Source organism: Triplophysa rosa, linkage group LG2 (assembly GCF_024868665.1).
Source record: "Triplophysa rosa linkage group LG2, Trosa_1v2, whole genome shotgun sequence".
NCBI lineage: Eukaryota > Metazoa > Chordata > Actinopteri > Cypriniformes > Nemacheilidae > Triplophysa > Triplophysa rosa.
The window spans coordinates 13,519,468-13,591,556 of NC_079891.1; the positions used below are offsets into that span (position 1 = coordinate 13,519,468).

At 39.7% G+C, this 72,089-nt stretch overlaps 1 protein-coding gene across 1 annotated transcript; it reads right to left on the bottom strand.

The window, feature by feature from the left end:
• Positions 1-3,742: 3,742 nt before the first annotated feature.
• Positions 3,743-33,370, bottom strand: vcana (versican a). The gene is made up of 15 exons (XM_057328955.1): positions 33,200-33,370; positions 32,160-32,240; positions 31,120-31,491; positions 30,302-30,476; positions 29,938-30,065; positions 28,811-29,104; positions 25,342-26,658; positions 12,674-21,625; positions 12,475-12,588; positions 12,242-12,355; positions 10,457-10,615; positions 10,090-10,172; positions 6,320-6,464; positions 5,518-5,700; positions 3,743-4,953 (listed from the first exon to the last, which is right to left on the bottom strand). The coding sequence occupies exons 2-15, from the start codon at positions 32,221-32,223 to the stop codon at positions 4,856-4,858; spliced, it is 12,198 nt and encodes a 4,065-aa protein (XP_057184938.1). The 5' UTR covers positions 32,224-32,240; positions 33,200-33,370; the 3' UTR covers positions 3,743-4,855.
• Positions 33,371-72,089: the final 38,719 nt, after the last annotated feature.

A 72,089-nucleotide genomic window follows, 5' to 3' on the forward strand; every position in this document is an offset into this window, starting at 1 on the left:
CCAAGAGGGTAGGGGATCTACAAGCACCCTCCGTGTCCACAGATTGCCTAGTACTCAGGGCCGGGATTCTCACGTTATCTTGAGACCCCGCCCCGGCTACGTGCCCAAGGTTCTCACCACCCTCCCGAGAGACCAGGTGGTGAACCTGCAGGCGCTCCCCACCTGGGAGGAAGACCCAACCTATCCGTGTTGTGTCCAGTACGCGCACGGCGCCTCTACTTGGACCGCACGCAGAGCCCAGAAGCTCTGAGCAGCTCTTTGTCTGTTTCGGAGGTCAGCAGGAGGGCTGTCTCCAAACAGAGGCTGGCGCACTGGATCGTGGATGCCCTCGTTAGGGCATACCGATCTCAATTCGCCCCTGCCCATTGGGAGTGAGGCACACCCCTCATGGGCACTGGCTCAGGGCGCCTCTCTGGCAGACATCTGCAGAGCTGCGGTGGTGCAGTGGACAATGAACCCAAGTCCAATGCAGAAAGCCCCAGAACCGGTGTCAGCCCGCATCTTGGCAAGGTGTGGGACCGGCAGCCGGTAGGGCGTACGCCTGCGGAAGCCTTTCCCCCTCCGGGGGGAGCAGTGGCGATCCCGCCTCACTTCTTTCCCCTCGGGTAAAGAACAGGCATTCCATCCATCACTAGAGAAGCCCTGCCCCCTTAGGCCGGGGAACAGTTGAGTTATCTCCCACATAGCTCTAACCGGACCTAGTGCTCCAGACGTGGTAACCCCCCCTCCGTGGGCTGTTCCATCTGATGTATCCTCATGAATGGTTCCCACCTTGGCAACCCATGACCTCCCCAGGTGGACTCCCACCTGGCGGTTAACTCCTGCAGTCCGCACATTCCTCCCATGAGTTCTCCCCTGACGGTGAGACCATGTGGTGTCTCCACTAATTCCTCCCTACGGTAGATAGTGGCCTCTGCAGCGTTTTTTCCCCCAGGGGGGAATAATGCTTACCCAGTGGCCCGTACGGTGCCGGGCGGCTTCTCGCCATTTAGAGAACTAGGCCTCCGCCCGTGACGGCCGGTGACAGCGGCTTCCCAACTTTGTGTAAAGCTCTGGGTCCCCCTTCCTCTCCACTGGAGGGTCATAATTTCACGTTAGCGTCTTCGTCTGACTCGCCCAGGCCAGTCAACGTCGCTCCGCAGAGATTGTGACGCGGCTCAGTGCTGTGGCGTTTTCCATAGGAACCGCATTCTGTCGGTTCGACACAACGTCGAGAGACCGACAGAAAGGGAACGTCTTGGTTATGGATGTAACCTCGGTTCCCTGATGGAGGGAACGAGACGTTGTGTCGAACCGACAGAATGCGGTTCCTATGGAAAACGGCCGCCCTACCCAGCGGTCGGGGGAGGATGCTTTAGGCTCCTCAGACCAACAGGTGAATGAATGAGGTCTTATACCCGGACATCCGGGGAGGAGCCCGGCATGCAAATTTCATTCGCCAATTTTCATTGGCCTTTTCTAAATACTCAGAAGATGATAGGTTCTCAAGACAAACCCCATTCTGTCGGTTCGACACAACGTCTCGTTCCCTCCATCAGGGAACCGAGGTTACATCCGTAACCAAGACGTTATGTGTGGAGAGAAACATATTGTTGTCCTTTTGACAATAATATACGCTCTCTCCAGTGTCTTGTCATTGGCCCCGCCCCTCTCGTTTCCATGTTATCTTTCCCTGAGTGTTTTATTACCCACACCTGCCCTGTGTCATTATCCCTCGTTTGTGTTCCCTTTAAATGCCCTCATGTTTCATTGTCCTGTGCTCGGTGATTGTATCCAGTTCGTTGTATCCAGTTCGTCCCACGTCCTCTGTCTTTGTTTCCCAGTGAGTCTCTTGTCTTGTTTGCTTGTTAGTTTGATTATTACTTAGTTCTCTTTTTTTGCCCCCTTGAGGGTAGTTTTTGTTTGTTGTATTTTTCTCAGTTTAGTTTTTTCCCCATTGTGGGTGTTTTTGTTTCTGTTTTGTTAAAGAATAAAATCTTATTTGTTAACCCCTTACACACCGCTTGCCTGCACTTGGGTTCTTCCTCCACGCAATTCTTGACAGCCATGGACTACAAAATAAAAAAAGACTGCAAAGGACTACAAAATAAAACATGAACAGGAAATAACTAAATACAAACTTAAAGTACATGTGACAAAGAACATGGAACACTTCTCTTGTGTAGTTGTGTTTATTCTTTTAATTGAGCAGATTTTTAAATACGCTTCTCACATAGTTTTATATAAAGTCTTATAAACTTACATGTTTAATATAGTAACTAGTCAACTCTGGGATGGTTAAGGTAAGTACAAAATGGGTGGAACTAAAATTATTTCTAAAATATTAAGCAAATGTTACTTTTTGATAAGTCAAGTTAAGTCAACTTTATTTATATAGCGCTTTTTACAATTTTCATTGTTACAAAGCAGCTGTACATGAGACATATTGACTGTAAGCAAAACATTTAAAGTTATACATGTAAAAAACAAGAAAAAGGTGAAAACACAGAAGACAGACACACCCACATACAAAACACTCCTCCACACACACAATATGCACAAGTACTAACACACATAGACACACACACGGACACGCACGCACACACACACACAGACACGCACGCACGTACACACACAGACCCGCACGCACACACACAGACATGCACGCACACATGCACAGTGAAAAGCACACATTTAAGTTAAAGGAGAGAGAAACACACGTCAAATGTTAAGCAAACTATAAATTATGCAATATTAATTAAGTAAAACTTTAAAATTCTAAATTCTGATGACTTTACAATTACTTTTTTTTTAACAGAACGTTATTAAACTCAGATTAATTTAGCTCGCTTACAAGTGTAAGTATTGTTTATTGTTGTGACTGCTCATACGTAATTATTCAGTTGTGCAGTACTCAGTTCTGTAGGTGGAGTCAATTTGAATACTGGTTTGAAGAGAGAATGGTGAGTTGGTTCTGTCATATTTTTATTGTTTCATTGCTTCATTAATTGCACTTCTACATCTCTTAATTTAGACTTGACCCACAAACACTGCTTTTGTAAATTCTTATTTATTTAAAATTAGGGCCTTCTTTATTTTGTTTTAAGAGGGACATTTTATCTCTATTACTTGTACATGTAACAAAAGATGATGGCATGATTCATGATGACACCAACACTTGTTAGCATTTGTAATCAAAGTATGATTGTTATTATTGCTTTTCTTTATTAACAGGACTCATATTGTGACACAGCACAGAGTCAAATTGGGATTGTAAGAGTGATTCCTGAAGACAGCCAGGTTTCTTCACATGAGCTGCATTTGCACGCCTCGAATAAAGCAATTACTTTAGGAGTTACTGTATATTGATCAATGACCTTAAAAATAATTTATAATAAAATAAAATTATAAAAAGTAATATGTTATGTTTTGCCAATGCAGATGCAAGCAACATCATCTGTTATGTATCTGGCAGAATCTTTCAGACTTTTCAGTGTTAGTGAAACTACTCTATCTGGTGGTCAAAATTAGGCACTGCTGATTGATTGCCTAAATGTACTGATAATGATAGAGCTGCTGCAGGGTAATCCATTGCTGTGAAAGTGTGCATTAATTACATTATAATATTAGATAATGTTAATATTAAATGCTAAACTTGAATTGCAGTCATTGTTCGAGTATTGTTAACTATGTGCAACCTGTTTCCAACAGAAAAAGATAGAAAATGCAAGAATATAATCAACTTTGTTTGGATGTATGGTGACACATAAAGGCATTCTTTACTATTTTGTTCTTTTCATAAACATTACAGACAATCACTTTGACAATAAACATTTTATACTGTAAATATATAAAAAGATATGTGCACATGTAAAAAAAATACAAAAACTGACAGAAGACAACTTGCCAAAAAAATGGAGAACAAACGCTTGGGACTAAACAAACGGATGACCGTTATTAACAAGTTTTTAAGCACAAGTCAATTAAGCCATTACTGAAAATAATATTTTGGTCCATCCCAAATGTCATCACAAAATCCATATTTCACATGAGCAAATATTTATATTAGTGACATCAATGACAGCTGTTGACATAAAATGTATATATACTAATGTTTTTAATTTTGACAATGTGCAGTTTGGCCAAGTTTTCTTTTTGGCACGTTGTGCTTAAGTAAAACAATGAGAAGACACAGAGCAGCACAAGGAATAAATTATCTTGTAAGAAAGGAATTTGTTCAAGTCTTTATAAGCACAAAGTACTGTACATTCTCATTAAAGTAGTATAAAATCAACCAAGAAAAAACATTGCTGAAATTTGAAGTAGTTGTTAAATTCTTTTGGGGTTTTTTTTGATTGAAAAAGGTGGAAATTAAATAATGCATGGAACAGAGAATAAATAATATAAAATCTACATGGCTTTTCATGTCATTGTCATAACAATGTAATAATGGTAGGATATCAAACCAATCCACGGCATTACAGTTTATGAAATTTACACTACTGTAGCTCCGTTACATTTGTGTCTGGATTTTGGATTACAATTTATGAAGACACAGATTGAAGCAGAATGAGATGGAAGGCACATCAAATAGTCCCTTTTTTCAGATGCCAGCTGAATGTCCTTAATACATTTTTGAAAATCCTCTCTTTAAAATAATGTCAAAAATATTTAAAAGGCACTGGTTCCAGTGATATCCCACTCTGTTTAATGTTGTTTTCTTGTCCTTTTTATAATCTTTTCTTTCACCCATCAGGCAGGTCCGTTATACTCTATAAAATATATTTAGAGGACCCTTGCATACGGGCTGTGTTACTAACTGTGTTGGTAACTATCATTGTGTCCGATGGTGTAATGCACCATGGCGATGGTGTCGTTAGGGTATATCAACAGATGTTTCTGCAGATCTCTTTTGATAGCGATAAAGACTGTATGTCTGATATCGTCTTGCATATCTCCTTTGGAAGTTGGAGGCTATAAAGTAAATACAGATGCATTAAAATCTTTGAGAACCCACAGATTTAATTTGAAATTATAAATCCTCTACATGCATACTTATATTTGCACAGGTAAAGTACCAATTTCAAATAAGCTACAACCCAGATAGCACAATCCATCTGGTTTACGTCTATTTGACGTCTGCATTTACATCTCCAAGACATCTTAAATACATAGTTTGCTCATCTGCAATACGTCTCGGAGACGTCTGAACGTCTGTAATACGTCTGCTAAAGATCTGGAGATCTGCTGCTTAAAAACATCTGCTAAACATCTTAGAAAGAGCTGTTGTACATCCATTCTAAATCATAAACATCTTACAGACATCTTCTAGATGACTAAATGAAGTCTGACAGCAGAAATCTCCGAGACGTATTGCAGATGAGCAAACGATGTATTGTAGATGTCTTGCAGATGTAAATGCAGACGTCAAATAGACGTAAACCAGATGCATGTGTGCTATCAGGGAATATAGTATTTTTTATTTGTTTGTGACAATTATTATTAAAACCTCATAAATGGTTTTTACAGAACACTTACGACTCATGCAAGAAATCCTGGGCAGATCCCATGAGCCATCTCCTTTGCAGCGAATGGTGGGAACATGTCTCTGGATGAAGCCGTCCATGCACTTGTACCTGATCAAGGAGTTAATCTCATAGCGTGGACGCGGCAATCCGAATGTGCGAGCATTATGGACCTGAGGTGGCTGACTGCAAGACACTGTTGAGAATGGCAATAATATTAGTCAAGTCAAGTCAACTTCATTTATATAGCGCTTTTTACAATTTTCATTGTTACAAAGCAGCTGTACATTAAACATATTGACTATAAGCAAAACATTTAAAGCACACATTTAAGATAAGGGAGAGAGAAAGACAGTTCAAATATTAAACAGACTATAAATTCCTATATTAATTAAGTAAAACTTTAAAATTCTAAAGCAGCCCCCCCGGCCAGGCAAACAGTGCAAAACAGTATGCAAATGATGGCGAGGAACCCAAAACAAACTCAGGAGAACTCAGGCCCAACCAGAGGATTCCAGTTACCCTCTGGCAAAAGCTGCAGCCTCTGCACAAGCTCGACAGTGCTTGCACAACTAGGCTAAATAAAAATAATAATAAGGTAAATTATAGGTTTAAGATTATCATTAATAATCTAGTAGCAGTTTAAATTTTGTAGTGAAGACGTGTCAAGTCGCCGCGTCCTTCTTTATCCAGCTCTATCATCTCAGCTCTTGTCAGGTGGCTATTAACCCTTAATATTAACCCTTTGTATTTAACTAAAAACCTAACTTTGGATAACTGTAAGTCCTACAACCCAATGCAAATTTCACACTAACCTGTGCCTTTCTTGCAGGTGAAGGTGAGGTGGTAGTTGCAGGGAACATCGTTCCACTGACCGTCCTCATGCCAGATCATTACCACACAGTCTTCCCCCGAAGAGAAGAAACTGTCCGGCTGGTTTGGTCTCCAGTTTTCATATTGCTACAGGGGAAGAATATGGGTATAGCTGAGACTAGTGGTATGACCTAATGAAACAAGCTCTAAGAATTTTGTCACACTGCTTGATGGCAATGTATTTTTGGAGGGTATGCTACAGTATGAGTCTGTTAATGGATTTGTATTATTCACGTGTACATATTTTTTAGACACATAAAACACATTCAAACTATACATTTTATCAGTATATGTGTTCTCTGGGAATTGAACCAACCACCTTTGCACTGCTGACGCAATGCTCTACCAAGTGAGCTACAGGAAAACCCTCTACCCAGGCCATATTTATGGTTTTAAATGAATATATGGTGGTAATATACTAAGTTTCCAAACATTTGGGAAGGACTGTGTGAATAGATAAGCCAGTAAGGGCAGGTCGATGGATTTGAATGTAGCAATTCAACAATGACCTCCAGCAGGGGGTGCTAACTCCTTAAAGCTCTACCAAAACTGTAATTACTGTATGAAGGAATAGCAGAAAGTGTGTTATTCAAATAGATAGTTGTACGTTAGCTAATAGTCCCTGAGCCCTTGAATTTAGATCACAGCAGCTGAGATTCATGTCTATGTGGCAACACTCTTTCAGCAATCCTGTGGATGTCTTCAAAGAATGATTTGCTTGTCCTGTTATTATATACTTACAAAAGGAATGTACATTTCCTGCTTGGAAACACTAGTAATGACATTTTTGAACCTCTGGGCAACTTCAGTGTTAGTTCATCCAAAAATGCAAATATATATTTTGCGATAATTTACCCTTACGTCATTCCAGACCGTATGACCTCTCCCTTGGAACACAAAAGACATACACTACAATAAAGTCAATTTTATTAAGTAATCTATTAAACTATTACATAAAAGGTACACTGATACTATTTGAAATATACTTGAACTTTACTTAAGAAAATGAATGTGATGTATACTCTGTTTTCCACAGATAAAGTTTTACGAATTTGGTACAACAAGAGTGATGAAAAGTTTTCCATTTCAGACAGCTACTGCTTTAGAAGCGTGAATAAAACAATAAACTCCCCTCTTCTTTGTGCAGGATTGAACTATTAACAAACAGGTCCATTTTAGGTCTAAATGATCTGTCATGCAGCCCATTCCAGGTGCTGCTCATCCTTCTCTTCCATTACCTGTCCTCACCTGTCAGCTTGCCCTTTTCCCAGATTTTATTTTGATCCTTCAGCCCTCAGAGAACTTCCAGAGATGAAAACTTCTATCTCCTACCTTCCAGGCCCCCCACCTCTTTGCAAAAGTGCTGTCGTTATCTTTGAAGTAAGCCCAGTTACAAACAAATGCCTTTAAGGTGTACAGTAATTAGCCACTTTCCTGTTCAATGGAGAAACACCTCTAACCACCACCAAGGAACTTTTTGCATGTGTCTCCTATTGTCTGTCGCTGTTCTTTCACAGATGTAAATCATAGCAAAAAAATTGAATCGTCTTTTTAATTGGACAGAAAACAATTCAATCCAATGCAATTCATATAATTTACCCAATGCAATTTACGTTCCATTCAAGCTACTGTTTTCAATCAATCAGTAGGCGTGTTCCCTGTAAATCAAACCTATGACCTAATGACATCGGTAACACTTTATTTTATGGTGCCCTTTTTACGCATTTTACATGTATTTACTATAAATTATGCATAATTATATGTAACAAACCCTAATCCTAACCCTATAGTAAGTAAATGTAGTTAATTTTTATTACTCAGTACCCTTAACTGTCACCGTTCCACTGTTGGAACACCTTGGTTTACTTCAATATTTCACAACTAAACTCTTATCTAATCATGAAAAACTATATACCACTGGAAAGGTCTAAGACTCTAGAATACATATTTGTCCAGTGTTTTACAAAAATAAATTATGTAGGAGTAGTAATTTATTCATTTATGACAAGAGTGAGCATAAAAACTATTAAATGCTTCTAAATGTGGAACACTTAAATTATGCAATATAATTCCATTTTAATCCTCACAAACTATCATTGGAAAGTGTGGAAATATTATTCAGTTAGAAGTATGATTTTATTACCAATATAATAAATAAGTGTTTTCTTTTGTTAAAGCATTAAGCTGTGTGCTTTTATCATGTGCTTGCTATTTTACTCAGTGGAAAATGACTGTGACAAAAGACAGAGTGTGTGTGAAAAGAGGGGGTGAAGCCATAAATCTAACTAAGTCAGCACACGCACGCACGCACGCACGCACGCACGCACACACACACACACACACACACACAAAGAGTCACACAGAAAAGAAATGTTATGAATCAATCCACTGCATATGTTTTAAGTATAATCATGAGTTGTGATGTGTTTTAATGAATCATAGGATTAAGAAACAACGCAACATAATTAAAAGCATTAGATGATTGAGTGTTTTCTTTTTACTAAAAGAATGTTAAGAATGTTGGTATGTTGTCCGGCCATAAAAACTGTCTCTAGGGAACACTCCCCGAACCTAGCGACTGACCACAGGATGTAAAACATGTGTTGTGAGAGATGTTGTTTTGCAGGAACTAACAAAGAAGGACGGAGTCAGATGAACGTGGTTCACGGTGATTGGTTGCTAAGGAGTAATACTCCCCAGAGAAAAGGGAGGAGTCAGAAGATGAGAACGACGTCAAATACTGAATAAATATGTGTGTTTTATGAATAATCTGGGTTGTTGGCTTTTTGGAGAGTGACTGACAACCCAAAGCTTTGTTACCTTTTTACATCTGATAATAAAACTTCTGTTTAATTTTGGAGAACGTCTCTGTGCAAATTTTTGAACATGCAGGACTGACCAAAAAGTCCAGCAAAAGCTCTAAGAATGTAGATTTTATATTTCAGAACTGTTTTGCAATGGAAATCATTTAGTAAAAGCAATTTTCTCAAATGTCACTGGGCCCATTTGGTACCATTATAAATATTACATATTCATAATCATGTTTTATTGTAAATTTAAAAATAAATCTAAAAAATTTCTATTTCATTGGAAAGCTCCAAGAATGTCCTTCTTATATATAATGATGAAATTTATGAATTTGTAATTTGTATGCAGTAAAGTAACCATTGGAGCCTATATGACACCTAGTGGCAGTTGTTGGTGTAACGATTCAAATGATCCCAGAAACCACATTTTTTGTGATATCAGATGGAAATTTGACACAAAACTTGTTTAGAAGTATGTCTATATTTTGGGGGGGGGTTACGAGAAAAGTTTTTTTAGATTTTTTAGTAAAATAAAACAATGTTTATTGATTATTTTATTATTATTAATGTAAAATGAAACTGCTATAACAATTTTTTTAATTTAATTTTTCAACTCCAGATACTTTTACAATAAAGGATAGAATATCTTCTTTAAAACAAGACCAAGATTAGGTCTCTAGACAAAAGCATTCCAGAGTTACACTGATTTAAATGTTGAAATCACTTTTTTAGCCCCACCCTCAAAAGAGGGAACCGACAGCTAAGGGGATTTAAATGTATAATTACACTGTAACACGGGCACTGTAAAATAAAGTGTAACCATGACTTCATATTGACCATGACATCTTCCAAATTTTTGAAGAATGTATTATTTTTGTACAGTAAGTTATGAAGAATGATCTTACCACAACACTACCATCTGTCCAACGGAAATCTTTCTCAAACATCTTATCATTCAGACCAATCCACTGGTAGTCATGACCAAGGCCTAAGAAAGGAGAGAGATACAGAGGTCAATTGTTTAGCCAAATTAGGAACTATTTACTGTATTAGTGTTTTGAAGTGAAGAGCATTTTTGGCCTTATGCATCACACTTCCTGTATCTACGGGAAGGGAAGCATTAGACCACTATTTACATATTGTCAGATTAGCCTCTTTTATTTTATTAAGTAGCCTCTGTTTGGTTCTTTAGGCTTATAAGCATGATATTGCATATTGCATGAAAGTGGCATTAGAGTTGTTGATGGATAACTTGATTTATTGGTTACTTACGGTTGATGAACTGCTGCTCTTCATGTGAAATAATACTAGAGAGGTGTGCCCCCTGAAGACGACACTCGCGTTCCGCTGTGTCCCAGTTACGCCGATAAGGAAAGTGTTTGTAGCAGTGGCCCTGAAACTTGTGCCAGCTGTAGCTGCATGTTTCCGTGTCTGTGTGTGTGGGGGGGGGGGGGGGGGGGTTAACGTGTGCATTACTGTTAAACAACCATTGAAATGACACGTGAAAACAGTAAAGCCAGGTTACTTCATATTATCTACTATCATCTTTTCATTAGTCTTTCACCCTATACGCAGGTTTTACCCTTACCCCTAACCTGCTTTGATCAATGGTTAGAGCCAGCCTAATGGTTAGAGAGTCGGACTCGTGACCAGAAGGTTGACGGTTCGATTCCCAGGGCCGGCGGGTAACGACTGAGGTGCCCTTGAGCAAGGCACCTTACCCCTACTTGCTCCCCGGGCTTACCCCTACTTGATGCCCACTGCTCAGGGTGTACGTGTGGTCACCACTTGCTGTGCGTGTGTTCACTACTCTCTGGATGGGTTAAATGCAGAGGTCACATTTCGGGTATGGGTTACCATACCTGACAAATAAGTCACTTTCACTTCACTTCAAAGTTGTGGAAAAAGTTTAATTATTTTTATTATTATGCGTGTGGCAGGTGCATGTTCGCTAGAAATCACACCCATGACCTTTGCGTCGCTAATGCTCTACCAACTGAGGTAACAGAACACTGTCGAATGAAATGTGGAACTCCCTCTCAGCCCCATTTCAAACTACACACGCCATTTAAACAAGATCATTCAGAGTAAGAGCTGTACCCATGCGTCCATCATATCAGTAAGCTAATTTTATCTGCATGACAATGTGTACAGAAGAGGTCTGGAGAGTTTTGCTCTGGGGCATTGTTTAGGAAAGAGGAGGTATACTGGAGTAAAGAGGTTATAAAAAGGTTGTAAAACATTCTTGGGATTTTCAAAGTATGCATTTTATTAAATCAGAGGTGTTTTGGTCCTGATGACTATGTCTGGCATGGTACACATATCTTCAGAGATGAATACAAAATCAGCATTTAAAACTGTTTCCACATAAAATTTGCAAATTATGGGTGTACTGTCAGTCACACTGAATGCTTGTGGACTGGCCCTGGGCTGCTCAGAGTCAGGCTGATGACTGTAATTGAAGCAGACTTGCCCTGGCACAACAAATCACTAGGGGTAATTTCTAAACCTTTTGCATATTAACAGACATAAGACACTAAATCCTGATGTATTGTTATTTTTTCTTTGGTAGAAGGTTTTAAAAGCAGTTGTGTCTGAGCATTTCGACTCTGAGGCTGAATCACTGCTGAATCACTGAGTGATAACAGCATTTCTCTGCGGTGTAGACACATTGATGCAGGAGACACTTTAATCTGTATTTGTTGATGCAACGTTCAATAAGATTAAGATGAGGAGCACTCAGAGTACTTGAATAAGTAATGCATTTACAACTTGTGATGTCACTTTTGAATTGTTTTAACTTTGACGAAGACAAGATGTGAGTTGACCTAAAGAGATTAAAGGTTATGCCTTTCTGCTATTAGAATCTATATGTTACATGTTTGAGTTTTTTTAAATAGAAATAATCTCAACAGTGTATATCTGTCCATTAATATGAAAAACAGAAGAAAAAAGAATGATGTTCTTAACAGAAGTGAACTAGGGGGAAAGGCGATTTCTTAAACAGTGGAAAGTATCATTACGTCTGTCTGCTTCATTTAATGGTAAAAATATTACCTTTTTCACACAGTGCTCCTGCATAACTTGGTAGACATAGACAGCTGAAGGAGTTTAGGCCATCAATACATGTCCCTCCATTACGACACAGGTTTGAGTGACATTCATCAAAATCTAATAAAGTAAAAGGTAAATAATAAGTTGTTAATGTAAGCCAAAATCTGCTGGAGTGCATATTGGGTAATGATGTAATGTTAGTATTTTATGTGTTACTGAAATTACACAGCATTTACCTTTTTCACAGCGTTCCCCATTGTATCCAGGTGGACATCTGCAGATCTGAGCACCACCCATTTTTGCGCAAGAACCACCATTCAGGCAAACATTTTCAGAACAGGTGTGAACACCTACAGCAAAAGAGGAAATATGTTTTGTAAATACAAAATAACAAACAATGTTATAATGTTCTTCAACACAGTGTTAACATCTTACCAGGAATGTCAATTGTCTGCCCAGTTATTATGTATCCAAGATCTTTTGTGGTGGCCTCAGAATTTTCTTGTTCCTGAACTGGAATCTCGGTTGTTGGGTTTATAGCTTCCTCAATCAGACCAGCTACCTCCTGTTTCCTTGAGGCGTTTTCTTTACTGACAGACTCAGGTGTCCAAAACATGGGTGAAGTTGTTGCATTGGACATAATGACCGTCTGAACCTCTTCAGATGATGGTATGATGATCGAAACCTCACCTAGGCTGCTCTTTGAGCTAGTGGTTATTTCAGAACCCTCATATTCAGGTTTTGCAGTGGATATGAGTCCAGTGTCATCTTTGGGTTGTGATGTATTCTCAAATTCACTTAGAGCAGCAGAAATAAGTCCATATGTGACTACCTGGTGCACAGTACTCATAACTTCTGGATGCGTGTTCTCATCAACATTGGTTGCACTGACCTCAGGTTTTGAGGAGGCAGTCGTTTCAGTGATAATTTCTGTTTCTGAAGTGGCTTCAAAGCTTGTCTCGCTGTTTATTCTTGTCGCATCATCTGTGCTACTCTCTAAACTAGTCTTATTTCCAATGTCTAGTTCTGTTGTGGATTCAGTTTTGTTAATGAAGTCAGGCATGGACTCCACACTGTAAGTTTCTGATATTGTGTCATAATCTACGACGTGTTCTGCCCCTTCCTCAGAGAAATTAAAACTTGGAGTGCTGGTTGGTTGATCACTCAATCTTGGTATGTGTGTAGATGATAAAGTTTCCATTAATGTTTCTATCTCAGTACTGTTATAAAACTCTGATGCTGAAATAAGGGATTCTGGAATTGTTGTGGAGGTCAATGGCTCTTCTTCACCTGTCCCGATATTTGTCTGGGGCTTATGTGTAACTGTCATCTCAGACAAAGCTTGTTGATATGTCTCTCCATCAGTTACTGATATTGCCTTTGGCAAAGGAGTTGTTGCTAAATTAATCACAAAATATGTCGCCACAGATGGAGACAGTGAAAGATTTGATAAAGTGGACATATCTTCATCTTCCGCTGTCAATGGAGTTAAATCAGTCAGACCTTCTGTAAACATTTCAATTGTTTGATCACCAGAGGCATCGTCTGTTGATGAAAATAATGGATTTGTAGTACCAGAGGCGGATGATATAACGTCTAATGGTTCCTCTGTTTCATCCGTGAAGTATGTTATATCAGCTGTCACTGGTGTTTTAGTTGTCTTAACATATTCAGACATGCTTGTGGTTTGTGAATCCACAGATCCTGTCACTGAACCAGTGAGAGACAACTGATCTGGGGTGACATCAATATTGACAAATGCAGTGCTTAATAAATCTGATGCAGGTGAGACTTCTATCTGTTCAGAGTTTGTAATCTCATTTGGATCTTCTGAGAAATCCTCAGTCAGTGTTTCCATTGTAGCTTCAGTAGATTCAATGGAAGTTTGACCAGCTTGGGTGTGTTCAGTTACATCAGCACTGGTAGTCTCGGGAGTTTGTGTTGCTTGTGTTAATAATACTCCTTCTGTTTCATATGTCCCATGTAACTGATTCAACTCAGTGCCACCTATTCTAGAACCATCTGTTTCTTCTATCGTAATGCTTGAAGGTTGTGGTGTTATGACCATTTCTCTTAATCCAACAGCTTCTTCTGTAATAATTGTAGGGGCAAAAGGTGAAGACAGTTCTGAAATAGACACAGCATCTGCATCAATGATCATGTCATCTTTAGTGATAACTTCTAACTTGATGCTATGATCTCTCATACTCTCTGTTACTGTTGGAAACTGTTCATCCTCATCTTTCTCATCTTCAGTTAATATTAAGACTTTGTTTGTTGGAGTAACAGTTGTTACTTGCTGATCAGTATTGTCCTTATACAAGACTGATTGGGTAGGTATGGACACAGGACCATGTGATGTAACTAATGTAGTGAGTCTGCCACCCAAATCAAATGTTAAATTGGCTTTTGAGGCTGTGAAGAGACCAACAGAAGGTTCATGCTCTGTCTGTGCTGCCACTGAAACTAGAGTGCTTGAGGGTGCTCTCTGCATTTCAGTTGTGGTGGTTGGTGTACTGTCATTTTCACTGCTGGCTAAACCAAAGGATGTTGTGCTAACAGCTGTCTCTGTCATTATTTTATTTGAAAGCAAAGGTGATGATGTTACAGGAGTTGTATCAACACCTGAACCTTCATCTTCTGCTTCATCACCCTCTGCTGAGCCTTCTATTATATCACCACTGCCATCCTCTAAAACTGAAGTTGTGAAGGTAACAGTTGGCTGGGTGGAGCTTAGGAAGGAGGATGATGGGGATGAAGTTGGCTGACTCACAAAATATGTAGTAGCAGTTATGGATTCAATGCTGGAGACACCTTTCTCATCAATTTCCACCTCATCAGTTCTTACAGTTGGGTCTTCATATGCTTTGGTTGATGATGTTTCTGATATCTCATTGGTTAATTCTTCTAGTGGGGTAAATTCTTGATCATCATCCGTGGTTGAAAATGCTGACCCTTCCAAGTCTGTTTCTAACGTATTTGGTCTTATGGTGCTTTGGCTCTCAAAAAATGATGGATCAGATGTGCTTGACAGCATTGGAGCACAATGTTTCTGCGGTTGTGTAAATACCATTGTAGTTATGTCTTCTAATGGTGTAGCTTGAGAAGGAATTGCTTCCAGAACCTCTGGGGATATTTCACCACCAGACGCATAATCTTCATTTTCTTCATTTTCATCTGTAAGGTCACTAATATGTTCATTAACAAACGCTGTGACTGCTGTGCTAGACAGCAATGTTGATTTAGTACAACTTTCAAAGTTCTCTGACTCTGATGTGTTGTTAGCCTCACTGATTTCAGCCTCATCCGTGGCCACGGTATAATTATCATATGTTTTAGTTGTTAGAGTCACTCTATCTTCTTTGCTAGGGTCTTCTGAATGAGTGGTCTCATGGTCACCTTCTGTGATACCAGATTCTTCAAAGACGGGTGCGATGGGACTTGACGCAGTGCTAGTCAGAGGAATTGTGGAAGAACTAGTTTGTGTTTTGATGGCTGCTGAAGAGACATGAATGACAGAGGATACTTGTGAAAACTGCTCTCCTGATCCTTCATCATCTGTTGTGTCATCTTTTGCATCTACAAATGAAGCTGTTGTGTGCTTGCTAGGAATTTTGTGAAAAGATGATGTAAACATTTTGCTTGTGCTCAGAGGAGAAGTCACTGTTAGACTGGGAGTGACTGATACTGAACTATCAGTTTGTATGGATGATATATCAGTGGATTCTGATGTCTTTGCTGATATATCTGTTGTCTTTGTCACACTTGCTGCAGTAACTGAGCTGTGGGATATTTCATCATATTGACTAGTGACTGTGCTTCCTGTGCTCAAGGATTCAAGGGTATGCACTGTAGCAGTAGAGGCTAGAGTGGACACATGCTGTTTGGCATGTGAATCAGTTGTCTGATTGTCAGTAGTCTCAGCACCTTTTGAGCTAGATATTGAGACTGTTCCTGTTGCATCAGATGCTGTTTCTGTGAGCTCCTGGTCTGATTTGGTTGTGGTGAACAATGAAGAACTTCTTGTTGTGAACTCTTTGCTAAACATATCAGAGGTTTCATCTCCTGAACCATCGATTTGTGTGGACAATACAGATGTGAAACCTGATGGTAACAACACATCTGTTGTTTTAATCTTCTCTGTGCTTGTGACAGTCCTTTCAGATAATTTCTCATCTAAATGTTCTGTCTGTGCAGAGGAGAACAGAGTCTCTGATACATCAATGATGGTTAACTCTGAGTACTTTGCTGTCAAACTCCCTGAAGTAACTGGGCTGTAAGATATTTTATCATATTTACTTGTAACTGTGCCTCCTGTTTTCAAAGCTTCAAGGAAATGCACTGTAACAGTAGAGTCTAGAGTGGACACAGACTCTTTGGTATCAGTTGCCGGATTCTCGACAGTCTCAGCACCTGTTGAGATAGGTATTGAGACTATTTCAGTTGCATCAGATGCTGTTTTTGTGAGTTCCTGGTCTGATTTTGTTGTGGTTAAATATGAAGAACTTGTTGTTGAGTTGACTTTGCTAAACATGCCAGAGGTCTCATCTCCTGAACCATCAGTTTCTGTGAATGACAAAACAGAGGTAAAACTTGATAGTGACAACACAGCATTAGTCTCTGATACATCAACAATGGTGGACTCTGATGGCTTTGCTGATAGCTCTGTTGCCTCTGTCACACTCGATGTAGTAACTGAGCTGTGAGACATTTCAAAATCTTTAACTGTGACTGTGCTTCCTGTGCTTGAGAGGAATTCAAAGGTATGTGCTTTTACAGTAGAGTCTAGAGTGGACGCAGGCTGTTTGGTAGGTGTTTGAGTAGTGTGATCATCTGGGTTCTCAGCACCTGTTGAGCGAGATATTGAGACTGTTCCTGTCGGATCAGAGGCTGTTTTTGCAAGGTCCTGTTGTGACTTGGTTGTGGTAAACATGTCATAGACCTCATCTCCTGAACCAGCACTTTCTGTAGATGCCATTGGTGTTAAGCTTGATGGTGATAACACATATTTCGTTGTCATACTTTGTAATGTAACTGTCTTTGTGGCAATGATTTCAGATAATTTCTCTTCTAAATTCTCCATCTGTGCAGAAGAGAACAGAGTCTCAGAAACATCTACGATGGTGGACTTTGATGGCTTTGCTGATAGCTCTGTTACCTCCATCACACTCCCAGTTGTATCTGTGCTGTGATATGTTTCATCATCTTGCCTTGTGACTGTGCTCAAAGATCCAAGGGTTTGTACTGTTACAGTAGAGTCTAGAGTAGATACAGGCAGCTTTGTATGTGTTTCAACTGTCTGATCACTGATAGTCACGGCACCTATTGAGCTAGGTTTTGAAGGTGTACTTGTTGATGATGTTTTTGTGAGTTCTTGGTCTGGTATGGTTGTGCTGAAAAAATAAGAACTTGTTGTGAACTCTTTTGGAAACAAATCAGACGTCTCATCTCCTGAACCTTCCGTTTCTGTGAATGACAAAACTGATGTGAAACTTGATGGCGACAATACATCTGTTGCCTCTGTCACACTTTCTGTAGTAACTGAGCCGTGAGATATTTCATCATCTTGATTTGTGACTGTGCTTCCTGTGCTCAAAGATTCAAGGGTATGCACTGTTACAGTAGAGTCTAGAGTGGACACAGGCTGTTTGGTATTTATTTCAGCTGTCTGATTGTTTATAGTCTCCGTCCCTTTTGAGACTGACATTGAGATTGTTCCTGCTGCATCAGATGCTGGTTTAATGAGTTCTTCCTCTGGTTTGGTTGTGCTGAACAATGAAGAACTTGTTGTTGTGAAGACTTTGCTGAACATATCAGAGGTCTCATCTCCTGAACCATCAATTTCAAAAATCTCATCTGATTTAACTGTGCTATTGACCGTGCTTTCAGATAGTTTTCTTATCTCTGTCTGTGCAGAGGAGAACAGAGTCTCTGATACATCAATGATGGTGTACTCAGATAGCTTTGCTGCTAGCTCTGTTGCCTCTGTCACACTTTCTGTAGTAACTGAGCCGTGAGATATTTCATCATCTTGACTTGTGTCTGTGCTTCCTGTGCTCAATGATTCAAGGGTATGCACTGTTGCAGTAGAGTCAAGAGTAGATACAGGCTGTTTTGAATGTGTTTCAGCCGTGTGATCGGTGATGGTCACAGCACCTGTTGAGATAGTAATTGAGGCTATACCTGTTGATGCAGATAAAGTTTTTGTGAGATCTTGGTCTGGTATTGTTGTGCTAAGCACAGAAGAACTTGTTGTTGTAAAGACTTTGCTAAACATATCAGAGGTTTCATCTCCTAAACCATCCATTTCTGTGGATGACAAAACTGATGTGAAACTTGATGGTGACAACACACCTTTTGTTGTCATCTTTTCTGATGTAACTGTGCTTTTGACAGTGCTTTCAGATAGTTTTCTCATCTCTGTCTGTGCAGAGGAGAACATAATCTCTGATACATCAGTGATGGTGGACTCTGGTGGCTTGGCTGATAGCTCTGTTGTGTCCATCATACTCCCAGTTATAGCTGAGCTGTGAGATATTTTATCATCTGGGCTTGTGACTGTGCTTCCTGTGCTTAAGGATTCAGCAGGATACACCGTTACAATAGAATCTAGAGTAGACACAGACTGTTTTGTTTGTGTTTCAACTTTCTGATCGGTCATGATCACACTTGTTGAGATAACTATTGAGACTGTTCCTGTTGCATCAAGTTCTTTCTTTGTGAGTTCTTCCTGGCCTGATTTGATTGTGGTAAGCAATGAAGAACTCGTTGTTGTGAAGACTCTGCTAAACGTTTCAGAGCTCTCACCTCCCGAACCTTCAATTTCTGTGGCTGACAAATTTGATGTAAAACTTGATGGCGGCAACATATATTTTGATGTCATCTCCTCTGATGCAACTGTGCTTGTGACAGTGCTTTGAGATAATCTCTCATCTAAATGTTCTGTATGTACAGATGAGAACAAAGTCTCCGAAACATCAATGATGGAATCTGATGGCTTTGCTAATAACTTTGTTACCTCCGTCACACTCGCTGTAGTAACTGAGCTGTGAGATATTTCATCATCTGGACTTGTGACTATGCTTCCTGTGCTCAATGATTCAAGGGTATGAGCTGTTAGAGGAAAGTCTAGAGTGGACACAGGCTGTTTGGTATGTGTTTCAGTTGTCTTATTGTCGATTGTCTCAGCACCTGTTGAACTAGATATTGAGACTGTTCCAGTTGTATCAGAGGCTGTTTTTGTGAGTTCTTGGTCTGGTATTGTTGTGGATAAATATGATGAACTTGTTGCTGTGATGACTTTGCTAAACATGTCAAATGTCTCATCTCCCGAACCATTAGTTACTGATGATACAAAAGAGGTAAAACTTGATGGTGACAAAACGTCTTTTGTCTCTGAAACATCAGTGATGGTGGACTCGGATGGTTTTGCTGATAGCTCTGTTTCCTCTGTCACACTCTCTGTAGCAACGGAGCTGTGAGAAATTTCACCATGTTGACTTGTGACTGTGCTTCCTGTGCTCAAGGTTTCATGGGAATGCACTGCTGGAGTGGAGTCTAAAATGGACAATGGCTGCTTGGTATGTGTTTCAGTTGTCTGACTGGCAACAGTCTCAGCACCTGTCGAGCTAAGTATTGAGGCTGTAGCTGTTGATACAGATGTTGTTTTTGTGAATTCTTTGTCAGATTTGGTTGTGGTAAACAATGAAGAACTTGTTGTTGTGAACTCTGTGCTAAATATATGAGAGGTCTCATCTCCTGAACCATCAATTTCTGTGGATGACAAAATTGATATAAAACTTGAAGGTGACAACACATCTTTTGTTGTAATCTCATCTGTTGTCACAGTGCTTTTGTCAGTGCTTTCAGATATTTTTTTCATCTCTGTCTGTGCAGAGGAGAACAGAGTATCTGATACATCAGTGATGGTGGACTCTGACAGCTTTGCTGATGCCTCTGTTGCCTTCATTACACTTCCAGTTCTAACTAAGCTGTGAGATATTTCACCATCTTGACTTGTGACTGTGTGTCCTGTGCTCAATGATTCAAGGGTATGAGCTGTAGAATCTGGAGTGGACACAGGCTGTTTTGTATGTGTTTCAGCTGTTTGATTGGTGATGGTCACAGGTATTGTTGAGATGGGTAGTAAGACTTTTCCTGTTCCTTCAAATTCTGTCTCTGTGAATTCCTGGTCTGATTTAGTTGGGGTGAAAATTGAAGAACTTGATGTTGTGATGACTTTGCCAATCATATCAGAGGTCTCATCTCCTGAACCATACATTTCTGTCGCTAACAAAAGTGATGTGACACTTGATGGTGACAACCCATCTGTTGTTGCCATCTTTTCTGGTGTAACTATGCTTGTGACAGTGCTTTCAGAAAATGTATCATCTAAATGTTCTGTCTGTGCAGAGGAGAACAGAGTCTCTGATACATTAGTGGAATCTGATGGCTTTGCTGATAGCTCCGTTACCTCCGTCACACTTACTGTAGTAACTGAGCTGTGAGATATTTCATTATCTGGACTTGTGACTGTGCTTACTGTGCTCAAGGATTCAAGGGTATGAGCTGTTACATTAGAGGACATAGGCTGTTTGGTATATGTTTTAGTTGTCTCATAATCTGAGGTTTTAGCATCTTTTGAGCTAGCTATTGAGACAGTACCTGTTGACTCAGATATGTTTGTGGCGAGTTCTTGGTCTGATTTGGTTGTGGTGAATAATGAACTTGCTGTAGTCAACTTTTTGCTAAACATTTCGCTGTTGTCTGGGTTTGCTGTGCTTTTGTGATCAACTAAATGGGATGATTCAGTAGTGTCATTATAATCCACCGTGTTCTCTAATGGAATAATTGTTGTTTCCAGAGTTAAGTGTGCTGTAGATGAGCTTTTCTCAGTTGTAGCAGAGGATAAAATGTTTGGCATTATAGTTCCTTCAGCTATAAGAATATCCCCTTCACTTAATGCCACAAAAGGTGACAATAGAGTGGAGTCTTCTACTGTTGATCCTTGGCGAAATAAATTTTCTGGTTCAAGGGTTGTGGAGAGCAAGGGGGATACCATTGATGAACCTGATAACAGTGATCCATGTGGTGTTTTACCAGCTTCTATTAATGAACTATCAAATTTAAATGTTGTTGCCTGTTTGTTGGTTTGTGTTAAGTTTTGATTAATGTGGGATTCACTTCCAAATGTATCTCCTCTGACTTCTAACACCACATTTTCAGGACGAAGTGTTCTCTCGTGCTTGCCATTTATCAAGCTTACTGTTCGAGTTGTGATAGGCTCAGCATCCACATGAGATAGAATTTCACCAGGTACCTCAGGGTTGACTGCTGGCTGTGAATGTTGAAAGGGTGTCTCTGTAAAAGTTATCTGACTTTGGTTTACTGTTGAGAGAATGAAAAAAAAAGCTGTTAAGGCCATTTAATTCTAAATTATATATGTATAGATAGATAGAAGATCATCTCTATGCATTTGTATTAGTAGCTCAGCAGAGTGATTGGATTAAAAGTTTAAATATCCAGCTACCCATTGTCAAAGCTGTGGCTCATTATTAGGCTCATAATGTTTAACATAGCATACATATATTCCACCATATTAAAAGTCATAGCTAAAGGAAGACAAACAGAGATGCCAAGTGTTTTGTTAAATACATTTTTAAGGCTTTTTTGGGCCTTAGGTTTATAATTTGTTGAAACACTGCAACTGTCTTTGACTTTTTAAACTGATCCTTTTCTCAATATGTCCTTGTTGTGACTTTGTCATCAGAGCAGACACAGACATCCTGTTCCTTCATAAAGAAGACAGACTGCCACAAACTAAAGCCCTTCATATCTACCACATCTACAGAAATCGTCTTGCACAACATTGGTCATATCAGTTAAACATCCCACACAACTACTGATACTTACCAGCATGTCTGTTTTAAGGTTAAACAGGGACCTATTTTCCCACAAATGCAGAATTTAGAAGATTGGTGGCTAAAATCTGGAACACCCGCAGGGCCAGAGGTTCACATATATAGACACCTGGCTAAGCTAAGAGAAGTAGGCAACATGTAAACCTCCTCTCATTTGTCTATAGCCTAGCTTACAAGCAACGAGGCATGGCCAAGTTTAACGTCCCCAGAGTCATTTTATACACATAAAAACAGCCGTCACATACAAGCTGGGTCATGCTGAAAAACAGGACCAGCACAACGGGCTGCAGGCAGGCATAAATGTGCTTTTGTCTTAAATCACTACTTCACTGGCCTAAATATCCTGTGTAACATCCAGCATGAACACAGTTTTACTTATCACAGTATTGCTTTTGGTAAGGTATGGCCAACAGAGAAAGCAATCATATTCCCTTCACTATGAGTTACTGGTTGCTTGGCTTTCTCAACACTGAAGATATTCTGCTTTAGAAATTACATCAGCCTTGGTGTAGTGTCCAGACTTCAGTGCCCTAGCAGCCTGCTATGTTTATGCTGGTAAGGGTCCAAGGTTTCATTCTGCCAAGTGTGCAGTCACTTACAGAGAACACTAGGAAAACAAATTTGTTAGGGCATCTCCTCGTAAACAGGTCTCAGAAACTAAATGTATCAACATCAACTGTGTTGGAACCATACATGCCTGTCATTAACAGATCAGACCAGCCAGTAATGCTGCACCTGTAGTGTGGTGGTTGTAGCGAGGAAGGCAGGGCGAGAGCCGTGGGGCGGGTAAGGCGGGGCCGGCGGCGTAAGTGGCAACGAGTGTCAGCTGTGCGACCGCCGGTCCCCGCATGCCTCACGGGGGAGCTCGGGAGCATAAGAGGACGAGCGACCGGACCATCGAGAGAGAGGACCCGGGCCCGGAAACAGTTAAGTTTGTTTATGTGTTCATGTGGCCGGCAGTCGACCGTGAGGTGGCTGCCGGCCTGTTATTTGCTGTTTATTTATTTTTGAATTAAAGTTTTGTGAATGATGCCGGTTCCCGCCTCCTTCCTTCCCTTCTATTGAACTGTATTACAGTGGTGTAATGCTTTCTGACCGAAGCTTAAAATTTCTTGTGTGTGTGATTCTGTGGTAATGATTGTATGTGTGGTACAGTACGTGCATATAAAATATATAGTATGTGTTACTTGTTTCAAAGAGTTAAGAGTTTATCTCAAAGTAATGTGAACACAGCTGTTTTGAGTCAGTAACAACAATCTTGGGACAGCTTGAGAACAAAATCTTGGAAAGTGCCAAGCAAAAGCATAATCTAATAGTATCCAAAAAACAGATGGTTGCATTTTGTTGGAGAAAATAAAAAACAGACAAAAATTTAAGCAGAAGCAATTAGCAGTGGAGTTTTTTTTTTTTTCAAAAACTCACATCTACTTTAGACAGCCTATCTTCCAACACTGCAAACCCCGATAAGTTAAGATAACGCAAAACATTTGTGGTAACTTATTACCACAAAACTTTTAAGTTGATAAAGAACACTAAACGCATAAGTACAGTGAACTCAAAATAATTCATTTTGAATAAACTTCATTTTCATTTTACATTTACTTGAGTTTCACTTATCAATGTTGTAATGAAGGAACAACAGCCTGAAGCATTATCAATGTAATGCCTTTAGATAAAATTTGAAATGAGTCAATTTTACTCCTAAGCAAATGCTCTACTCGTCTGCACAATTGTTACCTCATTAAAATCACTAATGTCCCAAAACTCTTTAAATAACAGAATAGAACAGAATACTAAACATGTATAAACCTCCTCCCATTGTAATTTTGATATAAGTACATAAAATAACACTATATTTCAAGATTTACTTCCATTATCCAGTCCACACAAAGCATGCTGGGAATCGCTCTGACGTCATTGGAAGATATAATTTTTTTTTTTAGTTAAGTGACTTTATAAGTGTGTCCCTGGAACTCAAAATATCAAAATAGTTAAACACACTTAAAAGTTGTAAGTTAAATAAACTTTTTCACAGTTTTGAGTATAGTTTGCTTATTTTTGATGAGTAGATTATACTGTTCGGGAATACAGTGAACCCATACCACATTGGTTGTATGTATCAGCTCAAATACAACCTTTAAGGAGCTTTTAAACAATTAGTGCCTGCAGCAGGCCATGCTACAAGAACTTTTGCCTTAATTTCTTATGTGGTTTAATCTGTGTGCTAATTTGAAATGTTACAAAGGCCATGGGTTCAATCCCTGGTAACACTCTGCTCGAATACAGTATATACTGTACCTGAACCTCAAAATGTCTGCCAAATGTAAAAGCTAATTTTGAAAAAATGGTAGTTACCATGTACAAAGTTCACATATTATGCATAAGTGAACGTCATTTTGATTTGTACATGTTTATTTTATAAAGACACATGCAACATGACATTGACTTGTTAAGACAGCTATAAAAGCTTAACTTCAAACATAACTATTTGTCATAATAAACTGCTTGAACAAACAACCTACACACACACACACATATACAGTATATATATATATATATATATATATGTACTGATTTATGCCTTTCAATGTATTTCAATGTGGGGCAGTCGATTCCCAGGGCCGGCGGGTAATGACTGAGGTGCCCTTGAACAAGGCACCTTACCCCTACTTGCTCCCCGGGCGCTGCAGTGATAGCTGCCCACTGCTCTGGGTGTACGTGTGTTCACGACTTGCTGTGCGTGTGTTCACTACTCTCTGGATGGGTTAAATGCAGAGGTCACATTTCGGGTATGGGTCACCATACTAATAGGTCACTTCACTTTCACTTTTTTTTCACTTTCACTTTTAACTTTATAATTCAGGACCCTGGACAGCACTGTAAACAATACTGTGACATATATAGTGTCACAAATTATATTTGGAAAACTAGGGCCATTACTTGTACTGTGCAGCAGAAATACACAAACTATTTGGAACATGGAAGATGTTTTGATAGTTCTGTTAAACTTTTAAATGTCACAGCTGGACATCTGTAAACAAAAGAATCCTTGATAGTTATCCTGAAGTTTAAATAACCTAAAAACAAATTATTAAAATAATATTCTGATTATGATGCAGCTGCCCTTCCATTTACAATCAAATAGTCAACACAACATAAATCTGAATGTAAAGGAAGTAGTACCTGATTCAAAATCTGTGATGGTGTCCTTGGCCTCTATCTGTGTCTCCCTGGGTGCCTCTGAAGTGCCTGAATCAGCTTCCTCATGTGATGTTCCAACACCCATAGGTGAAGATGTTGTCATCGCACTTCCCTCTGCAAGTTTGGTTGACCCAGGCACAGTCATATCTTGTGGCATGCTAGCACGATCTGTCAATTCAATAGTTCCACTTTGTAAAAAGCTGGTAAATGGTTCAATCTCATTTTGTGTAGGTATTGAGATTTCCTCAGTTGATGTTTCTCCGGGTTGTGTGTTACACATAAAAACTGTGGACACAGTAGCAGAATCAGTGACTGTATTGCTGGTAACTCTCCTGGAGGTCTCTGTAGGTTCAGATTCTGGGCTGGTGTATTTGTCGGTGAACAGGTGAGGTGAGGGTTCTGCCATAACATGGTTGTCACTAACAATGTCATCTTCATACTCAGGGAACACAGTAGACAAAGCACTCTCAGGAAAAGTTGTCTCTGTTGCCATTGTGAAAGATGAGTGTGTAGAAGAAGGTGATTCAAGCTTGTTCCCAAATTCATCAACGTTAACTGTTGTTACTGGCCCAATTGCTCCCATAGTCTGTTCTGTACTGGGCTGTGACACTTCCACTGTGTAGAGTCTGGAGTCTGGAACGATACTGGTCACCGATGGCTCTACAGTGGAGAGGTCCACTGGGTCTAAAACTCTTTCTGTTGTAACTCCTACTAAGACAGCTTCCTCTGTTTTCCCAATTGCAAACATAGGCTTTGTGCTCGGAGAGGCTGAGAGAAGAATGTCAGGCAGAATGGTGTCCACTTCAATAATGCTGCTGTCCTCTGGTTTTTCTATTGGGGTTTCTTTGGTAGTGGGGACTGCACTAGTAGGTTCTCCACGGACTACATCTCCATGAAAATCTGCTCCTTCATCCACCATTTCAGTTACAAATTCACTAATATCAAAATCTGGAAATGTTGTTGCAGAGACACTTTCCACAGATTTTACACAGAGTGTGGAAGGATTTTCAAAAGATTCCAGACCGTCAGAAGCACGACTTGTCTTTGGTGGTGCCATGCTTGTAGAAAACATATAAGGGATATCTGTTGGGGCCGGGCCATCAAAAGCATTTGTAAGGGATTGGGCATCATCAGAGGTGACCTGTGATGAAGCAAACACTTCAGGAACATGAGAGAGGTCAGCATCAGGAGAACGAGTCTGGCCTGCGATGGTCTCTGTGGTGGAGTTGGGCTCCATGGTGGTACCATCATGGATTATGACATCCACCCAAGAGGACTGGTTGAATAAGAACTTAAAACCTAAAAGAACAAAAATATTCTGTCACAATATGTTTCCAATAATTTGTATTACAGGCACTCAACCATGCATAACACCTCACATTGTAGTACAGAACAAAATGTAAAAAGTGTTTTTACATGACAAAGATGCCCAAAGTGACCAACTAGTATAAAAGACTAAATATACTATTTGTGACATCCTTTAATAAATCAATAAGTGGAAATATTCTAAAGACTATTTGAACAGAATCCCCAGATTCTGTTTTGCCACAAGAGATTGTTCAACATTCATAGTGTCTTGTCTGTCAGTACATCTCATGGGATATTTCTGATTATTGTAATCAGATTATTATGAAACTTGAATCCTGTATTGCACAAACAAGGGTATGTTTTGAATATGCAACTCTCAGAATCTCCTACAGTACAAACAATTGCTGTAACACCCTCAAGTAATGAAGTGTTTTTTATTGTTGTCCTCTTCAGATTTTTGTTTCATTCTGAGTTTGCTCCATAAAAATAAAAAATAAAATAATGGCTTGGTCATTAATAAAATCTTTTTAGCTACAATACAGACAGCTCTCTAAACATTTAATTGTATGTAATGTCTGGATTTAAATATGAAAAGCCATTTGTTTTGTCTTCACAGCCTTCTATTATTTTGCTAACTGAATTTAATTCATACAAACAGCTTACATGCTTCCAATGACCATTTGTGTTTACTGAGAATAACTAAACTCACACTAAAAGCATCATCTTTAGTTTCTTTAATACAGTTGGCTAACTGCCAAAGCTCCAGCTGTTCTGCATTACGTTCTATTCAGCCATGTCTGATGTCAGCCATGAGGTGCTTTTTCCTTTTCAGAAAAATGATCCTCATCCATGTGATGTATTGTCTGTCTGCTTATGGGGTTTTATATGCTTAGGTGTAAATTATTTTTGTTTTTCTTAAATTGACACATTAGCAAGCTGACGGGCAAAAAACTGCATTTGTTATAAGACTTTCTGGCTCTCTCATGTGGTAAAGGACACTTCACAGTGACTGTGTCTTAAAAAGTTACTTAGATTTGAAGTAGATAGCTCACCAGGTTTTGAAACACATTCTGCATCTAATTCACACTGGTTACAGGCAAACAAATGTGAGAAACAACCCACCATGTGAAGACACTTATACAGCACTCAATGCCAAATGGATCAGAGAGGCTTGACAGTGATGAAACAGACAGAGGGGTCAGAGTGTTCAGTGTAGGATGAACCCCAGGTGCATTACTTATCACAGCAGTCGATAGTTGTCATTCTGGGTGAGTGGCCTGCCTGGCAGGGGGTAGGTCATCTAAATTAGCCTCAGCTGAAAAGATAACCTCCATCAGGTCAGGGGTTAGCAGGACCCACTGAATTTAGAGCTCTCTCCTTTATCCACATGTCTGGTCTGATAAGCGCTGGTGCGAATGACAGGAAGTAAGGAGATTGTGACAGTGGAACCAAGCGGAAAAAGCAGCAGGTAATACCTAAGCACTTTTTAGGTTTGTTCCTATAATGTTCTTATGTATCGAACTTGCAGTAAAACTTTGCTATTCATCTAACACTATGGTATTTACCCAATACTGTATATGCATATACAGTGTGCATGTACTGTATATAGATAGATAGATGTCCACCTGGTGCATAATATTGTTTTAATGAAGTCATCTAAGATATTGGGAATATTGGAACATTACATGAGACTTTCGAAGTGCAAGTACCTGTCAACAGCAAAGGCAAAGTCTGACAAGAATCTGTCATTTTAGCAGTTGGATTAAACACTCCAGTGGCATAACAGACTTCAGAATGTTAAAACCCTCTTGTTAACCAAGCTCCGTTTGGTTTCCTCAGAAACGGGAGGCAACCCAGAATGCGGCAGAGTGAGGTCAGTGAATCACTGGGGAATGAGTTACTCTCATGTAAAATTTTCCATACTTTGCATTTCAACCTAAAACAACCACAGTTAACAAATAATGGTGCATTCTAATTGTATGCTTTGGTTTGCTGCCCTTAAACACCACTCACAGTACTTCAGGTACACTTGAGTTAATGTATATGAATTTGTACGTGTTTTGAAAGTGCAGAGAATCTGGTGGATGACCCTTATTTCTTTCATTTAAATTTCATAAATACATGATGACCCCAGGATATTTACCTTTAAAACAGTAAGCTCCTAATTTCATATTGGGATCCGGGAAGCCTGTTTGGTTACGGAAGCGGTACATGGTACGGATTCCCAGCAGACCACCCCCACACTGTTGTCTGGGTACAGCGACAGGGTGACGGGCACTGCCATCAGAGATCCACCCATAATCACATCTGTCCAGACCTTGTCTCCAAGCAGCATGAAGTTGGCCAGGAGAAGCCAGCACTGCATTCTGGCTTTCACACTCAGCCTTGGCCTCTTCAAAGGTCATCTTATGCATTGTGGGGGCAAAGAAAACATTTCCTGAAGCAAAAAAAAAATATATATATATATCATAATATTTCTGCGAAATTGTACATTTGTCATAATGATTTAAAGGCAATAAGGGCTTGCCAACTGTTATAAGGAGTCTGATTAGAAGCTGTAGACCCAGACCATCAAGCATAAAAAGTACAAAAATACAAAGCTTTTTAACCAACATTAAATGTATTTAAAATTAAGAATGAGTTGTTTTTCCTTAGCCCTGGGTGTTACTGTCAAAAACTGGAACAGAGGTTTTCATGTAATTTACAGCCAATAAAGACATCCCCAAATGTTCTTTCATGAGGGAATGAGGCATGTTAAATACCACAACATACATGGGCGTTAATTTCACAAATCCATCTGCTAGCTACTCTTGCTGTTGGCTGTTTTTATGCCTTTTCCATAACAAAACACCTTTGAGAAACTCCCCTGAAATTACAAATATCTGAGCCGGCAGTGTTGTATTTCTGTATTTCTTCCAAAACATTTTTTCATGATGATTGAAAGTTACTTGTAATGTACGTTATTTTATCAGAAAATCTTATAAAGAAAAATGCATGAGTCAAGAAAGCATTTTAGAAAGGTTTTAAAACTTAAAAGTAAAAGATCTTAAGCATCCGTGGAAGCAAAAATATTGAAATCTTCCTTTTCAATGTTTGATACTGCAGATGTTTATGGCCATATTCATTTTTTGGTCATAACTGTGGTTTGGCCACATTACGTGTGTCAAATACTGTTTATAAACTACTCTCACATTAGGGCAGAATTTGTGTTGTTGTTTTTTTATTTATAAGAGTTAAGTTGTAAGAAATAACTTGAATGATAAAACATACCCTCAAGCTTGTCCACATAGCAGTATACATCAAAAGTGTCAGTGGGCTTGCGTGGGCCGTATGACCTGACACCAGGTTTTTTAAGCAGATTCCCAAAGCAGCCAGGCCTTGGTGTGGTGATTGGATATCTTCAAATAAATAGACACAATCAACACTACAATTCACAAAGGGAAATTTTTCTTGTGGCATAAGTAAACAAACAATCAGTTTTTTAGCTTTTGCAATTTCCTTTTAATGTCTACATGTTGACGTATTGTTTGGTAGTGTTGAGTTAAGCCAGGGATTTTGCATAAAGTTTGTCAGTAGGTAAAACAGAAGTACAACTACTTGTGTGTGCGTTCTGTGTGTGTGTGTTGCTTCTAACCTCACTGTTTGATCTGCTAACCAGCCAGCATCACACTGGTCAAAACCATCCTCGTAAGCTGCCTTCAGCTGTTCTCCTGTAGCAATGGTGGCCCCGACATCCTTGCAGGTCTGGACAGCTTCTGCATAGTTCAGACTGTATCTGCTAGTCTGGGACCTGTAGTGAAACACCACGCCTGTTCAAAAAAATAATAATAAATTAAAACAAGAAAAATTAATGTATCCTCAACAGGTTACATATTACTGTAGAATAGAATAGAATAGAATAGAATACTTTATTGTCATTGCACAGCTGTACAATGAAATTTGGTTCAAATTGCTTATAAACAAATTAGTTAACCAACAGTGTTGGGACATTCATATGACTGAGGGGACATTCCATCCGCCCCTGTAATTATTGCTTTGAAACTAATTCAAATTAAATGAGGGATGAATCTAATTAAAATGGCAGTGTGTCTTTGCTGAATGCAGGGTGGTGCTGCGATTCAAGAGCCAAAGCAGTTCTGGGTTGACCCATCCCATCCTTTCACATGACCCATACATAAATCATGATCTCAAACAAGATGAGCCCCAGCATCACAACATATCAAGGAAGAGGAAAGACATTAGGAGAACAAAGTTTATTGGAGTACATTTTACTTTTATGCACACTGATTTGGAAGGGTCGGAAACTACCTTAGAAAACTTTAGATAATCTGTGTGATCATCTGATCATCTTTGGTTGAGAGTGGTCAATTTTTGCAGCAGCAGATTTATTTCAGACAATTTGACAACAATAAACAAAAGTGTAAAGTGTAAAGTGTAAAGCCAAAATCTTACCATCAACATCCAAACTGACTGTATCTTGTGTGTCCTCAATTCCAAACATCACTTCGCAGCGGTAAGTTCCAGCATCACTGGCCCGAAGTTTTACCATTGTCAGAGAAGCATCCCCAATGTCTTCTGGGTGACTAGGCACAGACACGCGAGTCTTGTAAGCTGAACCAATCTTAATGGCGCCGTTTTGGGTGACAAGAACAGTCGACTCTACGTCCCCCTCAATTTTGGTCCACTTTATGCGCAGGTAATCTTTTCCTAGGGTGGTGGTGTTGCTAGGTGCAACAGTGGGGATGTTGGAAAAGTGACATGGAAGAGTCACTTTCCCAGATAACAGTCCGCTGACAGGACGCATCACCATTAAAGTGCCAGAGACTGAAAAATAGAATATGATATGCATTCATTATAATTGAGATACTAATAATCTACCTTCTGTAGGTTTTTTATGATGCCCATTGGTATACTGTATATGACTACACGAGAAACAATTTTGGTTTAGAATAACTAATAATTTGAGAAATGCTTTGGATCACCCCTGAGGGCAAGCACACCACCATGTGTGTTCACATGGCCTCTCAGAGTGATGAAGTCAAGCCATCTGTTTGCACCAGACTACAAGACAACCCTAATTAAAAGGTATGAGTGCCTGGAAGTAAACCATTAAAGGCAGCTGTGAAACAATAGTTTGTGGGAATGCAAGGTTAAATTCAAATTCACCACAGTCTGACCAATTCATGAAATTTACATTTAATTTGCAATTAAGAGTTTAAAGTGTTGCATACGTTAAGTGCACTATTCTTGACATTATTTGATCCTGAATTTCATTAATTGAGATTGAATTGTTCCCTAAAGAAGACAACATGGACACAAACTGACACAAAGACAAGCATTCACGTGTCTGTAGGTTTTACTTTATCTGTCTCCTTTTTTTACAAAAATCTCACATGCATGAACTAAATTTACACCCTTACATCCATAAATTCACAAATGTGCATGGTAAAATGACTAGATTAAACGATGTTTAAAATGCATGGTAAACTTACCAGGTCCAGTTGTTGTTTGGTATATACAGATTATCCATAATATATGTTTAATATTAAGCAACATCTTCTAGATGGTTTCGTCTAGATGGTGAAAAGAAAAATCATAAAATCAGTTATTGAATAAATCAGATGTTTTTCACTAAAATCTTGTTTTAAACCGCTCAGAATGACCGACACATTTGTTATCTGTTAAGTCTCAAGCGACCTCACTCATTTTACAGACGATGTGGTGGTCATGTGTCGAGTGTTTCCTCTCAGAGGGTGGCGGATTTGAGTATTCAGTTGCTATAATCCCCTGCGGGGGGTGAGACACAAACTTTTGCCACCGCGCACCACTGAAAACTACCCACATACCATATGAAGGTGAAAGACGGCGTAAAATAACACAGTTTGTAGGTCTATTGTTGTTACAGAAAAGCAAAAAGTGAATATGTGCGCGACAAGTCGTTTACTACACTTACCTACCTGGGTAATGTGCATGCATTGCAACCTTGTTAAAGCACAACTGCCTTCAAATCAAATGTGCTCTTTTAACTGTCCTCCTGCTGAATTTGGCTAAATTATTATGATTCGACCGTCCAGTTCTTGGCTGATGTCTAATGGTCAATGTATCGAATTTGTATTCGTGAATGTGAGAATGGTTCAAACCAGTATCGCCCTATTTGGCTCAGTTGAGCTGTAGCCTGTTACCAGTCACGCCCAATGATGTATAGAGTCAGCATCAGGATGAAGTGAAGTAACGTCTATTCTCTTCGTGATGTCAAAAATTTTATCGGATTGGTACAAATACTGCAGGTTTTTTCTATTTTTACTGTCACTTAAAAGTCACTTAAAAATCAAATGCATTAGCTAATGCAAATGCTACAAACGCTTAGTTCTTTTATAACATTCACAACGTCATCATTTAAATGCAATCGCATTTCATTAAGTCATCACCAAAGTAACTGTATGGAAATCTAACCGTGATCAACACCTTCAAGTTGTATCTTATGTATTTGCAGATAATATGACAAAAGTGACACACAAATAAAATGCCGTACCTTTTCTTCGAGTTATAATTCCAAACGAAAATAAAAGTTATTTAATCCCAACTCACAGTGAGTCCACATCAAAACCTTTACTGTAATGTGTCCTTGTGTCTGTAAAAATGTGCGTGGTGCCTCCTCCACTTAGGCAATTGTCCTGGACCGTATATTTCTTGTTCTAGTCCGGTGAGGATCCCGACACAAAATGCGAAGGCTAATAGCAGATTCGAATCCATTTTACACCCTAAATAACGTCAGAATTTAGAGGAGGGGCTCCCAGCTCACCCTAAAAAGTGAGTGGACACCATGCAGAAGGGAGGTGCGGGGAAAGTGAATGCGACACACGTCACAGGTGTCCCAACTTGTCCAGGCATTTTCAATCAAAATAGCAGACATTTCTAATGTAGGCTACTTTTAAATGTAGTTAATGTGAATAAAGTGCACAAAAACGAGAAATCCAAACACTGATTAAGTCGGAAGTTGGGATGCTTTAAACTGATTTAAATGCATGCTGGATCCATGCGCAATTAATGGGAATTCATGCGCGCATCTGAATCCCATGCAAATTTATAGAGACCTGAGTCTCAAAAGTGTAAATGTAAAATAATCAAGCTGATTGCTTTTTACCATCATTAATTGTTTTCGCAATTTTATTATCTTATTATTATAATTCACAACTTTTTTCTCAACAATTGTGGAGGGACAGTGAGTGAATATCAGGTTGCGTTTTTCTTACTTACAAAAACAGAGGCGCGGCACTAATTACATTGAAATATGCTGATATTTAGTGAAAAACCAATGGAATCACCATGAACTTTCCGACAAGTTTTGCAACTCAGTTGCATTAAATATTATCCATTTGCCTGATTTTTTCTGGATCACGCTTGGTCAGGTATCAGGAAAAAAAGATCTTTATATGCCTCTGACAGTCACTGACAAGAAAGAAATAATCTTTCTCGCCTAAATCTTTCCATGTGGGATGAAGATCAAAGAGTCATTCCTTCCATGTTTGTTAAAGTAAGTGAACTGTGTGTCAGAAACTAGTGACCGGATTAACGCCACATGGACACCTTTATTGAACTTTATTGAGCATAAACTTTGAAACACTGTTCATGAGTGGAAACTGTTAACACTCGCAACCGTTCACCACACAAGAAAGCTGATGGAAATGTTCCATGTAGTAGGGTAACACTAATAAGTATGAATATAAATATTAATTTAAATTCTGAATACCTATTAGCTGAACATTGGTTATACATTCCCTGCTAGGCTTGTTTCAACACATTATTACATTGTTGAACATAAAATAATTGTAACATCTCAGGAAGCAGATGATCTACTTTATTCATATGCAAAACAAATGCTCATAACACAGATCATATGGTAAACAACATTCACCAAACCAAACAACTAAAAAAAACAAGACCAAAAGACTATACAACAGGGTAAATTGGTAAATGAGATGGATTAACAAAACAAAAACAGGAATTAAACAAAAACAGTCCTGTAAAACGTTTGGCATTAAAATAACAGCCATGAAATGAAATAACATGACAAGGCTTTTGACCTAAACCTTATTACCAGAGTTATTTTCGAATCTGTCACTTTCCGTGCATTGTAATTATTGACACATACAGCTGTAAACATATCTTTTTCATAAAAGACATCAAGTGGACAGACATGAAAAAAACAAGATCATTCTAGATGTAATCTATAAAAATGTCTGTATTGGTCTATTCATTGTAACAGCCACAATGTTGTATTCATTACATGCAAAAAGACAACTTGAATTTAAAGAACACCTGCACACCAGGGATAGTGCTACCATTCTGTCAGAGAGAGAGTCTCTGTCAACTGAAGGCTGATGGTAGATAAAGTAATTTAGAAGTAACAAAGACATTATTTGTCACAGTATTATTTAAGAAACTATAGCAAATTTATGATGAAAACTCATTGAATCAATTTAAAATGACTTGCAGATAAAAAATACTTTATTTATGTTTAAGTATAATTATATATATATTTTTTTTATAAACTTGGTCCAACTTGATGTCCGATGATGCAACATGTTATATAGGCATCGAACCAGATGACAAAATCTGAGTGGTCAAGTCATACAGTTGGAAACAATCACTCGAGGGACCAAAAGGAATAAATTTGTGGTATTATTCTTCATGCAACCATCACTGAAACAAATCTTTATAACTCTTTATGCACACCCTATAAGGAAAGGTTAAGGAAAGTTCAGAAATCCAAAATCCAGATATGAATAATCTAAAGTATGTTACCACAACAGACTGAAGTGGTCAAATTGGTGTAGTCATTAGATAACATTTTTTAACAGATAAAGTTAATTAATACAAATTCACATTTTTTCATCACATAGATTACCTGGCAAAAAATGTACATACAGTCAGGAAAAACTCTTTCTTTTGATTTGACTGTGTTGACTGAACACGTGTTTTATACTCTGTTAGCTCCCTTCTCCATTTCCCAACAGCAATGAAAAGTAAAAGAAAAAGCTCTGATGGGGAAGACTAGCGGGTTAATATATGCCATCGTGTCCATGGAAGGCAGGAACTACAGCATAACAGCCACCTGTAGGCAGGCAAGCTGTAAATCACTGTATCAGTTGGGAAACAAAGCGTAAAATAAAGTAAATCCTTCAGAGAGAGTGGGAACAAATTAGTGTTACATGTAAGCTGATGGTTAACTTTATTGACCAAAACATCTGCTGCATAATTTCTTGCCTATCACTTGTAATTAGTCACATAACACTTCCTGAGGTATTCCTCTCAATCCAGTCAACTTGTTTGATGGTGGCAGAAAAATGCTACAAAGGAAACAGTAACTAAAAGGATTGGATGTAAATGTTTGAATAAAATGGTGTCTTGCAAACTTATAGAAACAATACCAAACTATAATAAAAATTCTATAACAAATATAATATAACAAGCTAAATTTGGTCACTTTTCCATTGGATGTTTCTCCTACAAGCCCTCTGTTTAGGCAGCCCAATAATAAAAATCAGTGGTGGCCAAAAGAACCCCATTCAATCCCACTGTAAAAAACTGTCACCTATTTTAAACAACAACAAAAAAACACGTTCAAATGAAATTTCAATTGAAACAAAAATAAAACATGAAAAAATGAAAAGTTCAAATCTCTGACTTGCATTTTGTATAACTTATAAAATGAAATTGATAAACTTTTAAAAGTCTGTTTATTATCATTTAAATTCAAATGACTTTTGGTTACTACTACCATAGTAGGAAAAAGTGCTTTATAACTTTCTTTGTTTTATTGAACACAAAAGACATTTTGAAGAAAGTAGGAAAGCAAACAGTTCCGGGGCACTTTTGACCATTGTCATTTTCTTACTATGGTAGTTAATGGTGGTCAGTAACTGTTGGTTACAAGCATTCTTCCAAATGTCTTTCTTTTTGTTCATCAGAACAAATAAATTTATACAGATTTGGAACTGGAACACTACATATAACTTTCCTATGTATTGTTGCCACTTTGTCGTCATATTGTAAAGTCTGGTTGTGTCAGTCATACAGCTCACACTTACAGGAATGTCCTGTTTGCTTCGGTTGAAGTGGCTGTAAAGTAATTAAGGTAATTAAAAGGGCTAATTATAAGAATTTCTTAAGGGTGGACACATAATAGTAATGCCTACAGCTATGTTACAGATAAACCAACAGGTAATGCATACAGTACAGAGTATTCATGTATTCATGCCTAAAATAAAGAAACTGCTGCATAAAGTGTAAAAGTGTGTGTACAGTAGCTGTAACAAATAGGTTCTATCCTTATTTTTGAGCAGAAAATGAGCATATCGTAATTTGCTGACATGTTCTTTTCTCGTAAACCTATGTTCTCTGTAAGGGTGGCAAGTCTGAACCTTTTAACCGTAGTGTAAAGTTTCTACAAAATTATCACAAAACAAAATGCAGAAGTAAATATTTAAATTTGTACATTTTTCTTTTTACTGACTAAAAGTCTGTAATATCAGTTTAAAGAGCTGAGGGGTGAAACAAGGGTTATCCAAATTAGTGTCTTCAGCTAAAATAGAGCTACACTCTAAAAAAAAGCCGTAAAAATAGGGCACAATATACTGTATTAATATGAAGGAATTTTCCGTGTTCATTTTTACAGTTGTTTTACCTGTATTTTACATTTTGCACTGCATTCATTTGCATTTTAGCATTAATGGAAATGTCCGTAAAATAAAGGAAAATGTACTGGTAATTTTCTGCCAGTACTTTATCTGTTTTTTTACGGGATTTTTTTTTACAGTGTAGTAGTGCCAGGGACATCGTTTTGTGATTTAGGGCAGGTTGACCTGAGATAACCCTAGTGACTCCACTGTCACCATTGTGCCTGATCCTGTGATCTCCAATTCAGGCTTTGACACCCTTACAGAGAAGCAATAGAACATTCCACAAAGGTAAGGGCGAGATGTAAAATGACCAATAGAATGCAAAAGTCAAGTTTTAGAAGAATATAACCAGTACATTTTCACCAAGAGAAACTGTTTTGTGATAAAAACTTTGAAATTGTTAAGCGATTATATGTTTTTGTAAGCCACTATGTGATTTCAATTTTTTAAATTGATTTAATTAAATTTGAATTTCCAGAGAAAACTACACTACCCATAATCCTGAAGAGAGACTTTTCTTGGATCTGCCAATCAGAGATGAAAAAGAGACCTCCACAAAAAGGCCTCAGCAGTGAACTTCTAGAAAATACAAAACAAAACTGCTGAAGTAGACTGTTTCTGTTGCGCATATATTTAATCAATGCCCAGTTTCACAGACAAGGCTTAAGGCTAGTACCAGACTAAAATGAACATTTGAGCTGCATGTCTTAACTGAAAATAATTGCCCTGATATATCTTAAAATATGTCATTGCCATTGTTTTCTCAAGATGCACACCAGTGATGTTATCTATTTTAATAAAGGCCAAAATATCCTAATTTAACTAAAGCATAGTCCTGGCTTATGCTAAGCCTTGTGCCCAGGTTTTTATGCAGTCGAATAAGTAAACAAATACATTTTGTGACTGTGTGTACAATATGCCCAAAAAAAGAAAAAGTTTTTGTCTACTGTGATTGATTAGCTCAACATAAATAAATATAAAGAAACAAACAAAAAAACTAGAATAATAAACAATTTCAAAATTACTAATATTATTTTTACACATGTTTGAATGTATGGGACCTCAAACATAGAGGAAGTGAAGTCTGTCACGGCTCAATGACGGAAGAACCCAAGTGCAGGCAGCGGGAATGCAGGGGTTAACAAAGACTTTTATTAATAATAAACACGATAACAGGAAACCAAAAAACCCACAATGGGGAAAAAACGGACACGATAACAAAACAAGAATTCAAACAAAAGACTTCCCTCGATGGGGCAAAACTAGAAAATAACAAAACAAACTTGCGACACAACTTCAAAATAAACAGGCAAGGTAAGGGCATACAAGGCAAGACGAGGGGTATCCAAAAACACGGTATACTTGGAGCAAAACAGAACACGACTAGGGAACACTGCAAACGTACTCACTCTGGGACACACACGACCACAACAGAGGAACAACAACCACAACGAATGAGTACAGGACAATGAAACATGAGGGCATTTATAGGGGAACAAACAAAGGAAGATAACGAGGGGCAGGTGAGAAACATAAGACACGGCGGGAAGCAATACAGGAAACGAGAGGGGCGGGGCCAATGACAAGACACGAGAAGGCACATGGAATGTCAAAAAGGTAAACACCCCATGGCTTCTCACACTAAACATAAGGGCTCTGTCCCGATCCTGCCACACGACTAGAAAATCTTGAACAAGAAGGCAGGACCGTGACAAAGTCAATCTCAACAGAACATTCAGACAGGCAGTGCATTGATTCAGTCATTAGAATCAGCATGTATGATTTTGAAGATGTCAGGTCACATAAAACATTTTCTTACCCCATCCTTTTGCACAAAGATCTGATTGTTGTATTTTGTCAGGGCTATGCGTATGTACTTTGAGCATTACATCAAGCATTTCGCATGAAGCTGTTTCACTGAGCTCATTTCCAGGACATTTCAGCACAGAAAGCAGGTTCCTCCCTCGTCCTCAAAAAATGACTCAGAACAGTCTTACCTTTAAAATATGACAAAGAATAGACATTGACATTTATTTTATGTTTTCTGCAAGAAAAATGTAAAAAAAATGATGTTAACACAAAAATGTATTATTACAAATCATATTTCAACATTCTGAATGATTTGTAGATTAGCCTACTAACATGGAGCAAACGATCCCGAAAAAGAAAAACAACTGTGGATATTTTCTTTTCTTTAGAAAACATGCCATGAGACATTTCTTAAACTAAGTTTCTCTTTTTCCTTCTGACGTGTGTCTGGGGTCTCAGCTACTACCTCAACATCTAACAAAATCTTCAGTGTTTAGAAACTCAGACATGCTATCATAAAATGCAAAGACATTTACAAACATTGACATTATGATTCAATAGTAAAAGGTAAGAAAATAAACTGATGTCATGGTTTATTCTGCCACCACACACATAAAGATTAACTTTGTTCTGAGAAAATTGACTATTAAATGAATCTTAATTTTCATCTTGTTTGATTGTCATTTCAAGGATGCTGGGTAGGTGACTTTTGGCAAGGTAATTCGGGCCTCTTAATAAATACCTCACACTCTAAAGCTGCTTACAGCGAAATGAAGTCAGCTTGCAGGCACTGGGCGGGAGACTGTTCTTAGTCACTTCAATGTCTCATTTCACAACATGCAAAACCATATGGCAATTAGCTAACTGAAGACTAAAGATCTGTAATAAAAATATCACTACTCTGACTTTAAGCTATTAACCTTGAGATACTTCAGATTGTGATGGCCCGTGATTTAGTAGTTAATAAGTGTATTTTGTGATTTTTAGATTTATAGTTTAGTTGTTGTAGATGATTATGTTTACTAATTTTATTCTGTAGACATGGTTTAGATGACCCCATGATAGACTGGCCATCTCTCCAGCTGTGAACCCTGTGGGCTAACTTGTTGATATAGCCTCCAACAGTCCCACGACCCTGCAGATGAAAAACAGGTTTGAAGATTGCATTTTACATTTTAATTTAACCGCCAAAATGGGCTACAACCTCTTGCTTGACATGGTTTTTCCAAGTGAGAGATGTTACTGGGTAAAAACTAAAATTCTGTAGAAAAACTAGATACCAAACAAATCATAACTTATTTCTCAAATCAGAAGGATATTGACTCATTAACTGTAAACATATCAGTTTGGAATGATGTTGCCCCAGGAACATATCACACTTGGCAAAATCATAAAGGTCAAATTTCTACATGGTCCATTTTAATAAAAGTGAATCTTTGCCTTTAATCAATACTGCCCTGGTCCTTAATGGCCAAAGAAACTTTACAGCCGGTTTCTCTGGTACTTTGTAAACCTTGACTCTTGGTTTCTCTTTTGCCTCCCTATTGCTTTGCTTATGCCCACATCTGTGTGAAGCTCTTGTGCTATGACATAAGCTTGATTTATTTACTAGAGGTTAGGGATCAGGTGTAGTATAGTCGGATGAAAATATCTAAACTCTAAGATGTTGTAAAAAAAGGCAGTGGTGTTAACTCAGAGATTTTCATATGTTATGTGAGTGGGTTTGATGTGTGTGTACACTTGTGTGCAACACCATATACAATTTGTTTAAATGAGATTTATAATGCTACCATTTACAAGCAATTTAAAATGTGGGGAATCATGCTAAATCCCTCCCAATAATCACCTTAACAGAAATCACTGAGGAATAACTAGCATCCCAAACACATACAATAGCTGATGACTTATGAGCGAAAGGGAAAACGCAACCAATTTTGTGTGCTGATTACAAATACACGAAGATACAGTAAGTTTTAACAATCTTCTCCTAGAAGACGAGGCCACCCACTTATATAAACAAAGTCATGTTAGTGCAAGACACTGTTCTCTGTTGTTCCCTCAATAACAGACAGATCCCATAAAAGTAGATGAATTAAGATGTCACTCGTGATCCAAGACAAAGCTTTAGAGAAACTGGTGCTCTTTTAAGAAGTTAATTTCCTGGAGGATACATTAGGATCATTTGCACTCCCTCTTTCTTGAGAAGAATGTCTTACCTCAACAGATTGTAAATCACTTTGTAATTGTATGTTTTTTTTTGTCATTCTTTCACTTGGGACCTTGAAAGACCTGTACTTATTAAATGTAATTAACCGATAATTATTATATTATTATCTTTTAATTATAGGTTTGGAAAAACAAAAGATTAAGTAAACAATAACAGAATTTTTCATTTCCAGGTGAACTGAAATATTGACCAAATAGATTTTCTTTAGTCATCCAAACAAATTGTTAGTGTTGGTGTGTCAGGCTGGTTGGAAAACTCAAACTATGCAATGAAAGAGAGAGAAGGAGACCACTCATTCGAGTAATAGGAGACTCTGTGTCATCTGTGTTTAAACAGAGTGAGATGTGTTTATGACTCCCTGCCTACTCCTCTCAAACAAGGCTGGCCTGAGAGGATGCACTGACCTAACATCGTTTCTAAAGAGGATCACTATAGTGCCAACACACATGTTTGCAAACACATACAACGTGTATATAAAATGCACAGTATATGAACACAAAGGATATCATAAAAGCGACTGTGTTGTAATCAAATAATATACAACATTTCGAATAACAGTCAGGAAGAAATAATGATATCACATTACAATAAACAAAAAACTCAAGATGTTTGGAGAAAAGCTGGCAGTATCTCAGTTACATGTTGGATGTTGACACAAAACCTTTTCCTCATGTCTCAGGAGAAGTTGTGAGCGCATAAACAGATTTGTTCACAAAATTCAATATGTATTTTCACATCAGACATAGCCTGTGAAATTGTCTTTGTTTTCGATGTGGAAGAAGACTCCCACAACCCAGATACAGACGTCACTGAACTACACAAAACTCTTCACAAGTGGTTTATTCAAAACAGATGCGGCACCTTGAATTTTGTCTTCATCACCATGGTGATCTTTTGTGACCATGGCTGAACATGTTAACACAAAACTACAGTGCCTTCTTGGTTGAGTTAATAATCAAATCTCACTTGGTATCAATGGATCATTATGTCAATGGATCAGTTTTGTTTGTTTTCATTAGAAATGATATGATATAGAGATGAGCATCTTGATTGCTTTCCATAATGAGGAGTGGATACTTTGGTTGAGAAAGCAAATGGAATGAGAAAAACAAAAAGACAACATGCTCAATACTATTAGAACAATATTAAGCTGTAACACCCATCATCTCAAAGGTCACCATTTTTGTCCAGGCCAGCTGGTTGTGGGTAGATTTCTGGAGAGGCCAAAGACAATTCATTCTGTGAGATGTAAGAGGGTGAGGAAACTCGCAAACTGATGACCTCATGCTTTTTGGTACATTTTGATGTTTGTAGCTTTTCTTATTGAACCACGAAAGAATAAACAAGAAACATACCTGTTATGAATTAAACAGGACTATAAACAGGGTAGAACACATAACACCCACATTCTGCATCAAAATGTCAAACTAATTTAAATCTTAACTTAACATTTGAATCTAAGGATTATTTTCATTATTGTTTTAATCCATTGTTTAGCATTAGTTTAACCCAGTGGCTGGGTCTGTCCATTTTTGACCGAACTCTGAGTCCAGTGCATCCAACTCATTAATCATATTAGAATAATTTGTTTAAACCTGGAAACAAAAGTTATGATATAAAGTAAAAAAGAAAGAAAAAGATTTACCCTTGCCATTGATCATGTTTCCATCTACTTTTCTCTTTTTTCTTAACAAATTAATTTCACTTTATGTATTGCACTTTTATACCCAAAGATATATTGTGCTTCTCAATTTACTGGCTATATTTAAATGTATAAAACCTGTTACATTTTTCTCTTCATCTTTGCTGCTAAATTCATTTATGGTATCCAATCCAAAGTCAGAAAAAGTCATTTGTTGTGATTTAGGATGTTTGCCCACGCTATTACCCTCCAAGCAGTAGCATAAATCAGCCTTCATCAGGGTGCAGGCTGGGGAGGCCTGTGGCCTTTAGACCTGCTGAGAAAGGACTGTGAAACTGTAGGTGTGAAAGAAAAGAAATTCAGCCCAGTAAAAATGTTACCATAACACACAGTGGGCGCAAGAGGAAAACCCACATTTGGGAACTACAGTTTACAGCATTGTGTTCTAGAGTCTCCTTTACAAGTACACTGGAACAATGTGTCATTATTCCTTTCTTTAATTCGTGTAAAATTTTGGAATACCCACTCGCCAGTGCAGGCGGCTTGTCAGCTTTCTTTCGTGGACCCTTCACCCTGGGAGTTTGTAACAAATCATTGACATCAGTGGTCTGGCAGAGTAATATTTTGTGCAATATCCAAATAGTCAAGCAAGTCGCACAATGGAAATGTTCTAATGTTAATGCATCCTATGTTTGTCTAAAAAAAAACATTGACAAGAATATGATGCAGAACACATGAAGCAGCTTACTGACATCCCAAGTCTACAAAGACAATGTTAATATCCCATTCTGAAAATAGTGCGATATCTCTTTGAGATAAAAGGGCAGATTTTAATGTCTGTGTGGAGTGGGTTGATAGGAGGGTGGGGGTCTTTTTACCAGAAGTAAAGTATCAAATGGAAAGTTTGCCCCTTCGGTCTGGGAACCCACCTTTCAGGCGTTAGTCAGATAAAGGGTGGAAAAAGCACAGATCAGGAACACATTATCTCTTACACTTGTCTCGTGGCTTCCGGGAAAAGGTCTGGGAAGATACAGAAACATGTGTTTGTTTGAGTGTGCCTGTTTGTGGGTGTGTTTAGACATTAGACATATATAGATTTCCCTTTTTATTACATCATGTTTACTTTTTTACACAAAGCAATGTCAAAGGCAATTACTCACATATCTTGCGTTGTGTTGTTATTTGTCGTGTCACATCGTGCCACGCTGCAACCGGTGTTGACATGGTGTTATACCTGGATCATGCATGAGACTAGTTCTGTACGTGAAAGCGCGTGAGATGTTGTGGTTTATGACAGGTGAGCAGGATATACTTCAGAACTTCAGTGGTGCAATGCCTGTCATTCACTGTTTGCATCAGCTGCTGTTCACAGTGATGCCGTTGACACAGCAGAGATTTCTGTCACTGATCACATGATCTGCTGTTGACTCACCTGTCAGAACAACAGTATGAGACAAAGTCTTTAAACAAACATTTCCTAACTTCCTCAAAGGCTTTAAATATAAGACAAATTCATGTTTTCTTTGTTAATTAAGGACAAATGGCAATAGAGGTCTCCAATAGAGGTCTAGAGAAGATACCACAAACTGGTATTGTTCCATTAAGTGTGGGGGTTTTTTACTGTTGAGAGGTAATGATACACAAATTAAATTTTGCATTTAATGTTATCACCCATCCCAAAGAAAATTATAGGCAGCAGTTTTGTTTGATTTGTGCATTGGGTGATGCAAAGCTTTAGATTAGGCCCAATTGGAACATAATTGTCCTTTAATGTACTGCTTGCCATCTACTACAAGGGCAGAGAGCACATTCATACTTCCTAGGAGGTAATGTAACAAAGAGGAAGTCAATGTAACAAAGAGTACTCAGGAGAGTGTGTAGTGGAATTTTATGATTGAGTTTTGGGTAAGGCTGAACCCTGCCAAGACAGAACTACTCGTGTTTCCGGCACACCCCACGGTGCAACACGATCTCACCATCCAACTTGGCAATACCACAATCACTCCTTCCAAAACAGCCAGGAACCTCGGAGTCATATTTGATGAACAGCTGTCCTTCAATGATCACATTACAAAGACAACGCGGTCATGCCGATATGCCTTATTCAACATTAGAAAGGTTAGACCCTATCTCACTGAGTATGCGGCACAACTCCTTGTCCAGGCCCTGGTAATCTCAAGGTTGGACTACTGCAATGCTCTCCTTGCTGGTCTTCCTGCAAAGGCTATCAAACCACTCCAGCTGGTTCAGAACGCAGCAGCACGTCTCGTCTTCCAACAGCCCAAAAGGGCTCACGTGACACCCCTTTTCATCTCTCTCCACTGGCTACCGGTTGAAGCCCGTATCAGATTCGAGTCACTAATGCTTGCCTACAGGACTATCACTGGATCTACACCGGCATATTTTCACACCCTCCTACACTCCTACGTCTTGTATTGCCTTCTAATAAGGGCAGTAAATAACTTTCCCGCTCATTCTCCTTCACAACTCCTTCCTGGTGGAACATTCTTCCTAACTCAGTCCGGTCAACCACATCTCTCACAACATTCAAAAAATACTTAAAACCCATCTCTTCTGTGAATACTTGACAGAAAAAAAAGACACTAACCCTCTCTCTTTCTCTCAACAGGTATTGCTCTGGCTTTTGTTGAAACTAGTAACTTTGTATTAGAACCTATTGTATTATTGCTCCTGTATGACATATCGCTTATTGCTCCCTGAAATCTCTGTAAGTCGCTTTGGATAAAAGCGTCTGCTAAATTACTAAATGTAAATGTAATGACAGATCACAAAGGTAGAGGTGCACATGCAGGGTGTTTTTCTACCCCCAATTGGCCACTTGCTGAGTCTAAATGGGTGGCCCTGTCAGTACAGTCACCATTCACTCAGTCACACAGTCGCACCCACACACACACACTTTAACCCCCCCGCCCACACACACACCCTCTTAGACACAAACTTAACCCTATCAGTGACATGCGTATAAACAGTCTATTTTTATGTCAGCCTTTGTCAAGTGGCAGTACAGTATCCGGTCATTGTTTAAAGGACCACCCTTTGCAAGTTTTGCTAGTGATAACAAACCTTCTTTTAGGAAAATGTATTTTTCTATTTTAGTGTTAAGCCACTGTGCAAATGCATGTTTGATTCTCTCCTGAGTTTAAAAGTCATGGGTTTTAAACTATACGTTGTTGTGCAGGAATTATCCGCTGTTTCAACACTAACAATTAGGCCATTAAACTATCAGTGAAAGATCCAGGTGTTTGAGATTCTGTTCAGCCAGGTGAGCAGACTCAACTGACTTCTTCATCTTCATTCTCGACCTCTCTCTTCAGAAGTAACACCTGGTGAATCCACAGACACTTCTCTTTATTCTTGATGTTTCTACAGATTACAGATTACAGTTACTTAAAGCATATTCATGTGTGTACAGGTGAATGTCTCATAAGTGTAATAAAACCTGAGATTTACCTACATTGTGATGACCAGCCAGCAGTCTTCACAGGGACAATTGATTAAGAAACATATTAAATAATGCGTAGTGCGTGCATGCGATGCGTGCGTGTGTGTGCGTGCATGCGTGTGTGTGTGAATGCACTGGTTTTACATTGCTTGTGAGGAACCAATGTTGAAGATGCCCTCATGAATATCTTTAAACTTGTCAAAACCTGCCTTGTGTGCCTCAGAGCTGTCCCCTTCGTATCCTGTTGTTTCTGCATTGTCCTGTCTAAAACTATAATAACAATAAAACAATAATAATGTTTCTGGGTTTGTATGAGGATTGGAAGTAGAAAACATGCTCAATCTGATAAGAAAACAGTGATCCTAGTGAAACAAACTGTGTGTGGGCAGGTTTGGAAACAAATGTCCATACATGTACAGAAACCTGAAAACACATGAGCAAATGGTAAGTATATAAACATAATATTGCAGAAGGGCTTGTTTGAGTTTTACAGGTAAAGGCGTAGAAGACATCAGCATAAAAACAATGGAAATCAATGGAGAATCTTCACCAAGATCGTGTGATGAGGCCACACCAGTCTGCAGCCCACCCAGTACAATCTGTTATAAACACACAGGCACACACACACAAACATGACATCACACACATACAGCAAACACAATTTTTTTGCGACACAAAGAGGTTATTATGTCAAACAATTAAAACAAATTGGGTTTAACAGACTTGTTTAATCATTCAAAACTTTTCTCATGAGAGAAGCAACCAAATAGCCTTTTCATAACTTCCTTTCATGTGTCAAGGAGCCATTTTAAACACCTGTTAGAAAGCATTACAACTTCAAATGTCATATGCATAAAATATTAATTGTGAGGTTAAGTTGACCACCTGGTTTTTTTCCTTTCCTCTTCTTTTGTAAAGGGAAAATTTGTCTTCTACCCTAATATTTGTGTCAAAGGAGATTTTTTTAAATAAAGCAAAAGCAAGCATATCATAAATAAGGCACATTTCATTATTTAACACTGCAAAAAATGACATTCTTACTAAGCATTTTTGTTTTGTTTTATAGTAAAAATATCTAAAACTTCTTAAATCAAGATATTTAATCTTGTTTTATGAAAGGAAATAAAAGAATTAGGTAAATTTATGTTTAAAACAAGCAAAAACAATCTGCCAACGGGCTGAGAAAAATAGACTTAAAATAGGTACTTAAGAAAATGGTGAATTTATTTTAAGTTTATTTTTCTCACCCCATTGGCAGATTTTTTGCTTGTTATAAACATAAATTTCCCTAATTCTTATATTTCCTTTCATAAAACAAGATTAAATATCTTGGGTGTCAAGAGTGACACCTCCAGGTGCTCACCAAGGGGTAGACGGACGAGACAAGACCGACTGGGTGACAGACAGAACAAGGCAAAACAAAGAAAACAAAATCAAAGGTAGACAAGACAAAATAACAACAGGACTAGGGTGAGCCAACAAAAACAACAAACAAGGGAGGGGGGTGGGGCCAAACAAGGGCCCATAGGGGGCAGTCCAAAAGGGTTGGGGGGAATAGTCCCAGTCCCCGGCTGCGCTTGGGCTGCGCTTGAGGGCGCGGAGTCCTGGGGGTCTTAGTGGGAGTCCTGGGGGGGACAGTCTTTGGCCCTGGGAGTTTCTCAGGGGCCGGCTTGGCTGCCTGACTGGGGACCGGCTGGAAGGCCGGTTGGAAGACCGGCTGGAAGGCCGGCTGGACAGGGCTTGACGCCGGCTGGAAGGCCGGCTGCTGTACCGGCTGGGACACCGGCTGGAAGGCCGCCTGCTGTGCCGGCTGGGACGCCGGCTGCTGTGCCGGCTGGGACACCAGCTGGATCGCCGGCTGCACCGGACTGATGCCGGCTGCACCGGACTGGACGCCGGCTGGACCACCGGACTGGACGCCGGCTGGACCATCGGACCGGATTCCGGCTGCACCGGACCGGATACAGGACTGGACATCGGGCTGGACACAAGACTGGACACCGGCTGCACCGGACTGGACGTCGGCTGCACCGGCTGGGTTGGAGTCCACGCTGCCCGCCGCTGCCCTTCTTCCGCCGAGCCACCCGGCTGGTGGTCGGGTGATGGAAGGAGGTATAAGGCACGGCTGGCTCCGGCTGGGACTCCTCGGAGGTGGATCCCCAGGACGCTCGCCTCCCCCGCTTGCCAACGAGGCTGGTGGACGGTGGAGAGGCTGCCGAGAGTGAGGGGGGTGGCGTGGCGATGCCCACAACCTCGATCTGCAGGGAACCACCCTCAGGGATCGTGACCAACGGAGAAGGGTAGCGGGCACTTGTTGAGAGCGTGGACTCCGACCGCTCCGCGGCGGACAGCCACACGGAGTCCAATGGCCAACGGCCTCAACGCCCTCATCCCCGCCCTTGAGAGTGGATTCCTGAGACCGGAGTTGAACAGCACCGCCAGCTCCTCCTCCCCAAAGACGCCATTCTCAGCGACATCCAGGAACCTCTCCACATACTGGCGAAGTCCGCAGCGGAGGCGAGCTAGGTGGGATCGTCCAGTGTTCATAATGCTGCCTGCTGGGTTCTGGGGTGGCTCGTGGATTCTGACAAGAGTGAGGCAGGAAGAACCCAATTGCAGGCAGGCAATGACGGGGTTAACAAACAAGATTTTATATTTAACAAGAACAGAAACCAAAACACCCACAATGGGGAGAAAACTAAACTGAGGCTAATACAACAAACAAAAACTTCCCACGAGGAGGCAAGACAAAACAAGTTCAAAAAATAATAAGAATAATATAATAACAAATACAAAGACTAGACGGGGAACAGGATCAGGAACAAGACACGAGACTGGGTAAGCACAGCACGTACAAGGCACACATGGAACGAACACAGTACAATCCACGAGCACAGGACAAAGAAACATGAGGGTATATATAGGAAAGATAAATGAGGGATAACGAGCGAAGGCAGGTGTGGAACATAAGACACGAGAGGAAAGCAATACAAGAAACGAGAGGGGCGGGGCCAATGACGAGACACTGGAGAGAACGTATATTAGTGTCAAAAGGACAATAATATGTTTCTCTCCACACATAACCAAAGGCTTTGCCATGGCTCTGCTACAGGACCAAGAAAAAAGACTAAATGAAGCAGAGCCATGACATTGGGTCACTTTTCTTGTCAAGAAAATGTATCTTGATTTTAAAAAATGCTTAGTAAGAATGTCAATTTTTGCAGTGTAAATAATTCAATCTAGTTTAAATCCACGTGTTATTTGTAACTTATTATTTTAATTCTTTAGAGTTTCAGTCATTGACGAATATTCTAACAAACGTCAACCTATATCTTTACTTTTATTTTTCCTGGCAGCGAATCTGAGATCAAATCTTTAGTTATATTTCCACAGGCCCTTCACCTCTGCATTTCATTTCCAGACTTAAGATGATGTGTACAGTTCAGATTCTGATGAGTATTCTTTTGTTTTGTCAAATTTAAAACTCAGTAACAGCCATGCATGTCTTTGTTTAGAAATCCAAGTTTTCAATCCATTCCTCACTCTTTATTCACTCTCATTTTTTTTCAAATAAAACTGATCAGTTAATGCAATAGGCCATCTTGGTCTTCCATCTTGGTCTTCCTGCAAAGGCCATAAAACCACTCCAGCTGGTTCAGAACGCAGCAGCACGCCTCATCTTCCAACAGCCCAAAAGGGCTCATGTGACACCCCTTTTCATCTCTCTCCACTGGCTACCGGTTAAAGACCGTATCAGATTCAAGTCACTAATGCTTGCCTACAGGACTATCACTGGATCTGCACCGGCATACTTTCTCACCCTCCTACACTCCTACACCCCATCAAGAACCCTGCGTTCAGCAAACTAGCGTCGCTTGTATTGCCTTCTCATAAGCGTAAATCGCTTTCCCGCTCATTCTCCTTCACAACTTCTTTACTCAACTCAACTCAACTTTATTTATATAGCGCTTTTACAATTTTCATTGTTACAAAGCAGCTGTACATGAGACACATTGACTACAAGCAAAACAATCAAAGTTGTACCTGCAAAAACAAGAAAAGGTTGAAAACACAGAAGACAGACACACCCACACACAAAACACTCCACACACACAACACGCACCAACACACACAGCCACAGAGACACACACACACACGGATGCGCACGCACACACACACACACACACACACACGTACACAGACAAGTACGCACACACACACACGCTCAGTGAGAGCACACATTTAGGATAAAGGAGAGAGAAGCACAGGTCAAATATAACAGATAATAAATTCCTATATGCAATATTAATTAAGTAAAACTTTAAGATTCTAAAGCAGCCCCCCCGGTCAGGCAGATAGTGCAAAAACAGTATGCAAACGGTGGCGAGGAACCCAAAACTCTAATCGAGAAAAAAAACCTCAGGAGAACCCAGGCCCAACCAGGGGATTCCAGTTCCCCTCTGGCAAAAGCTGCTGCCTCTGCACAAGCTCCAGAGAACTTGCACAACAAGGCTAAATAAAATAAATAAACTTAATAATAAAATAAATTATAGTTTAAGATTATCATTAATAATCTAATAGCATTTGAAGTTTTGTGGTGAAGACATGTCAAGAGACCGCGTCCTTCTTTATCCAGCTCTATCATCTCAGCTCTTGTCAGGTCCCCACTTCCCATTCTCCGCTCTACCATCAGGTCAGGCCATGAACTGCATCCTGCTCGCTGTGGTAACCTTGGAACAATGAGACAAGACTGGCTGAGAGTAGAGTACTGTTCTGTACTCTTTGATGCAACAAGTACATCAGTTGTGTTTTTGGTTCCGGTTGATCTAACTAATGCAGCCTAAACCCTCTGAAGATTTATATTATGGAAGAGTAGTGTATGCAAGATTAAAAAGATGCGTCTTTAGTCTAGATTTAAACTGACAGAGTGTGTCTGCCTCCCGGACAGTGCAGGGAAGACTATTCCAAAGTTTAGGCGCTAGATAGGAAAAGGATCTACCACCTGCACTTGATTTTGAAATTCTAGGTATTACCAACTGACAGGACGCCTGAGAGCGTAATGCACGTGAAGGACTGTAATACAAAAGGAGTTCATTCAAGTACTGAGGAGCTAAACCATGTAAGGCTTTATAGGTAATAAGCAAGATTTTAAAGTTAACGCGATGCTTTATAGGTAACCAGTGCAAGGTTGACAGAACCGGGCTAATATGTTCATACTTTTTTGTACGTGTAAGAACTCGAGCTGCCGCGTTTTGGACCAATTGGAGTTTTTGTAATAAGCCTGCAGGGCAACCACCTAACAGTGCATTACAGTAATCTAGTCTTGATGTCATGAATGCATGAATTAACTTCTCTGCATCTGAGATTGACAGCATATGACGTAGTTTAGATATATTCTTAAAATGGAAAAACGCAATTTTACAGGTGTTGGCGACGTGGCTCTCAAATGACAGATTACTATCGAATAGAACGCCAAGATTCTTTGCTGACGACGAGGGTTTTATGGAACATCCGTCAATAGTTAAACAGTATTCTTGGTTGTTACTTATAGCAGTTTTCGGTCCAATAAGTAACACTTCCGTTTTGTCCGAGTTCAGTAATAAAAAGTTGTTACTCATCCAGTTTTTTATATCGACTATGCATTCCATTATTCGATGGAACTGCTGTGTTTCATGAGGCTTCGAGGAAATATAAAGTTGAGTATCATCAGCATAACAGTGAAAGCTAACTCCGTGTCGCTTTATTATATCTCCTAGAGGTAGCATGTATAATGCGAAGAGCAGAGGCCCTAAGACTGAGCCCTGTGGTACACCGTACTGGACTTGCGATTTGCGTGACACCTCATTGTTTATTGCTACAAATTGAAAACGGTCGGATAAATAAGATTTAAACCATTTCAAAGCTATTCCCTTAATGCCGACATAATTTTCGAGTCTATGTAGGAGTGTGCTGTGGTCAATGGTATCGAATGCAGCACTAAGGTCTAGCAGCACCAATAACGAGATACAACCTCGGTCAGACGCCAATAGCAGATCATTTGTAACTCTGATCAAAGCAGTCTCTGTACTGTGACATGCTCTAAATCCAGACTGGAATTCTTCATTGATGTCATTCCTTTGGAGGAAGGAGCATAATTGAGTTGAAACTACTTTTTCCAGAACTTTAGATATGAAAGGTAGATTCGATATAGGCCTGTAGTTCCTTAGTTCTCTAGGGTCGAGTTGGGGTTTTTTGACAAGGGGCCTTATAACAGCCACCTTATATGCTTTAGGCACATGTCCTAATGTCAGAGATGAGTTAATAATACCAAGAAGAGGATCTATAATTTCTGGGAGCATCTCTTTCAGTAGATTTGTAGGTATAGGGTCTAGTATGCATGTTGTTGATTTAGATGATCTAATAATTTTAGACAGCTCATCTTGATCTACGGTATAAAATAATTGCATTTTCTCCTTAAGGGCGCTGTAGTTAGTTTGTTCAGCGGGTTTCACTTCTGATTGCATTGTTATAATTTTTTCTCTAATATCTTGGATTTTATATGTGAAGTAGTTCATAAATTCATCACTGCTATGCTGATATACAGGATCAGAAGTCACTGACGATTTATTTTTTGTTAATTTAGCCACCGTGTTAAATAAAAACCTAGGGTTGTGCTGGTTTTCTTCTATTAGTGATGAAAAGTAGGCGGATCTAGAAGTTATTAGGGCTTTCCTGTATTTTCGAATACTATCCTTCCATGCTGTACGAAATACCTCTAATTTAGTTTTCTTAAAGTTGCGCTCCATTTTTCGGGCCGCTTTCTTTAGAGCCTGAGTGTGTTCATTATACCACGGTGTGGGGCTGCCATTTTTAATCTTCTTTAAACGTAGTGGAGCAACTTTGTCTAGCGTTACCGAGAAGGTGGAATTAAAATTTTCAGTGGTAATGTCAAGATCTTCAACGTTATTTCTCATGATTTGAGACAATTCGGGCAGATTATCGAGAAACGCATCTTTGGTAGTTGAAGTTATTGTTCTACCATATTTGTAACAATGAGTTTTATTTGCAGCCGTAGGCCAGTGAAGCAAACATAATACCAGATAATGATCCGAAATGTCTTCACTCTGCTGAAGGATTTTAACGTCGTCCACATTTATACCGTAAGACAGTATTAAATCTAAAGTATGATTACGAAGGTGAGTGGGTCCTGACACATGTTGACTAATGCCCATGGAGTTAAGAGTGTCTTTGAAAGCCATTCCTAAGGCATCTGTAACGTTATCTACGTGGATGTTAAAGTCACCAACGACAAGGAGTCTATCTGCGGCCAGTACTAGTTCTGATAAGAACCCACCAAATTCTTTAATAAAATCTGTGTGGTGCCCTGGAGGCCTATATACAATAGCTAGAATCAATTTAAAAAGTGTTTTATCTTTAGTATTAGGTGTTGAAACATGAAGAACCATGACTTCAAAAGAATTATATTTAGAGTTCGACTTCTGGGAAATGCTAAGAGAGTTATTGTAAAGTGCTGCGACACCTCCCCCTCTGCCTTTTAGACGAGGCTCGTGTTTATAATAATAATCTTGGGGGACAGATTCATTTAAAGCAATATAATCATCTGGTTTTAGCCATGTTTCTGTCAAACAGAGCATGTCTATTTTATGATCTGTTATCATATCGTTAACAAAAAGTGCTTTATTAGAGAGAGATCTAATATTTAGCAATCCGAGTCGTAACAGTTGATTATCTGTATTTTGTTCATGTTTAGTTTGTTTAACGTTTATTAAATTACTTTCAAGAGGTTTACGCATTATTTTATGTTTGCTAATCCGGGGGACAGACACAGTCTCTATTTTGTGATGTTTGGGAGAACGGATTACTACATGTTGTACATTTTGTGTATTCTGCGACGTGAGACGGCAAGCAGACAGTTGGTTAAGCCATACTGTCTGCTCCCTGACCTGGGCCCCAGCGAGTCAAGTTTTAGCATTAGCATTAAGACTTTTTGCCATATTTCTAGACAGGATGGAAGTCCCAGCCCAGGAGGGATGGAGACCATCTCGTTTCAACAGGTCAGGTCTGCCCTCAAAACTCTTCCAGTTATTTATAAAAACTATATCATTCTGCAGGCACCACTCAGACAACCAGCCATTTAGTGATGATAATCTGCTATAAATCTCATCACCACGATAAGCAGTGAGGGGGCCAGAGAATATTACAGTGTCTGACATCATGCTTGCGAGCTCACACACCTCTTTAATGTTATCTTTTGTGATCTCCGATTGACGGAGTCGAACATCATTTGTGCCGACGTGAATGACAATCTTACTGAATTTACGATTAGCCTTAGCCAGCACATTTAAATTTGACTTGATGTCAGGCGCTCTGGCTCCCGGTAAACATTGGACTATGGTGGCTGGTGCCTCTATGTTAACGTTCCGAACAATAGAATCACCGATAACTAGGGCACTTTCAGCAGGTTTCTCAGTCGGTGCGTCACTGAGCGGGGCAAACCTGTTCGAGACTGTAATCGGAACGGTCGAGTGATGTTTTGTCCTGCGACTACGCCGTCTCACAGTCACGAAGTTTCCCAGCTGCGGGGGATTTTCAACCGGAACCGAGCTGTGTGCGCTAATGTTGCTCGCATCCAAAGTGTTTTCTATCGTCGTTAAACTCTTACTATCCTCAGATAAAGATTGGATGCGAGACTCTAATTCTAAGATCTTCTCTGTCAGCCTAACTATTTCCCTGCATTTATCGCATATAAAGCCCTCGCAGCTGACAGAGAAGGCTAAGCTAAACATATGACATGAGGTGCAAGTAACAATAATAGGAATAGAAGCCATAACTCACCGGATTTGAAGTGCAATTCCAACTTACCAAGGTTGCTCGATGGATCGTAGTATACTCGCTTAAAAAGAGAAACAGTTAGCACACAAGACAAACCAGAGGCAAGATGATATTCCACAGTGTGAACAGAAAGCAAGCTAACACGCTATTGCTATGCTAACGGCGTTAAGTTAACTATCACTTTTGGTTTAGACTCTTCCAAGTAAATAACAGGAACAGGGTTATTGAGATATCAGGATAAGTTAGCAACGACAATAATAATTAACGAAAATAAAATACAATAATATTAGAGCGAAGTGATAAGAGCACTGATACAAACAAGCTGCCGGCAGCGATGCAGGAAACAGGAAGCAATGCCAACGGAAGTACTGGTTGAACATCCTTCCTAACTCAGTCCGGTCAAACACATCTCTCACAACATTCAAAAAACTACTTAAAACCCATCTCTTCTGTGACTACTTGACAGAAAAATAAAAAAACACTAACCCCTCTCTTTCTCTCAACAGGTATTGGTCTAGCTTTTGTTGAAACTAGTAACTTTGTATAAGCACCTATTGTATTATTGCTCCTGTATGACATATCGCTTATTGCTCCCTGAACTCTCTGTAAGTCGCTTTGGATTAAAGCGTCTACTAAATGTAAATGTAAATATGTATCACTGGTGTGTGATTTAGGACTTATCATTCATCATTTGTGTCATTGTGCTCTTTAAAAAAAAAATAAGCGGTCTTCAATTCTAATTCCATCATTCACCTCTTGCAATCCGGGGCACATGGAGTAGATGAATGTAAGCTGATGAAAGTTGCTGAGGTGGGTATCAGCTGGCCCCCAGCTGTTCACATAGGCTTCTAGTAGAACTTTCATAATTACCCCCTGCATACAGCTACGCTCAAGGTGTATCACATCTGCACGTGTGCTGATCTGTCACCAGGCCTGGTCTATCTTTCATCTGGCCAAACAAAGCAGGAGAATCAGAAAGCCCAGGTGTCCATTCCAAGGCCAGCTGTGTATTTTTTTTTCTTTTTTACTCATTCCTTTCTTCTCCTATATTTCAGATGTGAGAAGTTGTTGTGTGTCCTAATACATTTGATAGCAGTTTATCAAATGGTCATAGCTGTCATAGTATTCTGCATGTTACTTGCAAATAATTCAAGCTTATCTTGGTTTTCTTATCATAGACATGATGTGATACAGAGTCATAGCAATGCTTTGTTTATTTTGGGCTTTGTAAAGACAATTAATTGCTGTAATGTCCTTTACTTGCAGTTGCCTTGCAAACTATGTCTGATATCAGCCAAATTGCTCCCACAGCACTAAAGAATATGTATCGTGAAATAATCATTTCTGGAAAAAAGGATGTGTACTTTCAGCCAAAAGCAATAAGAAAGTCTGCAATATTAATTTGATGTATATATTCAGTATGTGAAAGTGACTCGGAATAAAGTAAACAAAATATAGATTGATGCTCTAGCCTCTGCTTTGTATAATGAAATAACGTCTGGATAGTGCCATTGGTTTCTGACACGTTTAGGCAACGGGTGAAACTGTGATTATGACCATAAAGATCAAATTTTACCCCCGATAAAATTCTGGCAGTGTTGATGAGATACAGTCCTACGACAGTCTATGAGGTAAAACTCTGGACAAGTCTTCTCTGTTTTAAGTCTTTACTGTACATTATGACAACTAAGATTCCACAGTGACATGGCTTTTAACTGGGATCATGTTCGTACAGTGTGACGGCCAGCAACAATCGTGCAATATTTTAGCTGCGAAACTGGAGTGTTATGGTGTACACTAATGTGATGGGTTTATTCAGGAATGCTACTCACAACCAACTATTATCATGAAACCAGATTATCGTGAGCCATCTTAATATTTCTTAAGCTGTAATATTTTCCCAAGGATGCCTTTCACCTGAATATTACATATTTAATATGGTCCTCTGTCAATTAAATGATAGGGTCACATTTGCAACCCTATAACTTTAGCCCCAAATTAAGGTGGGACGAGTCAGGGCAAGTTGACTATTCCTGCCATGAATTAGAGAACGCAATTTTTTCACAGAAAAATGTGTAGTGCATGATGGGCACAGACTTCAGTTTTTACTTTTAATATTTTTTTGAAGGACGTTTTTTGATATTTTGAAAATCTTGTCATTTTTATGCTCCTTGTTACAAAATTGTAAATTATAGGTAAAAAATATTAATTTGTGCTAACCTTGCCAAAACTACTAAATAAGACGTTTTAGTGACTTTTTATCATATATGTTTATATGTATATGTCTATGGCTGTGTCACTAAGATTTCCCAGACAAATTTCCCAAACATGGCTTGTATGGGTGTCTTGTTTAGAGCATCCAAACAGATCTGTTCTGCAAACAGCATGTGCTGAAAGCATGTGTCATTCAAGCCATTTTTGTCAACTGTCTAAATGTAAAGAATTAAGAAAATTATTGGGATTTTTTTTATGTATTTACACAAATGTTTGTGTTAAATGATTTATATATAAATATACGTACCATTGAGCATTTACTGCCCAGGACCCAGAAAAAGTAGACATTCAATTGGTAGTCTTTGTGTGTGCACATTTTGGAAATCCTAAGTACTACTGTGTACTATAAAGTAGACATTGCAAATCATCAGCCCAGGAAAACTGTTTGATTTTGAATGTCCCACAGAAGGTTTTAATATAGTGCACATTTGAAGAGGTGAATTGGGAAATGCACACTCTAAAAAATCCTGGGTTACTTTTTCTACCCAAATGCTGGGTTGAGCCATTTTGGGTCTTTTGGGGGGGTTATTTTGTCAGTCCTGTGTAGTTTTTGTAGTTCTGTGTAACCCAAATGCTGGGTTATGCTCTGGGTCATTTTCGCTGAGAGTTGAATTAATGCACCCCCACCCAGACGCATTAACCCAGCTCATTGGGTCAAATCAACTTGAAGGCGATAGGCAGAAAAGCTGCATATTATTTCCTTTATTTAGTCACTAAATGTATTTTTAAGAGTTATTTAGACGAGAATGTACTGTATGCGTTTAAAGTTCAAATCTGTAGTCGGTTAATAAGATAGCGTCTGTTTAAAGTTCCAGTCAGTGAAATCTAACGGCAAGGTTGCGAATTGCAACCAACCGCTCACTCCACCCCTCCCATTCGAAACATTACAACCTCTGACAGAACATGGCGAATTATATGCGAGGGCACCCTCGCATATAATGTAGATAGATGTAGATGTATGTAGATAGAAATAGCTCGTTCTAAGGTAACGCTTCATTGTGTAAGCTCTTTATACATCTCTGAAGACTTAGTTGTGTATATTATATTGCATTTCTATCAATAGATCCTCCAAAAACTTACACAGCTTGGATGTTTTCGGAGACGTGAGCTACAGGGAACCACCGAGTTCTCGGCGCTCATGTATCCCGCCTACGCAATCTCACCTCGCAAGTCCTTCTGAAATTCACCGCTGGCTCTGATATCTGTAACGTTAGCAGGTAAGCTAGTTTTGAAATAGTATTAATTTTGGGCATATATATTTGGTTTCATGAATCTATTCTTTGTTTTTTTGCAAATCACTTTTGACTGAGGGCAAAGTTAATTTTCATAACTTTATATTTTTTATTTAACTTTGTACCGCTGACTTTTGACTTTTTTGCACATATATTGCCTGAATCATTTAAAGTTTATGACTTGTGTGTAAATGTGTATAATGTACTTAAAATAATTAGAAAAAATAAAGCTAATACAATGTTCATCATTTGTTTATCATGTGATTTATTTAACTTTAAAAGATTATCTTATAAGGAATACAAAAAAACATTTGAAAATATAACCCATTAATGAAATCAAATTAACCCAGTATTTTTGTAAGAAATAACCCATTTTTGGGTCGAAAAACAACCCATTTCCTGGGTTAAAATTAATAACCCAACTTCTTGGGTTAGTTTAACCCCAAATGTGTTCTGTCCTATATTTACCCAGCAGCTGGGTTAACCAAGTTGAAACAACCCAATGTTTTTTAGAGTGCATGTAAAGGACTATGCGTCCCAAACCCCAAGTTCTCATGAATGGGCAATGTTCCTTTTTAAGTGAGAGCTGTGAACTACTCCCTGTTTAAACAGAAAGCCACCTAGGCCTATTTCATGTGCTGTACGACAAGGTGTCATTGATGTAGCAAAACAGATGATTCTCCCATTCGCTAGATTAAGCCTAACCCCACATGCTCAACTTTAACCTCATAAAATGAACCTGGCTACTCATTAGTAAATGTAACATCTGCACTAGGTAAGATGACCCCATCATAATGACAGACGTGCAGCCAAATGAAAGAAATAGTGTGCTGCCACTGTGGAATGGGGTGACCAGAGAGAGAACAAGTTAATAGTCTAGCACCTCCAGACAACATAATAGTTCAAATGAAGCTGCTATCAATCACCCAAACCTTCTCTACCATTAGAAATGCAGGGTATCTCATCTCTTTAGCACTTGGAGAAAGTCCTATTGGTCACAGGTTGTGCACCTTTGTGTGGAACTTGGTAAAATATGTTTTCAGATCGAAACAGATTGATACAGATCAAGGCAATATTCTTTACGTCGTCCAGAAACGCTCAGAGAGAAGAAGAACAACAGTACAACAGCACAACAGCCTATATTGCTCCAGACTGATTTATTTAATAAAATAAGGAGCAGCAGTTTGGTAGCTGGGTCAAAATGCCTTTAACTCAATCAGCACACAATACTTGAGCCTTCTTATTTTATTATAATGTTCTCCTCAATGTCAAACACTGCACAAAAACAATCCAAAAGATGTATTTTTGGCTCAGGTCAAACGCATTGAAGACACTAAACTGTGGGAACATCACAAGTTTGACATGGAAATATGTGATATGCGCTAAATTGAGTTGTTTTGAGTTTCTCTGAGGCTTTGGTCCAATAAACTGATAAACAAAATCAGTCATGCACCTAATGATTTGATGCTTACAAACCTCTTCAGTATGTGAAAAAATTAAAAGTCCTTGATTTCCTTTATTCCCGATTACATTCTTATAGTCAGTTCAAAACCAAAATGCATGGTCTAATGGCCAATAGTGAGAAATAACCAGAATAAAAAACCTTGATGCCATGATTATAGAAATGCCAAACTGTTAGGAGCAAATACTATGTTGGATCAGTTTCTACTTCACTTTGAATATGAGAGGATTCAATGCTTCATTTAACTCACACAACTGCCCATGTATGGCAATCGCTTAGAACTGAACTAAAATGAGCAAAGAATATTCTGCATTCTCCCCATATGGAATGAAGCAGTCATGATTTGGATACCTGTTGCTCTCTTTGTTCATTTATAAGATATGCACATGAGCTCATAGAAATGTATTCAATAAACTGAATTCTACCATACATGGTAAAGTGGTCAATAGACTCTCATGTTGTCTAGTTAAAGCTCTGCCAAATGTTAAATCCAAAACGAAAGGTCCGGTGGGAGAGTGATTTATTATGGTGAGAACACTGGTCAGGTAACACATAATGTCAGTCACTAATTCAAGGTGTTTCTCTAAGATGAGTAGGTGCCTAATGAAACAGAACACCACACATGAGCAGCCAGGCAACAGTGTCATTAACTTGCATTCTCAACATGTTCCACTCAAGTAAAGCTATGATTACCAGAGGAAGGAAAGCCAATCACAAACTGTAAATAATGTGAAATGTCCAAATCTCCTCTTCTGGTACCTCCTTCACATAAAGTCCTAACACTGAGGAAACTGTTACCTTTCATACTATAAGTTGTATAGTTTAATACATGCTTTGGTTTTAGCAGAAACCATTTTTAACAAAACAAAAAAAGGATTGCAGCATTAACATCTCTAAAACAGTTAAACCTGCCAGTCATATTTAGAAACCATATTTGAGCTTTTAGGAAAACACTCTTAGTGAGTCAGAAAATGTTTGAACCACCCATTACATATGATAGTTGTTGTATGCTTGTGGGCGCTCGTGCACAACTGTTAATGTGTGCACACATTCCAGTAAATCAATGGGAAACCTATTTTCGTGGGTTACTTCATCTGTTTGCGGAAATGCTGACTCACTGTCTCACAAAGATTCTGTGCACTCTCATAGGCATCAAATTAAACATCCTCCATAAATGAGTTTTCTCCTCAAATATATAATTTAACTACAAACAGACAACATCATAAGACATAAAACAAGTTGTCATTTATGTTGAGCATAGTGGTCTGTGATTTCTTAAGATGAGCATTTAAAATTAGTCACACAAATTAAGTTTAAAAAAGAAAGAGAGCTGCTAGGACAGAAATCACATATGTCTCCAAAATAAAAGATAAAGAACTATCGTCACCTGAGAAAAACCAAGAACAATCCAGACACTATGGTCATAGGACAGGTCCATGGGAGGCACCAGAGAGGATAGATGCTATTGAGAGACTCTTGAAACCAAAGCCATTCTCGAGAGCAGTTAAAGTTTCCGTTTCACTCATATATAAAATAACCTACATTAATCCAAGGATTTTATTAATTTGACTTGACCACCATTTATTTGTACGTTTAAGATAAGTAACACTAGTAAGTCAAATGTGTCATTTTTTAGGGGCGTGTTGCATAAAATGATTGCAGAAAGGAAAATACCAGTAGTTTAATGAATAGGCTTCAGTTCCAGGTAGTGCTTCTGTTTGCAATCTCCCAACTTAAACTCACTTGACTACTAAAGCTAATGAAGTGGCAGAAGTGCATCCACGATGCTCTGAATCTTATCGTTAGAATGCAGAGCATGTGTCCTTTGATAAGCATTGATAACCTCTGCTTCCTCATATACAGTGGAGACTCCAGGGTGCTGACAGGCAGCACACATCACAGAACTGATGAGGAGTCACTGTCCTGTCTGCTCCTCCCCCAGTGAACAGTGACACCTGTTAGAAGCTCCATATTTAAGCTTTTCCGGTCGAGCGTATTCTTGCACGAAAGTTCGTCCAGTAGTCCACTGGCCCTCCAGTAGTCAGGGCCAGTGGCACTGTGAAGGTGACCTTGTATCTGTTCTTGTGGTTAATGCACCGATTTACGGAGATATCCAACACAATGTCACGGCAAAAACGTAACTTTTACAATGTAATTTTGGCTAATTCATATGAATTCGTACGATCTCATTCGTATATTTTAGTACGATTTGCTTTTGTGCCAGTGACGTTAGGGGCAGGGTTAGGGGTGGGGCTTCAGTATTGATCTTTTTCTAGTAATCGTAAATTTTTGTACAATTCACAATGTACGAATTCATATGAATAAGTATTGTGTAATGTATTGAGCACTGTTATTTACCACAGTTATAAATGCACTTGATAAAATACCTAAAAAGTATTAAGAAGTATTCATAGGAACATTAGTATATAGATGGCTTGATCTGAAATCATATTTAATAAGAATGATTACATATAAGTAGGTTTATGATAATGATTTGATTATTTGAAGATGAAGTGATGATTTAATGATACAATCTGTACCTGTAACCAATGATTGTTCATATAAATGCACTTAATGTCACTTTAAGCATGTTTAAAGCACATTTGAGCACAATGTAACAAGGTAAAATCCAGTGATGTTTTTAGAGGCCTAAAGTTTGAAGCATGTTGTGCTCTCTCTGAAACCTGGGGATTTTCCACTGTTTAAAAGTAACCATGATTACGCACATACGCCAAGCGTGTGTTTGGTGGTCTCGTATGGAGACCATGGCTTGTTTGGTGGTCTCGTGTGGTAACCATTGTATGCAAATTATTTTAAAAATGATGTAATAGCCAGCGTACCACCATTAGATACGTACCTTGTTGCCTGGGACTTATTGGTGGCAGGCAATTAACAATTGGTTAATAAAAATAAGAGATAACAGGAAAGTACCTGATTGGTTTTAGAAGAGACCACCTTTCAGAAGTTTTACTATAACTGTAGACTGGAAAACACTTGGTTTTTAGATGACTTGGAACATCTCACTTTGTTTGGCTCGAGCAAATAAAGTTAACTCTTTGACACCCGGACCTTCTTTGTCTGAGAGATTTTTTGAACTACAAGACTGATATTTTTCCACAACATAAGCCACCTCATAAAATAGTTACGAATTCACGTGAGATCAGGTTGGAAATATCACACTTCATGGTGTTGCACATCTGTTCCACACTATTACTAATTCCCACCCATTTGCAATCCCAAAATAAATTGTAATCCCCTAAGGACAATGAAAATCAAACAAGTTACTACAAATTAGTCTTGCAGAAACAAATGTGAGAGCAACAATATAAACATTTGTCACCTTGCACCCTTTATTCAATACTGATGAACCCTGCATTTATTAATTGATTTGTGTGACTGCTTTAAAGCATAAATGTATTGTACAGCAAAGGAAGTAAAATTCTCAATAGTTAGCCAGGCCTACACTACCTGTATGTGCTTACAGTCCAGTTAGCAAATAAATACCTAGTAATGGGCCTAGGGTCATACAAAATCTGTTTCTTTGAAGAATGTGCTGCAGGGTCTTTTACAACAGAGGCACTGGAGAAAATAAAATAAGCAGAGAGCTGCTTTACCTGATTCAGGCCACCATTATGAAGACACAAATTTGAAAACTACAACTTGTATATAGTCATACATTTTGTCTTTCTTGGTGATAAGGGATTTTACCTTTATTTATTTTAAAACTATTAACACTGAAAGCACTGATAGGCACTATTGTGGGTAAACATGTGCATGATCCAATGTACTGTATACCATGGCCAGAAGTCAAACTATTTTCTTATCTTGGTGATTTCCTAAATCAAATCAAATAATTTTTTGGGTAATTCAAATAAAAAAATGTTTTCTTGAATCAGACAACATCTCGATAGGATGCTTTGGTGTTTGTAGCTCACTGATCCATCATGTTAACACATGTAGCTGCAGGCATAAAGTTAACACAAGCGTCTGCTGGGTCTTTGGACCATAGCCAAAAGAGGAAGGCTCTGCATGTTCTCTTTGAAGCCTAAACATTTATGCTGAACATTTATGCTGACTGTCCTACTGCGGCAAGGGCTTCAGGGTAGAGGCGCTGGTAACAAGCTTTTCCCACACCGCCTGAAAGCCCACTCACACTGATAAAGCCCTGAATCAGCCACATCCAGCTTTTTTGAAGGGGGTGAAGAAACCAAAAATCTTCAAAGCCTTTAACTGAAAAAAGGGTTGAAACAAAGGCTGCCAAATTGATTCAATCATGATGTAGCTCATAATTTTCATCCTCTCCAAGGTTTGTGATTTGTTAACTATCACTCCAAAATGTGGTCAGGGGTTCTCTTAAAGAAACGGTTAACCCCAGAATGTTCTTTTTAATGCCTTAATGCTAAAATATGTTTTTTGAAGTTGATTTGCATGGTATTTCAAGGTATCTGAAGTCATACTATTCTATGCGCAGACTTATGAGTTGAAGTTGAATGAATGAAGCAATGATTGAATTATTTTTTTTTAACTAAACCATCTTTAATAATGCATTCTGTACAACATAGAATTCCAATTTTGCCCACCTTGGAAATATCTCCTGGAAAGCCATTAAAGTGATAGTTCACCCAAAAATAAAAATTCTGTCATCATCTACTCACCCTCGTCATTTCAAACCTGTATGACTTTCTTCCACAGAAAACAAAAGAAGGTATTTAAAGAATGTTGTTAACTGGCCCCCATTTATTTGCATTGGTTTTGTGTCCATACAATAGATGTCACGATTGTGGTGCAGAGAAGAACCCAAGCGCAGGCAGGCAGTGAAGGGGTTAACAGAAAATATTTATTTACAAAAACACAAAACAAAACCCACGAGGGGGTATAAAACAGGAACTAAACTAAGAAACAAACTTGAAATAAAAGACTTCCCACGAGGGGGCAAAATGAAAACAAGAACTACACTAAAGGACACGACCAAACGTCTTAAATCAAAAACACAACAGGGTAGACCACAAGACTCACGGAACAAGGACAAGGCTGGAAACAGGAACACTGGACAAGGCACGGAATCAAGACGACAGGCATGAACACAATACACGGTACATAAGAACAATCCACGAGCACAGGACAAAGAAACATGAGGGTATATATAGGAACACAAACGAGGGATAACGACAAGGGACAGGTGTGGGACATTAAACACTCAGGGAAACATAACGAGGAAACAAGAGGAATGGGGCCAATGACAAGACACTGGAGAGAACGTATATTACTGTCAAACAGACAATAATGTGTTTCTCTCCACACACAACCTAAGGACTCTGCCCCGATCCCACCACACGACTAGAATTTCATAAACAAGACGGTGGGACCGTGACAAACAAGAACTAACTAAAGGACACGACCAAACGTCTTAAATCAAAAACACAACAGGGTAGACCACAAGACTCACGGAACAAGGACAAGGCTGGAAACAGGAACACTGGACAAGGCACGGAATCAAGACGACAGGCATGAACACAATACACGGTACATAAGAACAATCCACGAGCACAGGACAAAGAAACATGAGGGTATATATAGGAACACAAACGAGGGATAACGACAAGGGACAGGTGTGGGACATTAAACACTCAGGGAAACATAACGAGGAAACAAGAGGAATGGGGCCAATGACAAGACACTGGAGAGAACGTATATTACTGTCAAACAGACAATAATGTGTTTCTCTCCACACACAACCTAAGGACTCTGCCCCGATCCCACCACACGACTAGAATTTCATAAACAAGACGGTGGGACCGTGACAGAGCCCCCCCCTTAATGAACACCCCCAGGTGTTCACCAAGGGGTTGACAAACAAGACATGACAGACTGGGAGACAGACAGGACAAGGCAAAACAAAGAAAACAAAATCAAGGCAAACATGACAAGACAACAACAGGACTTGGGTGGGACATCAAAAATAACAAACATGGGAGGGGGGGAGGGACCAAACAAGGCCCATAGGGGGCAGTCCATAGGGGTGGGGAGAAAGTCCCAGTCCCCGGCTGCGCTCGAGGGCGCGAGTCCTGGGGGACTTAGGAGGAGTCCCGGGGGGACAGTCTTTGCCCTGGGAGTCTCCCAGCGCGGCTGGACAGGGCTTGACGCCGGCTGGAAGGCCGGCTGGACAGGGCTTGACGCCGGCTGGAAGGCCGGCTGGACAGGGCTTGACGCCGGCTGGAAGGCCGGCTGGACAGGGCTTGACGCCGGCTGGAAGGCCGGCTGGACAGGCTTGACGCCGGCTGGAAGGCCGGCTGGACAGGCTTGACGCCGGCTGGAAGGCCGGCTGGACATGGCTTGACGCCGGCTGGAAGGCCGGCTGGACAGGGCTTGACGCCGGCTGGAAGGCCGGCTGGACAGTGGCTTGACGCCGGCTGGAAGGCCGGCTGGACAGGCTTGACGCCGGCTGGAAGGCCGGCTGGACAGTGGCTTGACGCCGGCTGGAAGGCCGGCTGGACAGGGCTTGACGCCGGCTGGAAGGCCGGCTGGACAGTGGCTTGACGCCGGCTGGAAGGCCGGCTGGACAGTGGCTTGACGCCGGCTGGAAGGCCGGCTGGACAGGGCTTGACGCCGGCTGGAAGGCCGGCTGGACAGGGCTTGACGCCGGCTGGAAGGCCGGCTGGACAGTGGCTTGACGCCGGCTGGAAGGCCGGCTGGACAGGGCTTGACGCCGGCTGGAAGGCGGCTGCGCACCAGCTGGGACGCCGGCTGGATCACCGGACTGGACGCCGGCTGGATCACCGGACTGGACGCCGGCTGGATCACCGGACTGGACGCCGGCTGGATCACCGGACTGGACGCCGGCTGATCACCGGACTGGACGCCGGCTGGATCACCGGACTGGACGCCGGCTGGATCACCGGACTGGACGCCGGCTGGATCACCGACTGGAGCCGGCTGGATCACCGGACTGGACGCCGGCTGGATCACCGGACTGGACGGCTGGACACGCTGGACACAGACTGGACACAGCTGGACACAGCTGGAACAGACTGAACGACTGACACAAGACTGGACACGACTAGACACAAGACTGGACACGGACTGACACAGGACTGGACACGGACTGGACGCCGGCTGCACCGGAATGGATGCCGGCTGCACCGGACTGGACCGGCTGGACCGGACTGGATGCCGGCTGCACCGGACTGGATGCCGGCTGCACCGGACGAGACTGGATGCCGGCTGCACCGGACTGGATGCCGGCTGCACCGGACTGGATGCCGGCTGCACCGGACTGGATGCCGGCTGCACCGGACTGGATGCCGGCTGGATCCCCGGCTGGGCAGGGTTCAGCATCTCCCTCCTCTTCCTCTTCTTCTTCGCCCGGCCCACAGGACGTGTGGCCGGCTGGAGCGAAGCGATTGGGAGCCCGATAAGCTCCGCACCGGAGGAGTCGGACGGGGAGTCCCATGACTCCCTTCGTCTACGCCGGCCTCGGATGCTCATGGATGGAAGAGGAGCTGCTGGGGAAGAGGCGGACGGTGCGGCCATGCCGATGACCCCGATCTCCATGACGCGACCCTCCGGGATCGCGGGTAGGGGAGATGGATTGGGTTGGGCTGAGACCCTGGACTCCGGGCGGTTCATGGCATATCTCACCGTGCACTCGAAGTCCAGTGGTCTCAGCATCCTCATCTCCGCCCGAGACAGAGGGTCCCTGAGGCCACCGTTGAACAGGACCGCGAGTTCCGCCTCCCCAAAAACCACCTGCTCTGTATAAACTGCCTCCTCTGCAGCCTTTAGGAAGCGGTCAACATAGTTCATAATATTGTCATCTCCCTGACGGTGGCTGCAGAGGAGGTGAGCCTGACGGGATCGTCGGGTAGACATGCTGCCTGCTGGGTTCAGTTCTGGCTCGTGGATTCGAAATCATATTTAATAAGAATGATTACATATAAGTAGGTTTATGATAATGATTTGATTATTTGAAGATGAAGTGATGATTTAATGATACAATCTGTACCTGTAACCAATGATTGTTCATATAAATGCACTTAATGTCACTTTAAGCATGTTTAAAGCACATTTGAGCACAATGTAACAAGGTAAAATCCAGTGATGTTTTTAGAGGCCTAAAGTTTGAAGCATGTTGTGCTCTCTCTGAAACCTGGGGATTTTCCACTGTTTAAAAGTAACCATGATTACGCACATACGCCAAGCGTGTGTTTGGTGGTCTCGTATGGAGACCATGGCTTGTTTGGTGGTCTCGTGTGGTAACCATTGTATGCAAATTATTTTAAAAATGATGTAATAGCCAGCGTACCACCATTAGATACGTACCTTGTTGCCTGGGACTTATTGGTGGCAGGCAATTAACAATTGGTTAATAAAAATAAGAGATAACAGGAAAGTACCTGATTGGTTTTAGAAGAGACCACCTTTCAGAAGTTTTACTATAACTGTAGACTGGAAAACACTTGGTTTTTAGATGACTTGGAACATCTCACTTTGTTTGGCTCGAGCAAATAAAGTTAACTCTTTGACACCCGGACCTTCTTTGTCTGAGAGATTTTTTGAACTACAAGACTGATATTTTTCCACAACATAAGCCACCTCATAAAATAGTTACGAATTCACGTGAGATCAGGTTGGAAATATCACACTTCATGGTGTTGCACATCTGTTCCACACTATTACTAATTCCCACCCATTTGCAATCCCAAAATAAATTGTAATCCCCTAAGGACAATGAAAATCAAACAAGTTACTACAAATTAGTCTTGCAGAAACAAATGTGAGAGCAACAATATAAACATTTGTCACCTTGCACCCTTTATTCAATACTGATGAACCCTGCATTTATTAATTGATTTGTGTGACTGCTTTAAAGCATAAATGTATTGTACAGCAAAGGAAGTAAAATTCTCAATAGTTAGCCAGGCCTACACTACCTGTATGTGCTTACAGTCCAGTTAGCAAATAAATACCTAGTAATGGGCCTAGGGTCATACAAAATCTGTTTCTTTGAAGAATGTGCTGCAGGGTCTTTTACAACAGAGGCACTGGAGAAAATAAAATAAGCAGAGAGCTGCTTTACCTGATTCAGGCCACCATTATGAAGACACAAATTTGAAAACTACAACTTGTATATAGTCATACATTTTGTCTTTCTTGGTGATAAGGGATTTTACCTTTATTTATTTTAAAACTATTAACACTGAAAGCACTGATAGGCACTATTGTGGGTAAACATGTGCATGATCCAATGTACTGTATACCATGGCCAGAAGTCAAACTATTTTCTTATCTTGGTGATTTCCTAAATCAAATCAAATAATTTTTTGGGTAATTCAAATAAAAAAATGTTTTCTTGAATCAGACAACATCTCGATAGGATGCTTTGGTGTTTGTAGCTCACTGATCCATCATGTTAACACATGTAGCTGCAGGCATAAAGTTAACACAAGCGTCTGCTGGGTCTTTGGACCATAGCCAAAAGAGGAAGGCTCTGCATGTTCTCTTTGAAGCCTAAACATTTATGCTGAACATTTATGCTGACTGTCCTACTGCGGCAAGGGCTTCAGGGTAGAGGCGCTGGTAACAAGCTTTTCCCACACCGCCTGAAAGCCCACTCACACTGATAAAGCCCTGAATCAGCCACATCCAGCTTTTTTGAAGGGGGTGAAGAAACCAAAAATCTTCAAAGCCTTTAACTGAAAAAAGGGTTGAAACAAAGGCTGCCAAATTGATTCAATCATGATGTAGCTCATAATTTTCATCCTCTCCAAGGTTTGTGATTTGTTAACTATCACTCCAAAATGTGGTCAGGGGTTCTCTTAAAGAAACGGTTAACCCCAGAATGTTCTTTTTAATGCCTTAATGCTAAAATATGTTTTTTGAAGTTGATTTGCATGGTATTTCAAGGTATCTGAAGTCATACTATTCTATGCGCAGACTTATGAGTTGAAGTTGAATGAATGAAGCAATGATTGAATTATTTTTTTTTAACTAAACCATCTTTAATAATGCATTCTGTACAACATAGAATTCCAATTTTGCCCACCTTGGAAATATCTCCTGGAAAGCCATTAAAGTGATAGTTCACCCAAAAATAAAAATTCTGTCATCATCTACTCACCCTCGTCATTTCAAACCTGTATGACTTTCTTCCACAGAAAACAAAAGAAGGTATTTAAAGAATGTTGTTAACTGGCCCCCATTTATTTGCATTGGTTTTGTGTCCATACAATAGATGTCACGATTGTGGTGCAGAGAAGAACCCAAGCGCAGGCAGGCAGTGAAGGGGTTAACAGAAAATATTTATTTACAAAAACACAAAACAAAACCCACGAGGGGGTATAAAACAGGAACTAAACTAAGAAACAAACTTGAAATAAAAGACTTCCCACGAGGGGGCAAAATGAAAACAAGAACTACACTAAAGGACACGACCAAACGTCTTAAATCAAAAACACAACAGGGTAGACCACAAGACTCACGGAACAAGGACAAGGCTGGAAACAGGAACACTGGACAAGGCACGGAATCAAGACGACAGGCATGAACACAATACACGGTACATAAGAACAATCCACGAGCACAGGACAAAGAAACATGAGGGTATATATAGGAACACAAACGAGGGATAACGACAAGGGACAGGTGTGGGACATTAAACACTCAGGGAAACATAACGAGGAAACAAGAGGAATGGGGCCAATGACAAGACACTGGAGAGAACGTATATTACTGTCAAACAGACAATAATGTGTTTCTCTCCACACACAACCTAAGGACTCTGCCCCGATCCCACCACACGACTAGAATTTCATAAACAAGACGGTGGGACCGTGACAATAGAAGTAAATGGGGGCCAGTGCTGTTCGGTTACCAACATACTTAAAAAATATCTTCTTTTGTGTTCTGCAGAAGAAAGAAAAAAGTCTTTCAGGTTTGAAATGACAAGAGGGTGAGTGAATGATGACAGAATTTTCATTTTTAGGTGAACTATTACTTTAAGAGTCAAACATAAAAGAACTCAGGGCAGAACGATTGACCCTGACTTTGGCTAAATGCATCATTTGACCTCATGTCCAAGATACTTCCAACGGAGGTTAGCACAGAGCTAACTTATGTGAAATGTAACACAAATTTCAAGGTAATTTTGAACAGCACAAAATTATATGAAACAAAGTAAATTCTATTACTAAATTCATACATTAAATACTGCGTTGCCAGTGGCATGACTCAAGAATGACTGAAACGCTTTCAACTCAGAAATTCCCACCTCCGACTTCATCATTACCATGGCTCGATGACTAACTCTGGCCAGCATTTAACAGCTCCCTGACAATTATTAGTCAGTAAGTAAATTTCTCACTTTCTCACACAAAGCTCCCAAAGGTATCACATACGAAACAAACTCACATAAGATTGAGGTCTTCTCACAAGATTGAAAAGACATGAAGGTGACTTTGATGTCACATTTTCCAGTTTTGAGTGAACTATCCCTTTAAATGCAGAAGCAGTGAGTGGTGTCTGCACAGAACGAAGTAAACAGCTGAAAGCCCATCATAAACAATCATAAGCACTCTTTTCTTACAGTTTGTCAACACATGGAGGTGTGACGCCAGTTTAACACTGCTCAGCTGCATTCTCTCACACACACATATTTTTACTTAAAAAAGAATACCATTCATTTTAGCTATTTTAAAAATGATTCACCACAATGCTTGCTTAATGGTAAATGAGTGCCAGACCTGTTTCCATTCTATCACTTGACAAGTAGCTTCAGACAGATGGAACAGAAATGGCTGGGAA

What these genes read in the sequence shown, in the direction of transcription:
- vcana (XM_057328955.1), bottom strand. Translation starts at nt 32,223, where the DNA reads ATGTTGCTTAATATTAAACATATATTATGGATAATCTGTATATACCAA. An exon ending in CACCTGCAAGAAAGGCACAG is followed by an intron (nt 5,701 to 6,319) that starts GTTAGTGTGAAA and finishes CATTCTCAACAG; the next exon opens with TGTCTTGCAGTCAGCCACCT. An exon ending in CAGGATTTCTTGCATGAGTC is followed by an intron (nt 4,954 to 5,517) that starts GTAAGTGTTCTG and finishes TTTACTTTATAG; the next exon opens with CCTCCAACTTCCAAAGGAGA.